The 54,482-nt window shown below is 59.9% G+C and overlaps 1 protein-coding gene across 1 annotated transcript; it reads right to left on the bottom strand.

The window, feature by feature from the left end:
• Positions 1–1,739: 1,739 nt before the first annotated feature.
• On the bottom strand, positions 1,740–53,493 carry PHF21B (PHD finger protein 21B). Its single transcript, XM_070411281.1, has 13 exons — positions 53,274–53,493; positions 52,338–52,403; positions 20,951–21,043; positions 20,193–20,543; positions 17,781–17,918; positions 10,402–10,453; positions 9,731–9,807; positions 9,326–9,380; positions 7,981–8,003; positions 6,224–6,382; positions 5,652–5,727; positions 5,297–5,400; positions 1,740–3,323 (listed from the first exon to the last, which is right to left on the bottom strand). The coding sequence occupies exons 1-13, from the start codon at positions 53,325–53,327 to the stop codon at positions 3,105–3,107; spliced, it is 1,467 nt and encodes a 488-aa protein (XP_070267382.1). The 5' UTR covers positions 53,328–53,493; the 3' UTR covers positions 1,740–3,104.
• Positions 53,494–54,482: the final 989 nt, after the last annotated feature.

Consider the following 54,482-nt stretch of genomic DNA (forward strand, 5'->3'; position numbering starts at 1 on the left):
CCTCCAGGAGAATATATTTCTGTTGGGGTCTGTGGTGCCTAGTCACGCCGCCCTCCCCCCACACACACACTACGACAGTGTCCCAGCGTAGAGCCCTCTGGGAAGGGGAGTCCTGTCACCACGGTCATGTGAGCAGAGGCCACAGAGAGGGTGACCGTCCGACAGCCTGCACCCTCCACCCCCGAGGGCTTCCATCCCCAAAGGCCAGGGAGCTAGGATGACCCTGCTCTCTGGGGCCCGGGGCAGATGGGGCTGGGAGAGAGGTACTGGAGGGCGACCCCCCACACCCTAGGGCTGTCCGCACACGGGCACAGGACCCCCGGTGCTGGCTGGGCGGGCGGAGCTGCAGGAGGCAGATGTCTGCACACTCTGGGTCCCTTTAATGGTAGAGCTGTCCCAGGGAGGAGGAGGGGGCAGTGAGGGTGCGTCTTTGGAGGGGGTTCCCGTCCTGGTCAGAAGCTGGGGATGGCACCAGCACCCAGACCCCTGCCCTCGCGGTGGGAGTGGGCGGGCTGTGCTGGAACCGGGGCTGGGGATGAGGATGAGGCGCAGTCCGGGCTCACGTGCCACACTGCAGTCTTCACTCTCCAACCCCAGCGCTGTCCACTCACCAGGCCAGGTGGGCTAGCAGGGGGCTCCCAGGGGACCCCTGAGCCAGGGCAGAGGCAGCCCCAAGGCCAGCAGCTCTGTCCCAAGATGAAAGCAGTGGAGTCCACAGCGGAGGACCAGGCTGGAGGCTGGAGGCAGGAGCCGGGAGCCAGCAGCTCAGGCAGAACGCCAGAGGCGGGGGGAGGCCAGCCAAGGCGTTCAGAGGGCAGGCCGAGGCGCAGACCTGGGGCCTGCACGGCCCAATATTTAGGCAGAAGTCAGAGCCGTCACACTGTGACCCTGGGCCCACTGGAAGCAGGATGGCTTGTAGCTGACCCCTGCTGGGTGGGCTGTGCAGCCCTGTGCCCCCCTCCTCCCCTGTGTATAACTCAGACCTCCAGCGGGCAGTCACTTTGCATTGGATCCCCTGCTCTGGCCACAGCTGGACGCACAGGGGTGGCAGGCCTGGCCGAGCTGGGAGCCCGGTGCAGGGGTCTGGCTCCAGTTGGGCTGCTCTCGAGAGGCCACTGGTTAAGCCCCAGGTGGTTGTGGGGCCTTGTGTGCCCCGCTGCCCAGGAAGCAGCAAAAGCGGGTGATGACGATCCAGTGTGGCCAGCACCTCCCCGTGGCGCCTGGCCTGCTGGTTGTTACTGGCAACCATCAATTCTGGCCCTAACAGGCGCACCTGCCACCTCCTGGGGAGGGGTCAGCCTGTAGAGGGCGCCCTGAGCTCCCCTCCTCCCACCGCCGCGTGCTCCCAGGGCCTCTGGGCTGAGGCTGCAAACACAAACCACAGGGCTCTGCGATCATCAATCGAGTTTAATGCGTCGTACAGACGAACTACACGGGCAAATTGACGACGAACACTTGTCTCTATCCTTACTACCCACCGGACGGGCCTCCTGGGTCCGAAAAACTAAGTCTCAAGACACGTCAGCAGCTACCCCTCCCGGGTCCAACCTTTCACATCCTCCCATTACATTTCTTAAAGTTTAATTCAATCCACCCAAGAAGGAAACAAACCGAGAAAGAACCTGAAGACCTCGCATGGCGAGCCACGCGGGAATGCATAATCGGCGTCGACAGTAACCAATATAGAAGACGTGTGCCTCACAGTTCGCTTTGCTCATCGATAAAAGAATATAAAAATCTTGTTCAACCAGCGTTGAGTGTATTAAAATAGATCTGTATCGTACAACACAGTTTCTCCCGGAGTCGTGGCCAGGGCGGCAGGGGCCGGGGCAGCCTGCAGCTCGGACCAGCCTCCCTGCTCCGCGGGGCTGGGGCCGTGTGCGCACACGCACGCACGTGTTCAATGTAATTTGGCACCGTGTGATATGCTGGGGGTGGGAGCCCTGCGGCTCCCGGTGCTTTTGTTTGCTGTGCTAGGTCCCTGGGAACTGGAGGAGGGGGTGGGGGTGACACAGGAGCCCTTTAAGAGGCCAGCACACCCTCCAGGAGAGGGTGAGAGGTGCTCTGTCTCCAAAGGACACACCTCCCGAGGCCACGCCCCCTCCCCGCCCACCCTCGGGTGTCTCGGGGCCAGCGGCAGGCAGCGGAGGCCACTGTGAGCAGAGACAGACACTAAGCGTGCCCCCTTCACATTAAATATCTCACAATAAAACGCCACACAAAAACGTAGTCATTTTTTGGCATCGTGTCCGCACTGGCAAGAAACCAGGAGTAGAATACTTCATCGGCTCTTCGGAAGGAGAGAATAAAAGGCTTCCGCGGAAGTGGAATGGTTCCGCCCCAAACTGAAAACATGCGCCATGCCTCCCGCGCGGCTGCGGCGCCCTCTGGCCCAGAAACTCCAGGAGGAAAAGGCTCCCACAGCAAAATGAGCCCAAAGCATCCGCGAGAGGGAGGAGGCGCAGGAGAGGGCGCGTAGGGACTTGGGGGGCGCCGGGACTTGGGGGGCAGTGGCACTGGCGGGGAATGCAGCAGCACCCCCTTGAACGCAGAGTTTCAAGTCTAACAGCTGCTAATACTGACAGGTGGGCCTGGGCGTTCTGGAAGGCACGAGCACCCAGCCCTGGGCATGGCCCCCGTGCGGGAGGGCCCTGGCGTCCTACCTAGATTCGCTACCCACTCTGTCCAACTACCTGCTCTACTCGGCTACGTCTGCGCCCGGCTCCTCCCCACCGGACACGGGTCCTCAGGGGCTGGGGCACGCTGGCCCTCAGCGGGGCGCCCTGGCCCCTCACACTTCTGCACGAGGAGGTGTGGGGACAGCCGTGCTGCAAGCCGGAGGCCTGGGAGTCCCACCACAGCAGGCCGATGGCGCGCCCCACCTGAACGTGATGGGGTCCCGTCTGAACGTGGGGGGGGCTCCACCCCCACCCCCGGCTGGAGAGCTAGGACTCTCGCTCGCTCCACTGCCCTTCCTCCTGTCTTGTTCTGTCTGGTTCTGTTCTTGTCTGAAATTCACATTGTTCATGAGTTAAGGCTGACAGAACCCCGGTCTGTGGGCGGGTCCCAGTGACTCTCCGTGGGTGTGAAGACGGGCCTCGGAGTCAGTTGTGTCCCTGGGGGTGCTGGAGGGCCGCGTGCATGGCTGCTGCTGAGGGCTTGGTCCAGGGCCCGGCCAGCAGCGAGGCGGGGCTGGTGGTCGTCATGGTGACCTGGAGCATCTGCTCGCCCTGTATCAGTCTCAGGAGGGCCCGCAGGCGGTCCAAGGATGACTGGGTGCCCCTCTGCCGGGCCAGCAGGCTCATCTTCAGCTCCAGGCATTTCTGTTGGGGGTATGGGGCAGAGAGAAGGGTCTCAGAATTCAACTGTGCAGGCATCCTGGGCAGCACCCCTTCACACCCCCTCTCCCAAAGCGCTCCCTCCCCCTGCAGAGGCCTGAAAGCAACCAGGCAGAGAGCCTCACAAAAAGCAAGCGGCAGCGAAAAATGGAATTAAACAGCAGCCAGACACACAGTTTGTTTTAAACTTAGGGTTACAAATAGTGTGTGTGGGGGCGTGGGAACCTTCTGCTCACGCTGCAACGCCGCCTGCCACCACGCGTGCTCTCCGCTCCTGGAAGAAGCTCAGAGCCAGCTCCGGCCCAGCTGCGCAGCCGCACAAACCTTCAGACAACAGCCAGGTCCCTGCTCTGTCTCTTGCAGGCGGTATGCTTGCCTTTTTCTAGCCTGGATTTGTATCCTAGCAACACGGTGACAAGCGAAGGACTGATACCTCCACTTGGAGCTATTTGCTGCTTAGGCCAATAGCTTAAAATCCCTGAGACTGTGTCCAAAACTCTAAGATAGGAATAATCAGAGGGTGTGGCACTGCTTTTACCATCATTATCACCTCTAGCACCATCACCATCATCACCACCATCAACATCACCATCATCACCACCATCAACATCACCATCATCACCACTATCAACATCACCATCATCACCATCACCATCACCATCACCACCACCACCACCATCACCACCACCACCATCACCACGATCATCATCTCCAGGACCATCATCACCATCACGCCACCATCATCATCACCACCATCTCCATCACCACCACCATCATCACCATCATCATCACCATCTCCATCATCACCACCATCATCATCACCATCATCTCCATCACCACCACCATCACCATCACCATTATCACCATCACCACCATCATCATCACCACCATCTCCTTCACCACCACCACCATCATCATCACCATCATCTCCTTCACCACCACCATCATCTCCATCACCACCACCATCATCATCACCATCATCTCCATCACCACCATCACAACCATCATTATCATCATCACCATCACCACCACCACCATCACTACCATTACCATCATCTCCATCACCACCATCACAACCATCATTATCATCATCACCATCACCACCACCACCATCACTACCATTACCATCATCTCCATCACCACCATCACCACCACCATCACAACCATCATCATCATCACCATCACCACCACCACCATCATCACCATCATCACCACCATCATCATCACCACCATCTCCATCACCACCACCATCACCATCATCTCCATCACCAACACCATCATCACCATCATCTCCATCATCACCACCATCATCACCATCATCTCCATACCAACACCATCATTACCATCATCTCCATCATCACCACCATCATCACCATCATCTCCATCACCAACACCATCACCACCACCATCATCATCACCACCATCTCCATCACCACCACCATCATCATCACCATCATCATCACCATCATCTCCATCATCACCACCATCATCTCCATCACCAACACCATCATCACCATCATCTCCATCACCACCACCATCACAACCATCATCATCACCATCACCACCACCATCACAAACATCATCACCATCACCATCATCACCATCACCGCCACTATCACCACCACCATCACAACCATCGTCACCATCACCATCACCACCATCACCACATCTATCACCATTGTCCTATCACCACCCTGCAGCGGGGGGATCATTATGTCCACTTTGCACAACAGGACACTGGCTCTGAGACAGCCAGGGCCTTGCTCAGGTCACAGAGCTGAGGAGGAGCAGACTCAGATGCTCAGTTGCTTGATAACTGTCTATCGAGTGAGTCACCTCTGAATCGCTGCGTGATGCCGGCGAGTCTCCCTCCTCTGGGGCCTCAGTAACCAGACAGCAATGCTTTGGATCTACGTGGTTCTAGGGCAGCCCCACCCCACACCCCGAGCCCCGCGCACCTTCACGGCCGAGGCCAGGCGCCGGTCCCGCTCCTCCAGCTGCCGGTGCTCGCTCTGCAGCTGGCTGCCTCTCTGCAGCAGCTTTTGCTTCTCCTCTTCTTTGACTGGAGAGAGGGCCGGGCCGCGCCCAGGGGGGCAGGTCAGCAGTGGGACTCCGAGGTGTATGCCTACAGGCCACACCCTCCCACAGGAGCCCGTGGCCCTGGCTGGACGCATGGGGACCGGAAGGCCACCCTCCCAGCTACTGCCCTGCACGGCCCCATCCAGGGCCCTCTTTTCAGAGTTCCGGCCAGAACCGCCTCCGATGGGCCTGGAGGAGGAGAGATGGGAGCAGGTGCCCTTGCCCGAGTCCTACCTGTCTTGTGGGTGACGTAGGAGCGCACGATGGCCAGCATCCCGGTCCAGGGCACAGCTTCGTCTTTCTTTAAGGCCTGCAGGGCAGAGGGGACCTGAGCCGGCAGCCAGGTGGGGACCCGCCACACCCCGAGTATGGGACCCTGGGGAGGCACGCGCACTCTGAGCTGCAGGTTCCTCAGCCGGGACCAGGGATGGGGCCGTCCCGGTGTGGGGTCTGGGTCCCAGGGGCTGCTGGGTGAGGGTAGGATCTGCTTGTCACCAGGGCCTCAAACAGGGCCTGGCACAATCAGGGCTGAATTCTTCTTCGGTGAAAGAATAAATAAATGAGCACTTGTCTTGTTCCCATGTCCTGGGACCCGAGAGCAGCGGGGACAAAGCCGGGACCCAGGGAGGCCCTACCATCATGCTGGAGTGGGAAACTGCCCCCGCAGAACGCTGTGACCCTGGGCAGGCACAATGCAGGGGCCTGTTCGACAACCAGCCCCCCCCACGCCCCCTGCCTCCCCATCGGCACCCTCTGCAGGGACCACCCGGAAGCACAGGTTTGCTCAGGCGAACCGACCCCCATACCTTCTGCTGGCACTTGGGGCACACCCACACGCCCTTGGGTGCTGTCTTGAGGGGCGGGTCCAGGCAGCCGAGGTGGTAGGCCCCCGGGCAGGTGCCGCAGGGCTGCAGGTCGGCCCCTCTCTGGCAGGCCGTGCAGTGTTCATCGTGGGCGATCTCACTCTGGAAGAGGAGGAGGCCAGAGGTGAGCGCCGTCTCAGCAGCTGCCACCCTACCTGCTTGAGACCCAGCCACGTTCAGTGGCTCTGGGAGGAGGGAGGGGCTGGACGGGACCGGGAGGGGCAGCAGGGTCATGGCACCCGCGGCATTTAGCAGGGTCACCGAATGCTCGCTGGGCATGGAGTGGCCCCAGTGTCCCGATCCTTCCACCCGAGACAGGACTCCAGGTGAGGGGGCGGGCAGGGGGTCCTGCTGCGAGGCTGGGAAACAGCCCCCTCGGGTCTGCATTGTACCAGGGGCGCCTGTCGGGGGGCGGGGAGGGGGCTGTGCGCATGTCACTCCTCGCAGTCCTCTTACAGCTCCAGGTCTACCTGGCGGCTCCTCCATCTCCACAGCCGTCCCGTGGTTGGTGGGAGGACTCGGCAGGGAAGGCACACACAGCACCGCCGGGTAGGAACCAGGGGAGGTTAGCTACCCCTCCTCACAAAGGTCATCTGCAGTCACCTTCAGTCTCTACTCACACACCTCCAGGGCCGGGAGCTCACTGCCTCTCAAGCCTAGGCTCGCTCTGAGAGTGAGGAGTCGTTCATAACCAAACCCCGTGACCTGCACAATCTGCGTGATCTCCCCCCACCCAAGTGAAACCCTCCCCCGCACCTTATGTCTGTTCTCTACCCACATTAGCACCTGCAGACTCGGAAGGGACAGAGGGCTCTCACCAGGGATGAGCCGTGCCACCAGGACACCGACGCCCACGGCTGCCCTCACCTCTACTTTCAGTTCAAGGACCCAGAGAGGGTGAGCTGCTTGCCCGAGGTCACACAGCGAGCAGGGGTGGAACCAGGACGAGCATCTGGGTCTCCTACCTCGAAACCAAGGCCCCTCCCGCACTGGGGGCTCTGCGGGGGCGGGGCTCGGGCTCGAGGCACCTGCCGTCCCCACGCCTGCACGGCTGGGCACGGGGCGGCTGCGGACAAACGCGCCAGGCCCACCGGCCCGATCACGACAGTGCAGGCTCATTGTGGCAAACGGCACAGCGTGAGCGGAGTTCACACCGTCACCTATTGTTTCTCGGCGGCTTGATCCTTACAGGCACGTAGGGACTGGAGGCCTCTTAGAATAAGATCGGAAACATACAGAGAAACACCAGATAAATTCTGAGCCAGGCCTTTGGATGAGGTCCCAGCCAGCCAATGCTCTGGGGGACTGGGGACTCACAGGACCACAGAAAGGTGGGTGTCTGGGCAAGACCCTGCGGTGTAACCCCTCAGGGTGGGCGGTGAGCACACAGTGAGGCCAGGCAGAGACAGGAAGAGCCCAATGGTACCCAGGCCTTCATGGCTCCCGGGTCCCCACGTCCTCAGCACGGAGCAGAGAGGGCTCCAGCCTGAACCGGCGGGCTGCCCCCTGCAGTGCTGCCCCCTGCTGGGCAGGCTGGGAAGCGGACGGGGCAAAGCTCTGGGCACCAAGGGCAGAGCCCAAAGGCCCTTTGCTCCGCCCCAGGGCAGCAGGACACTGGGCCCTCACCTTTGCCAGGAGAGATCCCACCTGGACGGGAAAGCATGCCCCACCCCCTGGGTATGAAGAAAGGGGACACATACCTTCCAGCAGGGGTCCTCATTGGCTGGCACAGGGAGGAAGGGCGAGAACATGTTAGTGGGCATCTGGGGAACACCAATCAGGACTGGAGTCCATGAGGCCCAGTGTGGCCAGGTTCTCACCCAGGGCATGATGGGAGCGTTATAGGCCCCAGTGACAGCTGGTTCTCACCCAGGGCATGATGGGAGCATTACAGGCCCCAGTGACAGCTGGTTCTCACCCAGGGCATGATGGGAGCGTTATAGGCCCCAGTGACAGCTGGTTCTCACCCAGGGCATGATGGGAGCGTTATAGGCCCCAGTGACAGCTGGTTCTCACCCAGGGCATGATGGGAGAATCACAGAATCACAGGCCCCAGTGTGGCCAGGTTCTCACCCAGGGCATGATGGGAGTAAGGGTTTCTGCCCTGGTCACGGCAAGGACCCGCCACGGACCAGGCTCGTCGTGGCCCGAGTTCTGGAGGAGCAGGGCAGCCGGGAGCGTAGGGGGAGGGAAGCATCGCTCCAGTGGGAATACGGGACTCACTCTGGACTCCTCTGTTGCCCGTAACACACTCATTGCAGTGAGTGACGCCAAGCACACGTCTTAATGACCAAGCCGGGCTGCAGACGCCACCAGCGGGGGAGGCCCTGCTTCATGTGCACACTCCACAGCGAACAAAGCGCTGTCATGCTCACCCCTGTGCCACTGTCCTCACGGCCCATTTGACACTCCAGTAAACCAAGGCCCAGGAGGTGGCGACGTGTCAAAGGTCAGAGTCCCAAGTGGAGGCAGGTCGTTTCCTGCCCAAGGACTTGTTCTCTAAGTGGGAATGAAGGGCACCCTCCTGGTGGGTGTTGTGACTGTGGATGTGTTTGTGGAGGCTGGTTCCTTGGCCCCGAGGTCCTGGAGTGGGCAGGGCTGGCAGAGGGGGGCAGGGCCCATGCATCCTGGGGTGAAGGCCTGGGCCAGGTCCCAGCCTGCCAGTGCCCTGAGGTGCAGAAGGATCCCAAGGCCCCGGGGGAGGTCTGGTCCAGGCCACAGCGAGTCATCGAGGCAGGGCCGGGCCGAGGACTCCAGGTTCCCACGTGCTGCCCAGGCAGCTCATGAGGGCGTGTGAGGCACCTGGCCAGCTGCCTGGTGGGGAGGAGAGGCTCTCTCCAGAGCTGTGTGGTGGCAAGTGGCACCTGGGCAGGGCCACAGAGCAGAGGCCAGGAAGCACTGGCTGCAGGTGCAGGTGCTGGGGAGGGGCGGGGGGGAGTGAGGGCCCCTCCTGGCACTGGGTCCTCACCCCGACCCACGTCAGCTCTGTGGTGCGCGGGTCCTGCCGCAGTGGCCGTGGGCACCACGGGGCCTGGCCCTGCTCACCTCGTGCCGTGAGGAACAGGGGGCTGTTCAGGTAGCTGGACGCCAGCCGCTTCCTCTGCAGGGACAGAAAACAAGACAAAACCACCGTCAGGGAGCCCTCCTCAGGCTGCAATCCCTGCCCGGGCTCACCAACAGCCCCCACCCAGGCTCTGGGCCCCACTGGATACCCGGGAGGCAGACACGGGAACAGGCCCAGGGACGCAGGGCCGGGCAGAGGGGGTGGGCGGGGGCCTGTCCCTCACCAGGGCGGAGTGGTCCCCGCTCCCTGTGGGGACGTCCGTCCCACTAGGAAGGACATGTGAGGACCCACACGGGGCAAATCAGTAACAGAGCAGGATGGCTGACCGGGAGGGCGGGTGAGGGGGGCCAGCCGGAGCCTCCCTCCCTGCGGGAAGGCGGCCTCACCTCGGTCTCCAGGAGGCCGCTGTAGGCGGGGTTGGCGGTGCTTCTCCGCTTCCGCTCCTGGCGTTTGCTCTGGATTTCTGCAAGGCAGACGCCGCGTTACCATCCTTCCCGCCCAGGAGCCATCACGGCCCCGCCCGTCACACAGCCTGTCTGCACAGCACCGATGCCCGGTGCCGGGAGCAGGCTGGGGTCTCCAGGCATCGTTCCCACTCCCCCCCACCCCGCCCCGAGAGGCAGGACACGCCCACTGGGCTTAGGCTGAGAGGACGGTTGGCAGGGAGGTGGCAGGTGTCCGGGATCCAGGCACTCACTCGGCTCAGGGCCCCATGGGCCATCACCCAGCCTGAGGCTGTCTCTCTTAGGACCCTGCACACCGGGTGCCTCTGGGCAGATGCTGGCCTGGCTGAGCCGCACCGGGAGGCAAAGGGCTCCCGGGGTCAGTCCTATAGCTCAGGTGGCCTCGCCCCCCGAAGCCCCAGGCACGGAGCCTTCCAAGAGGCCTGGGCTGGCCGCCGTGGCTGGCACTGGGGCGGGCCTCCCAGAAGCTGGTTCACCCTCGGGCGCTACCCTCTGACCAGGGGGACTGAGACCCACTGCTCCGGGCTGATTCCAGCAGACCACCCGCCCCCTGTCATTAGGGCCAGTCCCAGCTGTCCTGCTGCGGACCTCACCTTCCAGGTGCTCCGTGGTAACCAGGCCCAGCGCCACCATGAAGGCGATTTTCTGAGGGGAGGAAACAGAAGTGTTACCTCGACTTCATCATTGATCCATCCATCCATTCATTCATTCATTCATCCATCCATTCATTCATCCATCCATCCATTCATTCATCATTCACTCATTCTACAGGCATTGCTCAGACCCGTATGCCCTGGCTCCTCACTGTGTGTCTCCTTAGCTTTAACCTAATGGACTTTCTCTGTCCTGGGACCCCACCCAAGACCCACGTGACATTTAGTCCTCACGCCTCCTCAGCTGCTCTGGGATGTGAGCTTCTCAGCAGCCCTCGTTTCTATGGCCTTGATGGTTGTGAGGGCAGGGACTCTGCAGGCAGCCCCTCCACTGGGATTTGCCTGATGAGGTTCTCAGGGCTATAGCGGGGTTGTGGGTTGGGGAAGAAGACACAGAGGAAATGCCTTCTCATTAAGTCCTGTCGGGGACGTGCTGTCCACTGGCCAGTGATGCTGACTGGGCACCTGGCTCAAGTGCTCCTGGCAGGGTTCCCACCGGGACCTTCCCGTCACCCCATCACCCCGTCCCCCCGCCCTTATTTATTTATTTTTTTGGCTAACCCTCACCTGAGGATATTTTTCCATTGATTTTTAGAGAGAGTGGAAAGGAGGAGGAAAGACACAAAGAGAGAAATATCGATGTGAGAGAGACATCGATTAGTTGCCTCTGGCATGCACCCCAACCACCCCAACTAGGCTGGGATAGAGCCTGCAACCGAGGTATGTGCCCTTAACGGGAATGGAACCTCGAGACCCTTCAATCTGTAGGCCAGCCATGGGCAAACTATGGCCCGCGGGCCGGATCCGGCCCGTTTGAAATGAATAAAGCTAAAAAAAAAAAAAAAAAAAAAAAGACCGTACCCTTTTATGTAATGATGTTTACTTTGAATTTATATTAGTTCACACAGACACTCCATCCATGCTTTTGTTCCGGCCCTCCGGTCCAGTTTAAGAACCCATTGTGGCCCTCGAGTCAAAAATTTTGCCCACCCCTGCTGTAGGCCAACACTATCCACTGAGCTAACCTGCGAAGGCCGCCCCGCCCTCTGTGGGAGGAGGTCTCCGTGCACAGCCCACGCCCCCGGAGTTGGGCATTCCTGGGGCTTTGGGCGCCATGTAGACTTTTTAAAAATTGTATGTGGTGGAATTTATGAATATTTTCCTTTGTGGTGTTTGGATTTTTGAATCTTGGCTAGAGATTGAGGTTATAAAGCAAGTCGACTGTGTTTTATTTCAGTACCTACAGTTCACATTTTACATTTAGGTTTCGGATCCACCTGGAATTTATCTGAGAATAAGGGAATCAATGGGCATATTTACTGGGATGATGTCAAAATTATAAATGAACTTAGGGCACAACGATAACTTTATATAATACTAATATTTCCCATCCAAACCACGGTGCGCCTCTATTCTTTTTGTCTTCGGGGGCTTTAAACTTTCAAGTGGGTGTTGGATATTTTATTATGATTATTCCTAGGCATTTAATCTTCTTGTTGCTATTGTAAAAGGGATTGTCCATAAAGTTTTGTACATTAATATTACACCCGCCACCACGCCGAATTCTCTTAGTGCAGTGGTTCTCAACCTTCCTAATGCCGCAACCCTTTAATACAGTTCCTCATGGTGTGGGGACCCCCAACCATAAAATTATTTTCGTTGCTACTTCATAACTGTAATTTTGCTACTGTTATGAATCGTCATGTAAATATCTGATATGCAGGATGTCTTTTCATTGTGACAAATTGAACACAATTAAAGCATAGTGACTAGTCACAAAAACAGTATGTAATTATATATGTGTTTTCCGATGGTCTTAGGCGACCCCTGTGAAAGGGTCGTTCGACCCCCCAAAGGAGTCTCGACCCATAGGTTGAGAACCGCTGTCTTAGTGTCTGTGGGAGTTTTTCATCCATTCTCTTGGGTTTTCTACATCATTTCAAACAGTGACTGCTCATCTTCTCTAAGTTTTACTTCTCTGCTGTTAAAAAGACTTCTCCTCAACTTGCCAGCTGTCAGTGATATTCTCTGATTCACTTTAAGTCCCAACTACGACAGACAAGACCATCTCACCGTTGATTCCACCTCCCACCTTCTCTCCCTCCTCCTCTCAACTGTGCTCAGCTGAGCCTTGGCCGATCACTGGAGCAGGCAACATTTAAACCGCCGACATCCTTATCCCGTTTCGGCTTTCCTCTGCAGTTAATTAAAGGTGCCGCCTCAGTGTTGGTGCCAAAGTGGCCCCGGCTGCTTGGGGTCAACTGAGGTTGAGTCTGTAGTAGTTTCTCCTGAAGGGCTCATGGGAGCCCATCTCCCGAGTTCTTGGCAGATTTAAAACGTTTTTGCAGCCCTGGCAGGGTAGCTCAGCTGATAAGAGCATCATCCTGATACACCAAGGTTGCAGGTTCGATTCCCGGTCAGAGCACACACAAGAATCAACTAATGAATGCATAAATAAGTGGAATGACAAAAATCAATGTTTCTCCCTCTCTCTCTCCCCCTTCCTCCCTTTCTAAAATCAATAAATAAAATTTTTTTTAAAACCCACAAACGTTTTTGTAGCCCGGCCTGTGTGGCTCAGTGGTTGAACGTTGACCTATGAACCAGGAGGTCATGGTTCGGTTCCTGGTCAGGGCCTATGCCCAAGTTGTGGGCTCACTCCCTCTCTCATCATTGATGCTTCTACCTTTCTCTCCCTCCTCTCCCTTCCTCTCTGAAATCAATAAAAATATATTTTTTTTTAATTTTTGTAGCCTCTCCACTTGAAGGCCAGCCCAGCTGGGCGGACAGTCCTGGGCTCTGTCGCTCGGCTGTGTGCTGAAGTTCAGTGCTGCGTGGACAGGTCCGGAGCCAGCCTGGCCGTCTCCCTCTGAAGTCACTGGATCAGGACCCTCTCCCTTCCATTGAAGGTCTGTGCCTTTCCTGGGCCATGTCTCCACGCGGACTGACCATTTCCCCTTGTGCCCAGCGTGGTCATTCCATGTGCAAACCAAATGCTTTCATAAACGTTTGTGGATTGTACTTCAAAATCACCGAAGCATCCCACACCAAGAACAGTGGGTCCCCACACCCCAATCCCGTAAGAGGTGCGCCCGGGTTAATGCAAGTCTAATGACATGACGAAGGGGCCACAGAGCTGCTGCAGTGGGAACGGGGTCCAGGCTGCAGGGCAGTGCCCCCTGGTTTCCATATCACTTCTGGGCCCTGTGGCTGACTGGACAGTGGCAGGGCCTCTGGGAACCCCCAGGACCGGCACCGCTTCACTGGCTGGATCTGGGAAGTCTGGGCTGGGCGAACACCAGGCCCTCGGGGCCCATGCTCCTGCTTCCACACTCAGCCTCCCCTGCCTCCCACAGGAGATAACTTCCATGCTCATCTGAGGACAGGTAACAGGCAGCTCGCAGGAGCCACCTGCCTACGTGTAATATTCTAATTCGCATCACCGCGGGGACTGTTGGGGTTTGACTGTATTTATCTTGCTCCACCGTCCTGGTGTCCGCCTTCCCATTCTCCAATTATCTGTGTACCTTCTTTGCATGTCTTCTGTAGGTACCACTTTCTAATGTTCAAAAACTCATTCTTCCTGTTCCATTTGTATAATTTCCTCCCTTCTGCCCGCGTTGTCCCTCGCTGTGTCTCCTGCCACGTCTATGGTACCCTCTGCTCATCCAGTTATGCATTTATTTCTGTGATAGTTTTTATTATTTTTCCTAAATAATTCCAGCTCAGGTTTCATGGTCTCCAGTCCTTTGGCCATTTAGCCTCCTCTCCCCTCAGTCCTCGGGTTCCAGCTTTGCAGTTTCCTTCTTGGCGGTGATGAGTTTGTTCATCCTTTCTTTTCACTTCCTTTCCTGTCTTCAATTACTGCTTCTTCCCCTCCCCCAGCCCTTCTCCCGTGCAACGGAAGCTCTGGTTTCCCGCCCTCCTGGCTCTTTCCTGCTTCTACACGCACCCACAGTGAGTGTGTTTTTAACTTTGCGTCTGTTCTGCACCTGCAGGGACAATTCCCAAGCAGCACTATCTCCATCCTGCCTGCTTCTTTTAGTTTGTTTTTCTTTCCTTTCTGTTGTTGTTGTGTTTTTTTCTTTTTCTCTTTGTGTCTGGTTCTTTTTATTTCCACTAATCACCATGTTTTCATTACCAGATTTTGCAATAATGTTCGTATTCATCTGATCTTGTTCCAAGTGTTGATTTATTGTCATTCCCAGCATTAGGGCTCTTCCTGTGTTTTAGAATTCCGTCTACAGACTCGTTTGGGGCACAAGTCCTTTTTTTTCCTGTTAATTTTATTTTTCACTTTTTCTCCCTCCTGCTTAACCTTCCCTTCCCAGTTTGTAATTGACTGGGCCTCCTCCCCTCCCCGCCCCCTCCCACCACCCCCCCCCCCCAAGTGCAGCTGTGACCCCAGGCTCAGACTGGCTCCCGTACAAGCAGAGTAGCCTGGTTCTATCCCTCTCTCGCCCGAAGAACTTTGGGGACTCACTGTCGCACGTGAGCTGCCCCCCTCCTGGTCCCCTCTGAGCCTGGAGCCCAGGTGTCCTGCTCCAGCTGGAGTCTGGACACAGCCACGCCTTTGTCCCCACCTAGGTTTTATCTGTTGTTGCTGTGGGTCTGCGGATGGGGACACCCAAGAGTAATCCTGATGGCATGTACGTGGATGAATTCCAAGAAGGGAGTGACTTCCTTATTTCTGAGAGGTCCTCTAGCTGCAGAGTGAACGGACAGGGAGGAGCCCATCTAGGGCCAGGGAGACCCAGCCGGGGAGAGACGGGCAGATGGGGCCTTGGCAGCAGGGCTGGTGTGGAGGGGCAGCATCTGAGCGCACGGGCGTGGCCCAGAGGCGGCCGGGCTGGGGATTCGGTCAGGGCCTCCCGGGGCTGGCCCTGCTCTGGCTGGCTCTGTGCAGGGCACACGGTGGTTCGAGGGTGGCCAGCTCGGTCAGATGATGCCGGAGGCCAGGACAACGGGTGGCCTCATGCACTTAACCGGGACTGCGCGTGCACAGGTTCGAAGGCGCCACGGCTGCTCCGAGCCCTCTTTAAAAAGAAACCTTGACAGGATTTTTATACCGAGACCCGCTGTAATTGCAAGTTCTATTGAAGCCATTACATGTATTTATGATAATTATGTAGTTAGATGTAATTATACTAATTGTATAAATGCGCAATAATCGACTAAGATAACTTTGAGAGAACAAAGAATCCACCCTGAAAGCCCTCCCGAAGGTTAAGAGTGTGCAAGACCCACGGGGGACAGAGGGGTGCTCGTGGGAGCCTGGCTCCGAGCCAGACCCAGAGCTCAGGGTGCAGCAAGTGCTGGGAGTGCTCACCCGTTGCCATGGAAACGAAATGACTGTCTCTCAAGATAAAATTGGGCCTGGGGCCACCGAGGAGTCTTGGTTCCAGGTCGGCCCGGATGAATCCCCGCAGGCTTTGTGGACATGCAGGCCACGATCACGTCCCTCTCCTGCTCAAAGCTATGCCATGGCTCCCTCGTACCCAGGAATGAAGTTCCACCGCGGCAGCCGGCGTCAGGGCTCCAGGCTAGGGCTCTGGTCCACTGAGCCCGGCTGCGGAACCGTCCGTGCAGGGGGCACACACCGGCTGACTCCCGCCGGCATGCGGTTGCCCAGGCAGCACCTTCTCCCTGACTCGCCCTCCCTCTTGCCTCCCGCCCCTCTGCTGAGACCCTGCCTGTTCCTCCGGACCCTGCTGGTCACGCCCCTCGTGCGCCCAGCCCTCGGGTCCTCCCAGGTGGAAGCCGGCCCTCTCCCTGCACCTCAGAGTCTGAACGGGTCCCTCTCCTGTGACGCCTGCATCTGTTAACCCACGTCCCGAGGCCGTGCCTGTCTGCCGGCAGGTGAGTGTCCCTGGGGCCAGGACACGTCCGCCCTTGACCGGGCCCCACCGTCAGCACCGAGCCTGGCGTGAGTCACGCTCCCGAATAACTGATCGCACTGAGATGACTTCTCATAATAAAGACATGGGTAACAATAATCCTAAGGAGCTGTGGGAGCCCAAGGGCCTCTCCTCCCCGCTGGGCTGGGTGGTCAGGGGACGCTGCCTGGGGAGACAGTGTCTGAAGGCAACGTGCGATAAATGGGAGTTCGGCGGGGACAGAAAGGGGGCCAGGCGGGCAGGCACGTGGGAAAGGCCCAGGACGCGAGCAGCAGCACAAGGGCCCTCACCTGCTGTGACCCAGAGCCGCTGCCTCTCCCACCTCCATCGGTGCAGGTGGCATTAGGAGGGGCAGTGAGAGCCCGTCCTCCTTCCTCCTTCCGCAGGGTTTGGGGGGGGGGGGGAGGGGCGGGTGCTATGTACAATTTCTGGAAAGTTCTATGGGCACCTTTAGGAGACATCAGCACCTCCCGCACCAGCCTTGGGCAGTGGTTGACTTCCCAGGCACTCGAGAGTCCTGTTCTGCCCGCCTTCAGGCACTCGTGATTGGAAACGGGCAGAGAGAAGAGCCGTGATTGGTCACAGCAGAGAGAGCCGTGATTGGTCACCGGCATAGAGAAGTACCATGATTGGTCACAGCAGAGAGAGCCGTGATTGGTCACGGGCAGAGAGACGAGCCATGATTGGTCACAGCAGAGAGAAGAGCCGTAATTGGTCACAGCATAGAGAAGGGCCGTGACTGGTCACAGCAGAGAGAGCCGTGATTGGTCACAGGCACAGAGAGGAACCATGATTGGTCACGGGCAGAGAAAAGAGCCATGATTGGCCACGGGCAGAGAGAAGAGCCATGATTGGTCACGGGCAGAGAGAAGAGCCATGATTGGTCACGGGCAGAGAGAAGAGCCATGATTGGTCACAGCAGAGAGAAGAGCCATGATTGGTCACGGGCAGAGAGAAGAGCCGTGATTGGTCACAGCAGAGAGAAGAGCCGTGATTGGCCACGGGCAGACTGAAGAGCCGTGATTGGTCAGAGCAGAGAGAAGAGCCGTGATTGGTCAGAGCAGAGAGAAGAGCCACGGCTGCTTTAGAGCCAGGGCTTCGGCCAGAGGGCAGCAGAGTCCTAAGGGCGGGAACACAGAGGGGCCAGGGCTGTAGGGCTCGGTGGTGGGTGACCGTGGACTCATGGCCAGGAGAGAAGCCGCACCTCCCACCTCACAGACGGGACGGAGGGGTTCGCCCGTCACACCCGGGAGCCAGCAGCAGCGGTGCAGACTCAGGCAGCAGGTTCCAGCCCCGGGCCGGCCACTCAGCCTGCGCTCAGCGCCCCACTCGGAGCCCCCACTGCACAGGGCGGCGGGGGTTTGTCAGCTGCCTCCGTGAGGCCCTCCCACCCCACAGCCGTCCCCGGGCCACAGCGCCTACCTCGGGGTTCTCCTGGCTCGGGGGCCGGGCTTCCTTCCTCTTGGAGGCCTGAGCTCCCTGAGACGGCTCCTCCGTGGGCGGCCGCGACTCGGCCTTGCTCTCGGGTTGGGTCTGCACTTGAGGCTGAATGATGATGACCTGGAAGGTAAGGCGCAGGGAGGGGGGTGAAGGGGTGCTGGGGGGGTAGAAGGGGTGAGGGTGGGAGGGAGGGAAGCGGGAGGGGGAGCTGGGAGGTCCGGGGGAAGCCTGGGGGAGCAGGCCCTGGAGTGGCAGGATCACGGGGGGAGGCTTGCACGGAGCTTGCAGGCTGTGGCAGGGCGTGTGCCTCCACAGCCCCTCCGCCGTGAGGATGGTCTGCAGGGGAACGGGCCTGGCTTAGGACCCGGGGCCTCGGTTCCGTCCTGTGCTCCCGTGTCCCAGCTGTGGATTCGGGAGGTCACGCTGCCTCTACCCTCAGCTTCCTCGGAATGCCGACCTCCGGCAGCGAGGGCAGAAGTCAGCTCCTTTATCCCCAACGCAGATGCAGGTAAACTGAGGCCGAGGGGGAGCAGGGGGGCTGGGACACTTCCCTGCTCTGTCCCGGCTGCAGGGCCTGGCCACCCACGCCCCTCCTGCCCCTTGGGCCCCAGGCCACCGTGTCTGAGGTGCTCCCACTTGGCCGAGGAGGGCGAGGGAGGGTGGGAATAATGCTGTTTTTCTCACTGAGGAGCCCTGCCAAGCCCAGGGGTGGGTGGGCTGTGGAGAAGGAGGGGGTGGGCTCCAGGCCTCACACAGAATCACCAGAGCAGCCCCCACCAGGGCTCAGGGTGACCCCTGGGTCTGATGGAGGGTCAGAGGCTGGAAAGTCTGAAGTTGACTTGTGCAGCCCAGCCCAGCCTCCCTGGGTGGCTCACTCCCATCTGGGGCTCAGCTATTTCATTTCTGTTTTTGGACAGGAAATTGGGGGAAAATGTTATATTTCTTGGGTCCCGGGGAAGGAATTCAGGGCCGAGCCAGGAGTAACTTGAACTGGCATTTTCCCTGAGAACGGGAGGACTATCCTGTGAATCGTGAGGAGAAGATGGCTTCTCTTCCACTGCCTTAAGGCAGTGGTTGGCAAACTGCGGCTCGCGAGCCACATGCGGCTCTTTGGCCCCTTCAGTGTGGCTCTTCCACAAAATACCGGCTCTTCCACAAAATACCGATTTCTGCGCATGGGCCACGAAGTTTCAATCGCACTGTACGTGCGCGCCCGCACGTGGTATTTTGTGGAAGAGCCACACTCAAGGGGCCAAAGAGCCGCATGTGGCTCACAAGCCGCGGTTTGCCGACCACGGGCTTAAGGGAAGGCTCTTTGTTCCTCATATCAGTTTAAAGTCCCAGAATTCTCTGGATGGAAAATAATGCCCCTTTTTCTATTCACGGGGAGAAAAACACGAAGATCCCCCGTAGACAAAAAGGGCAAAGAATATCCTCAAATGACACGCAGGAGTCAGCATTCTGGAAAGGTCTAGGAAGAACATCCAAGCTTAATAACGACCAAATAACTCAACTTTCAACAGCGAGTGCCTGTTTGCACCGATTAAATGGAAAGTGTCGAAGTGACAGCACTGGGTGCTGGCGAGGCTGCAGTGAAGCTGGGACAGCAGCTGCTCAGCTCGCCCTGGACTGGGCCACCCCGGGGTCCACAGCTCCCCACTGGGACCGCGTCAGACCAGAGCCCGTTAGCAACTCCTTAGGCTTTTAGAGTCCCTGGGGACACGGTCCCGGGGTGCGAGGGCCCCGGAAATAGGCTGCATGCAGTGACATGGAAGGGGAGTGTCAACCTTCAGGCCGGGAAGTGGAAGCGACACTGGCCGCAAACAAGGGGGGCAGCCTGGCGGACCCCAAACCGGAACAGGAAGAGGCCAAAGAAAGGAAATGACGCTCTGCGCAGCCCGAAGGCCTCAAAAGCACAGTCGGAAGGAGCTTGGGGGGAACAGGGAGACGATCTTAGTTTGTTTTTTCTGAGATTTTTCCATTCAGACACCTGGGTCCAAAAGAGTCCTTGGCTACCTAACTCCACCAGCAGAGCCGTCCTCAGTAGGGGGCTCCCTTGCTGTCATCCCTTCTGCCCACATCTTACGAGTCACTTACCCCAATGAATGAGTAATTAACGCACTGACCAATCATTCTTGTTTTGCTGGCATTAATTCGCTCAGCCATATAGTCTTCCAATCACATACCCATTTACTTGTACCCTCATTCATTAATGCGTGGATCCACCCACCCGATCACTCATTTCCACCCCATTGATCCATTCGACCACTTGGCCATCCCGCCCTCCAGTCTCTCATTCTGCCCGGCCTCGTGGCCTCGTTCACTTGGCGCCTCTTGGGCAGGTGCCTGCTGTGTGTGCGGCACCCCTGAGCCTGCCCGTGGGCACAGCCTCACCTTGTTGTCGGTACTGATGAGGAGGGGCTGGACTTTGATGCTGTCGCTGACCACGGACACGGCGGCGCTGGGGGCGATGGCGGCAGCATTGCTGGGGGCCGTGGAGATGATGGCGTAGGCCACCCCGGCACTGCTCAGAGAAGACGTGATGGCGGCCGGCTCCGCGAGGGCCTGGGGCTGGCTGCCGGCCGCTGGCACATGGCTCACGGTGTTGTTGGCAGTGGGGAGGGCTGGGCTGGGGTTCTTGATACTGACCACGGTGGCCTTCTGGAATGTTGGGGGCTGTTTGGGTGGCCGGTCCCGGCCGGGGGTGACGGGGAGGCTGTCTGGAATCAGAGTCTTTGGCCTAACCTGGGGGGAGGGGAGACGGACAGACAGGTGGATGATCAACTCTTTTAACCATTCCCGCCCCCCCCCCATTTAAAAATCCCCCTCCCTGCATGGCGCAGTCCAGAAATGAGTCATTCAAGAAGCGATGCTGTGAGGCGGCTCGATGCCTTCTGCCCTGCTCGAGGCCAGCATAGTCTAGTCCATTTTTTAAAATCCTGGTCATCGCCCACCAAGTTGATTTCCCAGTTCCTCACTGGGAACACGGGTGCTGCTGGCCCGAACGCCTCCGCAGGACGGGAGGAGACGGGCGAGGGAAGGGGCTCCGCCGGCTCCGTGCCCACCAAAGCCTCAGTGCCGAGGGGCTGGGCAGAGACCATGGGACAGACGGACAGACGGACAGACCCCGGGGCCCGCCCTGGGCGGCTTACCTGAGGTAGCACTGCCACTCCTTGCCCGGCCAGCCTCTGCAAGGAGCTGACCTGAGGCCCCGTGACCGGCACGGCAGTGATGGGTCCCAGAGCCTGGAAGACAGGGCGCCGCTGAGGCGGGCCAGGCCGAGACGCACACCAGCGAAGACCCGCACCCGCCCTGCTGGCACCTGACCGCAGCCTTCCGGCCGCCAGGACTGAGCTGCAGGTGGTTTCTGTGGTTTATGGGCCCCCACCCCCCGTCTGTGGGACTCTGTTACAGCAGCGCGCGCGGACAAAGTCAGCCTCCCTCTGTCACCAGGAAGAGGGTCCTCAGCAGGGACCCCATCAGCCTTCCGCCCCGCAGCCCCGTGAGGAGGAAATGCCACGTAAGCCCCCGTCTCTGGGTCTGCCTTTCCCTCTGTGTCCATGTGTCCCGCAGCCTCTAGAGCAGCGGTTCTCAACCTGTGAGTCGAAACCCCTTTGGGGGTCGAACGACCCTTTCACAGGGGTCGCCTAAGACCATCGGAAAACACATATATAATTACATTTTTTTTCGATTAGTCACTATGCTTTAATTATGTTCAATTTGTGACAATGAAATTGGGGGTCACCACAACATGAGGAACTGTATTAAAGGGTCGCGGCGTTAGGAAGGTTGAGAACCGCTGCTCTAGAGGCTGTGGTTCAATCTAAGCCTTCATCCTGGTCGGTGCTGGGACACCCCCGCTTCTGTCTGCGCCTGAGAAGTGCGGCCGGGGAGGGAGGAGGGTCGCAGGGCGGCTGGACAGAGGCCGCGAGGGCGGGGCCCGCGGTCGCGGGGAAATAGGAGCCTTGCTTTGACCTCGTTCTCAGCGCTCGGTCACCAACAAGGAACCCGCCCTCCGCGCACAGGCCTGCGGGCTGTTCACAGAACCGGCACCGTCCCCTGCCAACGCCATGAACTACACACAATACTGCCCGGCCCCAATCCGGCCCACGCTGGCGTGTCCACGGCTGCTGGGGCGCGGGGTGCCGACGCTTTAAGGCGCACCCTATGGGGTGTGGGTGCCCCTGGTGCCCGGGCAGCGGGAGGCGCATGGGAGATGGGGTGTTTCCAGAGGAATTTGCTAAAAACGAGGCTGCTGAGCAGCTCCCACCCCGCCTCCCTCTGGGAATGATGGGCTTCCCCGAGGGCCCGTCACCCCCACCCTCTGTGCGTCCTCCTGCGGGGCCGCGGCCTCCACAGACCTTTAATTCACACGCGGAGAGGACGTGAGCCGGCCGGCCGGACACCACCCAGGCCATTCCTCCTCGAGCTCCGGGGAGTTTATGGCCGCCCTTTCATCAAGATGAATGAGCTCCTTACGACTACATTTACAGCCCTCAGCATTTTAATAGGGAAAAATGGGCCATAAATGTCAAAGATAACTTCAGATTTTCCTGCATCGGCGGAGTCCCCGGGGGCGGCCGGGGAGACCTCAGACACCCAGGCCGGTGGGAGGCCGAGGGGACAGGTGCGCGCTGACTGCTCGCGGCGGGGACACACTGGGCTGCGTGTGGCCCTCGCTCTGCACCAGTCACCTCGTGGGCAACAGGCGCCCGGCAGTGGGAGGGGAGCGCCCGGCAGTGGGCGGGGCGCTGGCAGTGGGAGGGCAGCGCCCCGGCAGTGGGAGGGGAGCGCCCGGCAGTGGGAGGGGCCCGGCGGTGGGAGGGCAGCGCCCGGCAGTGGGAGGGGGCCCGGCGGTGGGAGGGGCCCGGCGGTGGGAGGGGAGCGCCCGGCAGTGGGAGGGCAGCGCCCGGCAGTGGGAGGGGCCCGGCGGTGGGAGGGGAGCGCCCGGCAGTGGGAGGGCAGCGCCCGGCAGTGGGAGGGGCCCGGCGGTGGGAGGGCAGCGCCCGGCGGTGGGAGGGCAGCGCCCGGCAGTGGGAGGGGCCCGGCGGTGGGAGGGGCGCCGGCAGTGGGGGGGGGCGCGCCCGGCAGTGGGGGGGGCGCGCCCGTCAGTGGGAGGGGAGCGCCCGGCAGTGGGCGGGGCCCGGCAGTGGGAGGGGAGCGCCCGGCAGTGGGCGGGGCCCGGCAGTGGGAGGGGCGCCGGCAGTGGGAGGGCAGCGCCCGGCAGTGGGCGGGGCGCCGGCAGTGGGAGGGCAGCGCCCGGCAGTGGGAGGGGCCCGGCGGTGGGAGGGGCGCCGGCAGTGGGCGGGGGTGCCAGCAGTGGGGGGGGCGCGCCTGGCAGTGGGCGGGGCCCGGCGGTGGGAGGGGCGCCGGCAGTGGGCGGGGTGCCAGCAGTGGGGGGGGGGGCGCCTGGCAGTGGGCGGGGCCCGGCAGTGGGAAGGGCGCCGGCAGTGGGAGGGGCGCCCGGCAGTGGGAGGGGCGCCCGGCAGTGGGAGGGGCGCCGGCAGTGGAAGGGGCGCCGGCAGTGGAAGGGGCGCCCGGCAGTGGGAGGGGAGCAGTGGCTGAGGAAGGTGGGGCAGCAGCCAGGCCTCCGAGCACCCAGCAGGACAGCGAGGAGGAGCCGCCGTGGCCTCTGCACCTCCACCAGCCGGTGTGTCGCGGGGCGAAGGTAACAACCAAGCTCCCACCTCGTCGGTGCCAATAAATATTAATACAACGTAAGCACCACTTCACCGTCGTGTGAAGCCAGCTTATTCACAGACAGAACCCGACCGCGCCTTCCTCTAGGCCGGGAATGACTGGGGGCTGCGGGGAGCTCCTGCTGAGCCGGCCTTCCGCCAGCTCCCACTCCCACTCCCCTGACCCCATGCTCGTCCACGGAGGAGCGACGGGCGTTTCAGGTGCATGTGACAAGCCAGGGACAGGCACCCCTGTCATTGCTGCCCGCCCACATGCGTGTCACTGCTGTGCCGGGCACATCCCAGAGCCACTCATTCCCAGCTGGCCCGGGTCACCTGAGCATCGCTGTCCTCGCCTCCCCAGCAGGCGGAGCCCCGCCTTCCCTGCTCCCAGGGCCAGAGGGGAGGGCACACTGCCGCTGTGAGTCACCCCAACATCTCCTCCTCTCACAAATGTGAGCCAGGGACCCAGGCTGTCAGTCGGTCAGTCCAGGAGTGCACCGCAGGGAAGCGCTACGAGGCCAAGGACACAGGCGGCTCCAGTCCTCAGGGGCTGGGTCCCGGTGACCCTGACCCGAGGGCCAGTGGAGGCGGACTGCCCGGGGCGCTTAGGTCTTAATCGGAAAACCCGGAAGACAGGAGTGGCTCCTCTGAGCTGACATTTACAAGGTCCTCTCAGCAGCCCAGTGTGGCCAAGCGGCTTCGTTAACTTGAAAGGGTAATTTTCCGCTATTTAGTAGGAAACACACTCTAAATGGCATCGTGGACCAAGAATTAGGCTGTGATCTGGAGGCGTGCAGAAGCCCGCAAGTGTGGCACCCGGGATGGGGTGGGGTGGGATGGGGTAGGGCGGGGTGGGGTGGGTGGGGTGGGGTGGGAACCTCCCACGGACGGCGGCCTTTGGAGCCACGCTGGCTGTGTGGTGGCAGCGTCCACACGACCAGCTACCGTGCCACATCACAGCTCAACAAAGAAATGCCAGTCTGAAAGAGAACTGGCCTTTGGGGGGGGCAATCAGGACCCTATTGAATCCCCCATCCAGGCCGTCGGGGCACCCCTGAACCCCAGGGAGAGACACCCGCCTATTGCCCGGCTCTGTCTGCCTGCGGAGCTTATCCTGTGCTGGGCTGCATATCTGGCGCTTCGGCCAGACGGGTCACGCTGTGCTGTCTGTTCCTAAAACACATAGATAGGAAGGTGCTGACATCAGGCCAGGCCTTGAGATATGGTCTCATGGCCCCTTCCCTGCACACAGGCCTTCTTTCTCAGAAGGCCCAGAAGTCTCATTCCAAATTTGGGAGACAAAGGACTGGAAAAAGTATAAATACAGAGAGTTTCCTCCATATTGGGGCCCCAGAATTTGAAAGACACATTTTTCTCTGGGCCTCCACAGAATTTAATAATAAAATGTAACTCTGTAGTCGTCACTGCAGTTTAGCCTCTGCTTCGGCGGGGTGCTGTAACTGTAGTCAGCTGGCCAGCTTAATAAAGGCTCTTAAATTTAAATTCTGAGTCGGTGGTCTATCTCGCTGAGTGAACCCATAACAATCCAAAGTCATGAGGAGGGGGCCCAGGGAGGTAGCCCCGCTAGAAGGCCAGAGAGCAGGCTTCCCGCATGGGGCGGGGGGCCCACAGGAGGACGCACAGGTGAGGGTGCAGCTCAGAGCCTTGGAGAGGGAGGCAGTGCGCACAGAGGACCCAGGGCTGAGGCTGGAGCCTCACAGGCCACGGGAAGACCCTAGCGGGGCCTCCCTCTGGTCGGTCCTGAGAAGGGCAAGCTGGTATTGGGGATGTCTCCAGGGCGGCCTCCTGGGGGCTGGAGTGACAGGAGCACATGGAATAGTTGGCTCCCCTGGTCCCCACAGACCACCTGCCCCCCTCACTTCGTGCTCCCCAACATGCGAGATTGGGGAGGCCCCGGAGCCACTGCCTGGGCCCTGGGATGCGGAGGCCCTGCCAGGCAGGCATCTTTAAAAGCAACCAGGACCAGACTCGGCCCCCACCGCCCTCTGGACCTCGGGAAATGGTCATTTAGGAAATCTAGTTTCCACGTGTGACGGCTGATGCGCACTCCCACGGGCCTGGCCTCAGCGTCCTGCCACCTCGGCACCCTGGGATCTACCTGAGGAGGCGCTCATCTGCACGGTGCCCGCCCGGGTGCCCGCCACGGCCCACACGCTCCTCGCTCGGGAGAGGCCTCCTGGGCACGGGCAGCGACCTGAGGGGCAGCCCCAGGGCTGAGTGTGCACCCCAAGGATTGAGATAAATGTCTACACCCAAGAAGCACCACCCAAAGGTAGAACATTCCAGCAGACCTGGGGCCCCTGAGCCAGCAGCCGTTAGGAGAACAGGACTAAATCCAAGGTTTTCTTAACCTGTTGGCACCAATTAGTTGACTGAGCAGCCACTCTGGGCCGTGGGGACAGAGGCAGGAAGGCAGGGACCCGCCCACTCTGTGCTGGGCCATGAACCCGACCTGACACCGCTCGGCCAGCCGAGACGGAGGTGGACAGGAAGGGCAGGGGGTTACGCCTGTGCCGGCCGATTCCCTCAGATCTGGGGGTGATTTCAGGACCCCCGTGAGGATGAGGAAATGAGGGGTGGGGGAGGGGCAGGGGGATGACCTGCCCTGGGCGGGTGGCTGGTGAAGTGTGGGAGGGACCTGAGGGTGGCCTGGCTCCCCCCCACCCCCCTCCTCCCGACCCTGCCCTGCGGGGAACGGAGGACACAGGGAGGAGCTCAGTGTCCCCTGCAGGGTCAGCACAGCCCTCGGACTTGCGGGGGGGGGGGGGGGGGCAGGGGGGGCTGGATGGAGCAGTAGCATGTGTCCCGGCCACCGCAGGGCTCGGCACACAGGAGGCGCTTAATAAACGCAGCTCCCTCTCAGAAGTGCGTCCCTGCACCGGCCTGTCCCGCAGGACGGAGGGGCCGTGACACTTGGTGGCCGCACTTTGGGGATGGAGATGACGGCTGTGGGGGAACCACCAGGAGCTTGGGGGGCAGGGACCAGGGCCGGGTGCCCCCCACCGTGCAGAATGGAAACCATCCTCCTGCTGCCCCCAATTCAGAGTCCCTGACTCAGTTTCCCCACTTCTGCGGTGGGGCCACCAGGGTCAGGTGGTCAGACTGTCACCAGAAAAGGTCTTCTGAACTTGACACTGAGATGACCCAGGCCTGGGGCAGGGAGAGGGTGGGGCCCACGGGAGTGGGGACAGCTGGCCAGAGCTCCCCAGGCAGCACCCGCAGCCGAAGCTCGAGACCCGAGCTGTGAGCTCGCTCACTTTGCAGGAGAGAAACCCCCGTCTCTCCAGTGGGTTTCTGGATGCCAGACCCCCTTACACCCAGCGGGCTCCCCCCCCAGAACCCACACCCGGCCTCCCCACACCCCCACGTGGCCTCAGGAAGGTCCCTGAACCGCCTGGGCGTCAGTGTCCCCCTGTGCAAGCCTTGACCTGTGCTCACAGCGTGGCTACGGCCATTAAGTGGGAACGTACAGGAAGGGTTTTTAACACTGCAGATGGTTTAATCAATGCAGCGCGGGGCCGTCTGTGCCAGGGGGGCACTGTGCTGGCTTGGGCACAGCGCCCGTCTCCCCAAGTCACCAGCCTGCGAGGAAGGGCGTGGGGTGGCACAGAGCAGGTGAGCGGTGCCCACAGGTGCCCGGGCCAAGGGCCTGAGACCCAGCTCCCCGGGACACAAGGCAGGTTCCCGCGAGGTACCTGGGGGAGGGGCTGAGAAGGAGTGACCAAGGGCTGTCACCAGGTTTACGGGGTGGCCTCACCCTGTGCATCTCTTCCTCATCACTCAGCTCCTCGCAGATGACAGCGGAGGAGAGAGGAAGCCATCGCCAGCCCATTACGGCCCGGCGAGATGGCTCCAAATTAAATCTCACGGCCAATGAACCCATCAGTACTCCATTTACTCCTTGTCTAATGGCGGAGATGCTGGGATTTGCCTGGGGGGGGGGGGGGCGGGGGACCTGATGCTCGGGGGGAGACGGGGGTGTGGGCCCCAGGGCTGCTGCTGGGCCACCCCGGGCAGTGGTGCCCACTGTGGGAATCCGCTTGGCCCTCTTCGGAAACCGGAAACAGTTAGAGACGGGTGGTCCTGCCACGAGGGGCATAATGAGCAGCCGCCCCTCCCACCCACCGGCTTTCCGTCCGCCTGGCGTTTCCGTTGGTGTGGCTTCCGAAGGCCCTCGCTCAGCTCCCTGAATCCCGACTGAACACAGTCCCTCTCTGCACGGCCCGGTGCCAGCCCTTCCCCCCGGAAGCCTCACTCCTGCACGTCAATCCCATTTTTCTGGGTTTAGTTCCTTTATTTGGGGGAGCGCCTCACCAAACTTTCCTGCTCCCCAAGTTTAAGCACTGCGTCTGGAGTTGCGTGGAGATGTCGGGCTGTGGGACCCCGGGTTGTGCTAAGAACTCAGAGGCCTTTTCAATCTGCAACCTGAGCCCCGGCGCAGCCAAGCGGCGGCAGGTGCTGCCGAGTGGACGGGGACGCAGGCTCAGAGGCTGACACTGGAGTCCCGGGTGGGGGAGGGATTGGGGGAGGGCGTCACGTGGGCTCACCGGGGCTGCCCCTCTGCAGGCACTGTCCACTCTCCAGCCGGCAAAGACGCCACGTTTGTCCACATTCACGTTTGTCCACATTCACGTGCCCCTAATGGATGACACGGCTGGGCCTTGGGGGAGCGACACAGCAGAAAACAGTCCTGAGAGATAGAGGCCTGGCTTTGAAATTCAAATTTCTCCGACTCTTCCAACTTCTGAGGTGGCCCTGCTTCTGATTGGCTTTTCCAGACCCCATCGCTGATGTTAATGAAAACATGAAAGGTGGGTAAGGGGACCCTTTTCCTCCTTCATTTTTTTGCTCCAGGAAATGGGTAAGGAGTTACAGATCTGGGCCTTTTAGGCCCATCGTGTGTTTTCATCATTTTGGGATGAAACAGAAAACGAAAGAAGCTGGAACCTAGTCCTGGCTGTGGCGGCCCAAGTGGACAGAGGCGCGGTCGTGGTTCTTGTGGCCCACGCTGCTCTGCGGTGGCGGGCATGGGGTGCGGGGGCAGGCCGGGCGCAGGCTGCTCTGCGGTGGTGGCACGGGGTGCGGGGGCAGGCCGGGCGCAGGCTGCTCTGCGGTGGCGGGCACGGGGGGCTGGGGCAGGCCGGGCGCAGGCTGCTCTGCGGTGGTGGCACGGGGTACTGGGGCAGGCCGGGCACAGGCTGCTCTGCGGTGGTGAGCACGGGGTGTGGGGGCAGGCCGGGCACAGGGCCCGTACTCACAAGCCCTCGCTCGCTTGCGCAGTTAACACACTGGAGTCCGTGAAGCTGCCTGGGCCCGTGGGGCTGACTTTTCCTGGGACCCCCCAAAGCAGGAAGCTCCTCACGCAGACAACTCGGCACAGGCCCGGGAAGCGGGGGGGGGGGGGGGGGGGTTTGCCCAGAGAGACGGACAAGTGGCCACAGGAGTCACAGAGAAGCTGCTGGAACCAGCACAGGTAGGAAGGCATAGCGGTAACCAGCGCACTGCGGAGGCCGAGTGTGGACTCGCTTGAGTGAGAGACTCCTAGGGGCCTCACCGTTTCGTGGGTTTTACCTCCAGGAACCCCATCAGGTTCTCACAGTGAGGACTGGGGAGGAATCCCCTCTGAGTGACGAGGGGAGGGCAAGCCCCAATCTGAACCACAACAAACAAACGCCAAGCACTGGCTGAGTTCCCAGCGTTGGCAAGGCACCAGGAGAGCTGGGGGGGCACCACAGGAGGGGGTGTGTGGCTCCCGCTCCTGCTTCCGGGGCTGTGCAACCAGTTGAGAAAATCCAGCCTCACTCTGCGCAGTCAGGGAAGACTTCTCGGAGGAGGAAGTGCCAAGTCAGTTCTTAAAGGATTAGCAGTAATAAGCCAGGAGGAGGCAGAAGACACCACAGGTAGAATTAAATGTAGAAACAAAACTCGATGCATATGTCTTGGACACTGACGTTCCATCCAAGACTAGAGCGTGGGGGTTGGGGCTTGTGTCCCTGGACCCCGGGAGGAGGTTGGCCCCTCCTCCTTGCTCTGGGCTGGGGTCCCAGCAGGTCTGCGAACAGACAGGAGTAAAATGTCGGTTCCGTTCTTGGCCCTGGAGTGCTGGGGTGCAATGGTGCAAGCACACACGTGTGCAAGGACACAGGGTCTGCACGAACAAGCCCTGATGTGACCCACACTTGCATGAGCACATACACAACCTGCACACGCGAATGTTCCACACGGCACCAGGTCCTGCATCCACACCACGTACACTGAGCTTTAACCCTAGAGCAGTGGTTCCCAACCTTTTTTGGCCACGCCCCACCTGAGTATTTCTAACATCCTGATGCCCCCTGTGACCTAGAATTCTTATTATTCAAAAAGTGAGCTCCTATGCACGTGGAGGAAGCCTGAAAGGCCATTAACTTGGTCTAAACAGGCTTCCAAAGAACATGGCATCATGAAAGAGAAAAATGAAAGAATGAAAGGACAGCTAAGTGCTGAGAAAGAAATCACTAAGAAATTGTTAAAAAATAATATGAATATGAAAAAATAGCAAATAAAGTTTCAAAACATAATAGAGAACCAAAATGCATAAATATGTCACAATATATATTTATACGCTGTATTCGAGGCCCCTAAAACCATAAGAAGTGCACAAAATTCACTGCTAATAACTCATTCTCGAATTGTCCGCCTTAAAAGTCAAATCGCCACCGTGGGCCCCACATTGGGAACCACTGCTCCAGACAGAAGCACTGTGCTGGCGGCGGGTCACGTCCAGGCCCTGTCGCCAACGCTCCCAGACGCGGCCCGGCCTTGAACAGTGCGTGTCACATCGAGCCAGACGGGCGGGGGGGGGGGGGGGGGGGGGGGGGGTAGCTCTTCCAACAGCAGGCAGCCTTCCCCACGCTGGGTTTACCGTTCGAATCGGAGCTGCCAAGCGTGAACACGACTTAGGTTTAATAAGACCAGGGTGGTGTACGGAGATATAGATGCCAGCCGATTTGTTTTAATTAACGGTATAATGTTCTCTGTGTTGTGGAGAGTTTAGATCATGTAATACTGCTCAGTGCCCAATCGTTCAGCAAGTAAATAAAAAAGAAATGCGGTTTAACGGATGGGAGTCGCTGTGCCTAGAAGCAGACGCCCTGGGACTTAGAGCTGAGCCAACCCAGGGATCTTCCCATCAGCCCTTTCTGCTCCTCCGGCGCCGAACCACAGCCTGGCGGCGGTCCCGGCCCAGGACGCCCACCTCCTGCCTCCTCCACCTGCTCCCCCAGCCACACGCTCCGTTGAGGGCCTTGCTTCTCATTTCACCGAGGAAAGAGAAGAGAGAACTTTCCAGAAGTCACCACCACCATCTCTCCACCCCCCAAAGTGCATCAAGACACCTTTCTCTCCAGGGAGTGAGGCCCAGGGTCCCAGCTCCTGGCCGGCTCCTGCCTGCTCACTCCTCTGGGCACCTGAGGCTGGTCCTGAGCAGGAAGGGCAGGTGGTGGAGAGGCAGGTGCCTCGCAGGCTCACAGTGGGCGTCCTGTCCCCGGGCAACCCCCATGTCGGCCAGGGTGCCTCCTGCCCTGCCCTGCTCAGCCTGCCCCTTGGCCACCCTCCCAGCGAACGGGACACTGCACAGCGACAGTGCCAGATGCAAAGGCGCCCCTTCCCCTCAGCAGCACAAAGAGCTTTCTGACCAGGACGGCCATTCTCGGAGCCCCCAGCACAGGCTCATCTCCCCCAGCGAGGAAGACAGGAGGGGACCGAGGCTCCAGGACCCGAGAGACCTGCCCAAAGCCGCAGAGAGGCAGGGTCCAGCCCAGGTCCCAGCCCAGGTCCCTGGGCTCCAGCCGCCCTCCCGCAAAGCTGCCCCAGTCGGCGAGGCTCCCCCCCTCGGCGAGGCTCCCCGCCTCCCCAAGGCTGGTCGCAGGCAAGGAGGCTGGGTCCGCAGGGCGCTGTCCGCGGTGCTGACGACGCGGCCAGCCATCCTCCCGCCGTGGACGCCGGCGCTCCGCCCGGCCTTGCCCAGGAGAGGGCGCTGAGCAGTTTGTCTTCATTTCCAGAATTTCTCTTCGTTAACACAGAACTTTTAAAACGTGGCCTTAACGCTAACTTAGAAAAAAGCATATTTATGACCCGAGCTTCACAATGTACACAGCTCATTCTGGAGGGCCATGTGCCTGGAGGTGTACGGCCAAGGACAGCCCTGAGCCCCGTCCACCTGCCCTAGCCTAGCATCTCGCTGTGGGGTATTTATTTATTTATTTATTTTAATTAATTTCAGAGAGGAAGGGAGAGGGAGCGAGAGATAGAAACATCAATGATGAGAGAGAATCATTGATTGGCTGCTTCCTGCACACCCCCTATTGGGGCTCGAGCCTGCAACCTGGGCATGTGCCCTTGGCCAGAATCAAACCCGGGACCCTTCAGTCCACAGGCGGACACTCTATCCACTGAGCCACACCAGCCAGGGCTCGCTATGGGTTTGAGGCGGGACAGCCATCCCCACAAGTTCAGTGTAAAATGTATGCATGTCTGTACTGAAGCAATACTTAGAATGATCAAATGTGCGTAGCGTTTAAAGAGTCACAATACCATCTGTGTACACAGTACCCGGCTTAACAAAAGAAAATTAGCTTTGAAATACCTCGGCCTGCCCATCCCCACACACAGCTAACTACAATTTTGTGTATCATTCCGTGACTTTTCTTTGTAGTTTACCAAATACGTTTATCAAAACACCTTGTTTTGTTTTGCGTGTTTTTGAACTTATTGTAAATGAAAGCATATTATTCTGCAACTTCCTTTCTTGACTCAACTACCGGTCCCTAAGGTTCACTGTTGTCCCTGCACCTGGCCTGGCTCATCCCTTTCCCAGCCACACAGCGCAAGGCGGACCTACTCACCACTCACCGTGGGTGGTGGCACTGTGGCTCTGGCCACGCGTTTTGTTTTGGCGGCTGGGAATGTGTCTCCGTCTGTGTAAGGGCTTCTCCAGGGCATGTATGCACCCAGAAGCGGGACTTCTCACCACAGGATATGAGTACCCATCTTCAGCTTTACCAGATGACTCCACATGGTTTCTACATTCTCCAGCTCCGGGTCCATGCGGGCTTCGTAAGGATTCCGGCTGGTCCCGTGCCCACAGGCCACACCGTCAGCGTATCCATGGGTGTCAGTCTGACAGGTCGGCTGGGCATCTTCTCACACGTTGATCAACTCTTCTTCTCTTCTGGGAAGGCTGTCTGACCCCCGCCCCCACCCAAGCCCCACCAGCTCCCTTAGGAAGGCTCTGGACCAGGGTTTCATTCCAAGGACCAAACACGGCCCATTGGAGACCAGAGAGTCATCGCTCTGTGGGCTCTGCCGAGAGGCCGGTGCCCACTCCAGGGTCCTGCCTGACGGAGAGCACTTTTCACAGCCCGCACAGCGCAACTTTTTCTTTGCCATCCCTGCCAGCCCCCAAAATAATAATCCCTTAAACTGGCCACACTCTGAGTTCAGAGTGTTCTCAAGCTGTCCCCCAGGCACCCCGCCACGGCCTCGGGCAGCTCTGACCGACAGCCCGTGGTGGGGAAGACCATGTTGGTCTCGCTCCATGGCACCTGCATGTCCGGGCCAGGCCTGGCCCAGATCCGGAGCCCGAGGAGCCGCCTGATGGCTCGGGGTGGTGAGGGACCGGGAGGAGCTACCTCTGGGGCTGCCCTTGGAGCTGCAGTGGCAGGGGCTGCCGCTGAGGCCACACTCGGACCATCTCCGGCCGACTGGCTCTGTGTTTGCAGAAACTTCATCGCCAGCGCCTCTGTGATGCGCCCAGTTTCGTGTCTGGGCTTCCAAAGTCTCTCTTAGCACTTTTCTTTTTTAAACTGAGATGAAATTCACATAATTTAAATATACCTTTGAAGTGAGTGACTCAGAGGCATTTACGACATTCGCCAATGGGAGCTAGACCAGTCTGTCTAGTTCCGAACAAGTGCGTCCCCCACAGGAGCACGTGGCTTTCCCTGCTGGACGCTGCACCGGCGCCCCCACTGGAAGCCTGGGAGCTCCTGGAGGACCAGGGATCCCCGTCCTGGGCGTTTCCAACCCATCCCCCTCCTAGTTCAAAGTAAGTCACTGACAACGCACGCTGAGATGAACTAACTTATAAAGACGCAAACACGCCCTAGCCGGTGTTGCTCAGTGGATAGAGCATTGGCCTGCAAACTGAAGGGTCTCGGGCTCGATTTGGGTCCAGGGCACATGCCCGTGTTGTGGGCTTGATCCCCAGTGGGTGGCGTGCAGGAGGCAGCCGATCAATGATCCTCTATCATCATTGATGTTTCTATCTCTTTCTCCCTCTCTCTTCCTCCCTGAAATCAATAAAAATATACTTTAATAAATAAATAAATATAAAGACACGGTCACATAGTTCCCAGCGTCTCCTAAGTCTATGCCAGCACCTTACAGTGTCACCAGGCACCCACCACAGACCAAGTAACTGAGGGCATCCCCATGGCAGCCCCCAGGCTCTGCCCGGGACGCAGCCTGGGGAGGGGGGAGGGGGGACTGAGCTGTGACCAAGACCTGCAGAGAGGTGAGCAGGGGACAAAGGAACCCACTGCTGCTGTCACAGTGGTGCCCACCTGGACGGCCCAGAAGGCTCACGCCCCCCAGAGGCCACGCCCGCTGCCCCCGGGCACCACAATGTCCCTGTACACAACAGGTAGGTCAGGACAGGGGAAGCGAGTCATTACTTGTTACTCAGACTCGGGGAGCCGAGTCCCCTCACAGGGTGAAGTGCCCCCGTCTAACCCGGGACCAGGAAGCACATCTGTCGCCCGCACTGCCACCCCGAGTCATCAGCACAGCTAATTACGGCTAATTGTGATATCGTTCCTGTCTTGCTGCTAATACACTTAGACTTGCTAATCAAATCAAACCCTCCGCCTCGCCTCGCGTGCAGCTCTCGAGTAAACGTTTCTGCAAAGAGAGAAGTAAATAAATACTCCAGCTTCGTTCTGTCGTCTCTGTAGCTGCAGACATATTGGGGGGGGGGGGGGCATCTATTTGTCCCCGAGACCAAAGGCATCAAAGGAATCTGATGAGGAATTGGCCTTCACTGCCCAAAGCTCCCAAAGAGAGGCGGGCAGAGGGGAAGAGATAGGGGACTGGGGAAGAGGGACAGGGAGAGGAGGGAGGGGAGGAGGGGGGAGGGTGGAAGAGGAGGAGGGAGGAGAGAAGGAGGGAAGGAAGGAGGGAGGGAGGAGGAAAGGAAGGAAGGAGGGAGGGAGGGAGGGAGGGAGGGAGGGAGGGAGGGAGGGAGGGAGGGAGGAGGGAGGAACTGTCACAGTTGAGCCATCTGTTAACCACTTTTCCTGTGTTGTGTCCACCCTCTCAGGGACAGTCTTCTGCAGCTGCTGGCTGGAATGAGGGCTCCTTCTCAGCACCCTCAGAGGTCTGAGCTCCCCACTTCCACTCCCCAAATTGGGGTGCTTGAATATGTTCCCAGGCCTGGCCTAGAGCAGCATTGCCCTCACCTAGCCTCAGAGTTCCTGCCCAGGTGAGAGGAGCTTTCTCTGGGGTCCGCCATGGCCATTTCCTGTCAAGCTTCCTTTTCTCTCATGGCAGGAGGGAGTGAGCGAGTGAGCGAGCGAGTCCATAGGACTGCAGCCACCGTGGTTGGGCTGAGACGGTTTGGAGCAGGAGCGCGAGGAGGAAAGAGGGGTGAGAAGCAGCCCTGGGCATCGGCTCTGAGCAGGAACGTCCCCACCGTCACCTGGAGATGCTCTCGGGCTGGACCCATTTCACAGATGAGGAGCCTGAGGCTCTGAAGGTCGTTTAGCCACTGAGAGAGGACGCAGGGCAACTCAGAACCTGTGTCCTGCCCACTCCTCACGGCACCAGGCAGCTCAGCCGGTCCTCCGGCATCTCACAGCCACGGCTGCTGCCTGGCGGGGCCCACACGGCGCATGCACACACACACACACACACACACACACACACACACACACACACATATCACCAGAAACGGAGAGCACATCCCGCTTCAAATGAGGCCATCGGTTTTCATTAATTTCAGACTTTGTGTGTTTCGGGCAATTATTTGTAACAAGGTTTACATGGGGCATTTAAAATTAATTGTGATTTCTATCTAGAAACCACTGCTTATTTTTTCAGTAGCTCATTCGGGATGAGTGCATATTACAGGAGCAGCAGGTTCCGTGCCAAGAAGCAGGCACCTGGGTCTCCGGGAAGACGCCCACCCCGTGACCGCAGACCAAGCCAGCAGAAGCATGAAACGAGGCTCCAGAGGACAAAACCGAATCTGACCTGACTGAGCCGAGGCAAGACAGGAGACCATTCCAAACCTAGAGCTGGGCGCCTACGCGGCTCAGCGTTGCCGGTGGCTCCCAGGAGGGTGCGGGAGCTCGCCGGCTGGGGGGGAGGCTACAGAGGCCGCACCTGGAGTGGCAGAGGCCCCACGTGGGAAACGGAGGGGCACCCACGGGCATCGGCAGCCCAGGGATGAGCCGGGACACGGGACACTGGACCCAGGCCTGTCCCCAAACGCCACGAGGGCAGGGCAGGAGGCCTGCTCAGTTATCTCTGGCCTAGAGCAGCATTGCCCTCACGAGTTTGTTTGTTAATTTTTTAAGAAATAAGGTTTAAAACTGAACCTAAGAAAATCAATGCAGATGAACAGGAATGTCTACCAATCACAATAAGTGAAAACAGTCAAATATCACAGACTATTTCATGCCGTCACCATCTTTCCCCCGTTCCACCTTTCCATAAAGATGGCACATGACTGTATAATACTAGTGTCCCAGTGCACGGATTTGTGCACATTGAAAGGAAATTAATTAGAAGAAATATTTTAATATCACTATTCACCCTTTCTCTATAATAGAAGTGGTCAACCAAATTCAATGACAGATTGAAACACACGCGTGTGATTGGCGCCAGCGAGACCTTTATATATATAGATAAGGATAATATGCAAATTGACCCTAATGGCAGAACGACCAGAACGACCGCTCAACCAGTCACTATGAGACGCACTGACCATCTCTCGGTCCCTTTCCCCGGCCCAGCCGGCAGGCTCCCATTGCCCGATGGCAAAGGGGAACTGGGAGTGTGTGGTGGGAAATGCAGGGGGCACCAGGCCAAGGCCCCCACCCCGCCGGTTGCCCCATACACAGAGGGCGACCTGAGGCGGGGGCAGGGCCAGTGAGCGGGCGGGAACGGTCAACCTCTCAGTCCCTCCCCGCAGCCGTCAGGCTCCGATCGTCCAATGGCAAACAGGGAACCTGTGGTGGGAGGCGGCGGGGGTGGGGCCCGCTGCGGGCAGCTGGGGAAGATGGCCCTGATCGCAGGCCAGGCCCAGGGACAGTACCCACACGAATTTTGTGCGCCGAGCCTCTAGTAGTAATAGAAGCACATATGCATTCACCAGCCTTTATAGCTTATGGAGATCACTGCTCCCTTTTACAGGCGGGAAAACCGAGGTTCAGGAGTTCCCACGCCCTCCCCAGGTGTGCACGGTGAATCACCTGAGGGCCCGAAGCTGAGCCCCTGCCATGCCCCTACCTCCCCAATCTTTCCCTGAGGTGAACAAGGAACTACCATCATCTTCACAAAAATCACATTAATAACTGTAATTACCACACCACCACCATCACTGACATCATCATCACAGAATTCACCATCACATCACCATCACATCACCATCACAAAAATAACCACCAGCATTATTGTTTAATATATTTTTATCAATTTCAGAGAGAGGAAGGGAGAGGAAGAGATAGAAACATCAATGATGAGGGAGAATCATGAATCAGCTGCCTCCTGCATGCCCCACACTGGGATCAAGCCCGCAACCCAGGCCTGTGCCCTTGACCGGGAATCGAACCCTGACCTCCTGGTTCATAGGTTGATGCTCAACCACTGAGCCACGCCGGCTGGATGAACCACCATTATTATTAATAACCATCATTACCACACCACGGCCACCACCATCACCACCATCACAAGAGAGAAAAGGCTCCGCTGAGCGCGGAAGAAGATGCAGCCCACACCGTGCCACTTGGCAGGTGCCAGAGAAAGGCGGCGTCGCCCAGAACCTGGTTCTCATACTCCGGGCTCCGGAAGCTTGCGGGGAGCGTGCCATTCTCCCAGGCCCAGGAATGGAGCTTCAGGCACCACAGGGCAGGGTGGCACGGTGCCTGCTGGCAGAGGGAGCTCCAGGGAGAGCCAAGGGCAGGCTCTGGGATCCCTGAGCAAAGGTCCAATCAGGGTCTGGGTCTCCATGAAGCCGGAAAACACTCCACTTGAGTGTAAACAGTCCCCTGAAGTTAAAAACCACATGTGAAGAGCGGTAAGTAGCAATTACGTCACTGGAAGTCCAGTTATATATAAACCTCGCTCCATAATCACCAGGGAATGTGTAGGGTGGCGGCATAACCGGACCACCCAGGGGTCCGGGCTCCCGTCACTCACTACCTGAGCCAGTTAAGCAGAGACGGGGTTGGATCACGCAGGAGCCTTTATTCCATCCTGCCGGCAGGAGGGGGAGCAGCAGGTCATCCCAAAAACCCGCTCTGCCCCTCCCTGTAGCCAGCTGCTTATATTGGGTCGAAGGGCAAAGGTTACGTGGGGAAGTAAGAGTTACAGGCAGGGAAAGTAGGCAGGTGTAATGGTTACGGGCAACAGGGCTGGGGGTCGCGAGGTCGTAAATCTTCCCATGACGATGGGCAGCTCTCAGATGTCAGCTCCCGTGGCCGAGGGCGTGGGACTCGCAGCCGGGTGAGAAGGCGCTTTCTCTCGTCAAACAGAACCATCCCGGGGACCAGAGCAGGATGGCTATTTCCTGTCATCGTAGCTCACCCCCAACATTCCATTTCTGCCCCCAACAGTGGGACTGTTTATCTTCTTCTTTTTCATGTAAAGTTTTCATTTTTAAGAAAAATCGAGCACCGTGGCCTCCTCCTGTGATTCCTTCCAGAGCCTCGGTGTCCCCGCTGAGCCACCGGACCGCGGGCTCCGCCAGAAGAGGGGCAGACAGCGTCCCAGGAACGGGCCCGGGAGGTCTGATGCCTGCTGAGTGACAGCAAATGTCAGAAAAGTCACGGCAAAACCAGTGCACTCGCCCGGGGAAATGCCTGCGCCTCGGTGTGTAAGAGGCACCGGCAGTCTGCGCTGCAGTCGCCCGTCGGCCCCGCGGGGCTCCAGGAGGCCTCCTGGCCGCACAGGACTCACTGCTCGGGTATTGCCGTCGGCGACTTCACAGCTTTTAAATCTTTACACTCACAAACCCCGTCTTTAAGGACGTAACGTCACAGCAACACACTCTGTCACATGTGGTTTCCCAGCACATCCTCCTCGCCCACTGCACACTCACTGGAGTGTAACTGGTGCTTCTCCGTGTCAGACGCCGCCAGCGCCGCCAGCACCTCCACGGCGCTGAGTCTGCTCCCCACAAGCAGCAGTGCCCGGGGCGGCCAGCCTGGCCCTGAGTGCTGTCGCCTCCGCCCACGTGTGGGGTCACCCCTCCTCACCCGGATGTGCCAAGACGCTAAGTGAGTAACCTGGAAATCACACCAAAGTAAGAAGAGGTCCACGGGGGTAGCTGGGTCACCATCACTGATGTTATCATCATCCTCACCTCCGCCACGGCCCCAACAACCGCCACCACCTTTCTCTCCACTCTCACCACCACCATCACCACCATCACCACCACCACCATCATCACCTTTAACACCACCACCACCATCACCACCACCACCACCATCACCACCATCATCACCTTTAACACCACCACCACCTTTATCACCACCATCACCACCACCACCATCATCACCTTTAACACCACCACCACCATCACCACCTTTAACACCACCACCACCATCACCACCACCACCATCACCTTTAACACCACCACCACCATCACCACCATCATCACCTTTAACACCACCACCACCTTTATCACCACCATCACCACCACCACCACCATCACCTTTAACACCACCATCACCACCATCGCCACCACCATCACCACCACCATCGCCACCACCACCACCATCACCACCACCACCACCACCACCATCACCACCACCACCACCACCATCACCACCACCACCACCATCACCACCACCACCACCACCATCACTACCACCACCACCACCACCACCACCACCACCATCATCACCATCATCATCACCATCACCACCATCACCACCACCATCACCACCATCACCACCTTTAACACCACCACCACCACCACCACCACCACCACCACCACCACAGTCACCATCATCGCCACCCTTGCCACCACCATCATTACTGCCACGACAATACAATCCAGATGAACCCAGAGGTGCCTTTCGGAGGGAAAGGAGCTGACCCGGCCTTGAATGAGCAGGACCTCGTTCAAGAGAAAAGAACACGCGGGTGGAGAGCGCCGAGGGCAGGCTGGCGGCCGGGCGTTTAGCAGTCGGGGACGGGCAGCAGCTCCGGTCAGGAGATGAGGCTGAAGCACTGACCCGAGGCCGGGGAATGAAAGGCCTGTCTGGCAACCGCAGAGAACTTTTAAATCTTCCTCAAGCCGCTGGCTTCCAGACTGCGCTCCCTGGAGCCCCTGGCGCCTCCCACTGGCCAGTGCTCCTGCAGCTGGGGGCAGAGCGGGGCTGCGTGCGGGGGACCAGCCCCCCACCCAGCTTCAAGCACGGGGCGGCTCTGTGTGACTCAGACGTGGGCTCAGACCTGGGCGAGGGGCTAGGAGAGTGAGTGTCTGCCGCATGCGGTGGGCGGGCGGGAATGGGGAGGGGGAGATCGTTTTTAAGCCCTGAGAAGTAACTTAGGGGCGAAACTTCAGAAAAATAACCTGGTAACAGAGTGGAAGACAGGCCCTGGAGGCGGAGAGAGCAGCCAGGCAGCCGCTGGGACTTTCCAAGGGAAAGCTGCTGAAGGCGGCTGGAATCCCGGTGGAAAACAGCGAGAAACAGGAGGGGAAATGGAGGGGGAGGGATGGGAGCCTCCCTCCACTCCTCTGAGCCCCCACAGAGCCCCTGCGCTGCGCTGAGCCCCTGGCGCCCCTCTCTAGCTCATGCTCCCGGCTCTACCGGGCAGGGCAAACGCTCACATGGTCTCCACCTCACGGGGGAGTCACCGAGGCGTGAGGATGGTGGACAACTCGCTCGGTGCCACAGACTGGCAAGGACCAGAGGTGGGAGCTGAGAGCTGAAAGCATAGACTTGTGCAGAGTCAGGGCTTAGAGCAGGGGTGGGCAAACTTTTTGACTCGAGGGCCACAATGGGTTCTTAAACTGGACCGGAGGCCGGAACCAAAGCATGGATGGAGTGTTTGTGTGAACTAATATAAATTCAAAGTAAACATCATTACATAAAAGGGTACGGTCTGTTTTTTTAGTTTAATTCATTTCAAACGGGCCGTAGTTTGCCCACGGCTGGGTTAGAGCAAAAATCTCCCGGTCGCCTGGGCTCCGAGCACGGGGAGCTGCCATCCCCAGGCGGCCACACAACTGCTCCCCGTGGTGACGGGAGAGCAGACATCGAGGGCACGGGTCTTCCTTCTGTGGGGCGCCCCTCCAACTCTCTCCCTCCCTCTCTCTCTCTCTCAATCCCTCCCCAGCCCAGGGCTCTTCCCCTGGCCGCAGGGCACGGGGCTGTACGCACCCCCAGAGGCGCACACTTCCATTGGCCTGCGTATCCATAGCATCGTCCTCACTCCTGAACCAGAGCAAAGCAGGTGAGACCACGGCTGGCTGGTTTTCAAACGGCATTCGCAAACCCGCGTCAGACTCTGCACTTCCGGTGAGCCAGGCACAGCAACAAGTGGTGCCCCCAGATTTCCTGGGGTGTCCTGGTTCCCGGTATTCAAGTCAGACGACAGGCCATCCTACTGCTCCCAGCGGAGCCGGAACAGCAGTTTCTCTGTCTCAGCTCCGGGCGGTAGGAGCGGGTGGGCGGTGACCGCCTGCCCTGTTACCATCGAGCGCCACCACCTATCTGACCCCAAACCACAGTCCGAGGTGGGCGTGACTGGCTTCCATTGGCAGGTGTAGTGGGCTGAATCCTGTGTCCCCCCCGAAATTCAAGTTCACCCCAAACCTCAGAATGTGGCCCTATTTGGAAATTGGGTCTCTGCAGCTGTAATTAAGTTGAGGTCACACTGGATTAGGGTGGCCCTTCATCCAGTGACAAGGGTCCCGATAAAAGAGACACACGCGGGAGACCCCGTGAAGATGGAGGCAGAGCCTGGGCGATGCGGCCACAACCCAGGAGCCCCCCCGCCCCCCCCCCCCCCCCGGTACCCCCAGGGGCTGGAAGGGGCAGGAAGGACCCGCCCCTGGAGGGAGTCCAGCCTGCGGAGCCCCGACTTTGGACTCCTCTGGACTCCTCGCCTGTATAGTGTGAGAGGATGAAGTTCCAGTGTTTGCGTGAAGCACGGAGTGTGTGGTCACGGTCCCGCAGGCAGGGAGCGCACACAGCAGACACGGGGTGAGGCTGAGCAGGGAAGTATCCGGAGCGGCAGGGGCTGGGCTGAAGGCCCCTGGCCCCGGGGCCTCTCTCCTCTCCCGCGGCCCCTGCCCCGTGCTTCGTCTGGAACACTCCCCACGCCCCACAGGCTGCTGACTGCGATGAAAGACGTGCACACATCCCTACTTCCAAATGAGTGCCATTGCGGGAAACGAGTCCAGATGGAAATACCCAAACCCCGGGAGCGCTGGGGACAGAATCCGCACAGGACGGCACGGCACGGGCGGCCTGTGGCACCGGGCTTGGAACTCCCGGAGGGCCGCCCGCCCTCAGGCCGGGCCTGGGTCCCTTCCAGCTGGTCCCCCGCGCCAGCCACCAGCCAGCAAGGTCCCTGCTCCCCGCGCTGTGTGTCGTTTTCATCAGCTAAACAAAGCCGGGGAGATGCAAACAGCCTTGGGAAGGCGGGGCACGCCTCCCTCCAGTCCGAGCCGGAGCTGGGGGCGGGCGGGGGATGAATCACTGTGCGCGCGCCCAGCTGCACCAGGATGTAATGAAATGTGTTGCTAAGATACAAGTGCCCAAGAAGTTCATTAAAGGACACTTTAAACCGCGCTGCCAGCGCTTCTCCCTGTAAAGGCTGCTGATTGGGTGCCGTCCCTGTTTATAATTAGATCCGCGATATGAAGGCGCGGCCCCTAATAAAGTAACTTCGACTCCGCCCCGGGCAGGCGGGCGTGGGGGGCGGGGGACTGTGCTCTTTATGGAACTAGATTCCAGCTCCACTTACTTCTCTAAGGAGAGGGCCGCTCTGGGAGAACCTCCGGCCCCTGCACGGGAGCGGCTGTTCCCGCGGGAGGTGGGTCTGGGGCGCAGGCACGCTGGTTCCCGGCGCACAGCAGACACGCTCGTCTATGGGCCCTGCGCCTTCATTCACGTTTATCTACCACCTGGCTCTCCCCGAGTCTCCTATGGGTCTAGTGCTGGGCACGCAGGCATCACGGAGCCGGCGGGTGAATGGGGGACTAGACTACAACCCGTACGACAGAGCCCGGAGGGGAAGGAGCAGGTGACAGGAGAGGGTCATCGGGGGTGGGCACGGGAGCCCACACGTGGGACCTGGCCCGCAGTTCCTTCCGCCAAAGGTCTTTGAGCCCTGCCCCAGGCTAGGCCTCCGGAGCAGCCACAGGTGCTGGTTTCTGGCTTCTCTGCAAAACTCTACAGAGCGGACAGGGGTGGGGGGAGGGTGGGGCTCCGCCATGATGCAGGACCACTCGCCGCAGCGTGGGAGCTTGCCATCTGGTTCTATTCATCTCAGACTGTAGGCAGGCGGGACAGAAGCCTCGGTCTCGGTCTCAGCGTTTCTGAACCACGGACTCTCAGCTCCCTGAGAACCTGCTGGTCTCCCCTCCGACCAGCCAGGGCGCTGCCTCTCCTCCACCGATCGGGCGGGTTTGACGGACATCAGGGAACCCGGACGGAGCTGAAGTCAGCCTTCTGGTAAGTTCCAGCTTCTAGTCAAAATCCTGCTCCTCTTATCCAATACGGCCAGGGGGCCCTTGAAAGGCAGGGCTCAGTCATGCGGGAGAGGGCAGCCCCCCAATCCCTGCCATCAGTGGGCCTCCCCTCACTCTCTTCTGGCCACTGTAGGCACCAGGCCCCGCCACAGGGCCTTTGCACAGGCTGCGCCCACCTAGAACACTCTTCCCGCAGAGGGCACAGGGCTCACTCCTCCGCCCCTGCAGTGCTGCCTTCTCAATGAGGCCCTGGACCATTCATTTAAAATAGCCACTGCCGCCCCCCCCCCCCCCCACACACACACACACGACCTTGCTCTACTTCTCATCAGAGCACTCACTCCGGAATTCATTTATGTTTATCTATCACCTCTCTCTGAGACTGGCCATGTCTCAGGAGCCTGTGCCGTCCACTGCGGTGCCCCAGCGCCCAGTACCCGCTCGCCCCGAGCAGGCACCCAGGAGGCACGTGCTGGACGTCACGACTCCATAATGAGCGGTGATCACCGGTGCCATGGCCATCTGAGCGCCGTCTTCTGGACACACGCCCGCTGTCAGGCCGGTGGGCACACAGGGGAGATACGCACAAGGGCTTGAGCCGCAGGGAGCTCTGCCCCTGCTCCCATCCTGTCCGCTACGCTGAGCACGCGGGCCCCCCATCCCAGCTCCCAGCTCTGGCTCCTCGCGGCCTCCCCGCCATGGGCCCACTTCCAGCGCCTGCAGCCAGAACGGCGTCCGGGCCCCGTGGCTCTGTCCACACTGACACCGGTGTCTCTGTGTTGCCACCTCTCCTGTCGCACCAGAACCAGCCCTCAGAGGGACCTCTTGAGCACATGTCCCCGGGCAGGGGCGGCCGGGGGCGGGCCGCTGGTGAGGTGGGCGAGGAGAACTGCTGGCGGGGCTTCGGGCAGGGACCTGGGGAGGCGGGGCCAGGCACCCCGCGTATCTGGGAGCCCTGATCACCACCGAGACCTTCATCACAGAGTCGGCGCAGCGCCGGCTGCAGGAAATGCTGCTTGTCATGTAACCTGCACCTCACGTTAACTTCTGGATCACGGTCTCGCACATGTATTTATTTTTAATTGCATTTTCAAGTTCATTTACATGCGCAGATTGGCTTTCTGCCTGAATGGCATCAAAGGGAAACACAGCTCCCTGCCTCCCTCTCTTGCCCCCGCCCCATCCCTGCCCTTTTCTCTTTCCTGGCACAGAACGCCTCTCCCAAACTGATGACAGCATCACTCACAGACAGCCCGCTGGCGCCCCCCGCCCTGCCCCAGAAGCCCTCCGCAGACCCCCCTCTGCTGCTTCAAGTAACTTTCTGCTGCCTCCACTCGGGCGACTAAAAGCATCATTACTTCTAAAGATGACCCCCCATACCATCTCTCAGCACCTTTCCTGTTTGGGAGGGTGACTCGTCTGGCACGAGGAGACTCCGAGAGCAGAGCCTCGTGCTTGGGGGCGGGGCGGGGGGGGGGGGGCACAGCCCATCCTTCCCCAGCATCCTCGTGAGGTTCCCGCACCCGGACACACACCGTCATCTGACAGCACGTCTCACGTGACAGACAGTTCTGCATCCTCCAATGCTGCCTGTCCCCTCCCGTCACATCAGAAGTCCTGGCCTCCCAGCCGCTCAGAAACCACTGGGGGCCCCAGGGTCCTTCCTTGGGGGCCCTGCTGTCACAGGAGGGCAGCTGGGACCGCAGCACCTCCCACGCAGGGCACACCCTCTCAGGCAAGTAGCTTCTGAAAACAATCTCCCGTGGACAGAATTTAGCAAATAAACAGGCTTGAGGGGCCGTGGGTGGGGTCGGCCCAAATCCGGGCTCCTGGCTCCCCTGGGCGCCGTGGCATCCACACCCAGGGCCTAGTGCCCACGTGTACGAAGGGAGCTTGACGGACGTGCCCGGCCAAGACCCCTCGCCTCTCACATCCTGTCCTTTAGGTCATCGGGTCGCGTCTGGGGGACACAGGCCCTCGTGTCCACCGAAGCCCAAGTGTCGGGCCTGATCCTGGCTGTGGACACACCCGTCCACAGAGACCAAAGCAACCGGAGGCTGCAGTCCGGACAAAAGCCGCAGGTGCCCGCCACTCCTCCAGGTGACCACGGCTCTGGGCACCCCGGCTTTCTCATCTCGGATTCCTGTCAACAAAGCAACGTTGGCAACAGCTCCCTCCCGCCCGGATGCCCGGCTGCCCGGCTGCGCGTCGGCAATCAGCTGGCACGTGCGCCCGCGTCCTCACTAACCCTCAGGACCACGCAGCCTGGGAAGCGGCGTCCTCCACTCAGACAAGGTCCAGCCACCTGCCCTCCTACCTCACGGGGCTGAGGGTGCCCCTCGAACCCGGACAAAATATTACACCCCCTCCCCCCCAGAGATATACTTCCTTTTGCTGCCTTTTAACCAGACCACCAGGCGCCAAGCAAAACACCCAGTGCGGCCCGCTGAGACCCCTGGGATGCCCGCCTCTGGGACCCAGGGGCAGAGGCTGCGACCAGCAGCTGCACCAGCCATGTCTCCCGCACCCGGAAACGGCTGGGCCGAGCAGCAAGTAACTGCCCGTACAGAACGTTGTAAGGAAGCACGTTTGCTCCTCTGGAGAACAGAGGCCATTTCACCGTGAGAAGATGCCTCCACCTTAAAGTGTGAAATAGCAGCGGTAAGAAGAAAAGCGGCAGCCCCACCAGCGGGGGCTCCACCGAGTGCTGGGGTCCAATCCCAGCGGGTCCAGGGGTCCCCAAAGGTGCGAACGGAGTCGGCGAAGAAGGAATGACACGGAGACAGCCTTCAGTTGATCAGCAGCCTAGTCAGGACCTCTAGCCAGGATCTCCAGCCAAAGTTCTGGTCGGGATCTCCAGCCAAGTTCTGGTTAGGATCTGATGAGGATCTGATGATCTGATGTTTATTGTCTTGTTACATCCGTATTTATACCAGCCGATTTTAATCCTGTCAATTTCTATTACAAAGGTTAGGGCGTTTCTTATCTCCTTTCCAGGGAGTAAAGATTATGTAGCTTAACTACCCGCCTGGCACTTAATTAAGGGGTTGTATCCCCTCCCTAACCTCAGGGAAAGATCCCCACCTGGGGAAACAACCTTTCTCAGAGAGGTGACCTTGGTTAAAACACATGGCGCTAAGGAGAGCAAACATATTAAGAACAATATGCTATATATGCCAGGTCCCTTGAAACATATGCTGTGCAGATGTTTCTTTCCTGCAGCGACTGTGTCAAGCAGCAAGGATGGACCGGCTTCCAGCAACCGAGGTGGGCAAGAGGAGCGGAGGGTGGGGGAGGTGGGTCTGGGGGCTCCTCACAGATGGCGGGGGTGAACTTGCTTGGGGTCCATCCAAACCCCCACCTGCTGCTGGTTCAGCCGCTACCCCAGACCCCTCCCTGCGTCCAGCCGGCCACGCACTCCCCACGGGGTGCGGCCAGGGGCAGCCCCCGGGCAGATGCGGGGACTGGGTGCAGACCAGGGCCCCCTCCCGGGTTCTGCGACCTTTGGCCTTCGACCACAGAGCGAAATGACCCCCCATTATCACAGCGTCTCTGACAGAGTCCAGCCACTCTTGCCTGAACGTGGGCCCTGGAGAAGCTACAAGATGCCAGGCCTTTCGGGTCCCAGGCGGAAAGTGCCGTCGTCTCCCCCACACACTCGGCCTTGGCGTTGGGGTTCGGATCAGGTGGGGGTCAGATCAGGACACCACGGCCCATGGCCCACAGCTCCTCCGCCCGCAGCTCCTCCGCCCGCCAGCTGGGATGTCCACAGGCCCGCAACCTCTCCGGGCTCCGGCCTCCTCCGAATAAAATGGAAACTAAGAACCGGCCTTCCTAGCAGGGCTGTGTGTGGTGAATGAGACCGTTGGAGGGGCCCGGCTCGGGGTTCGAGTCAGACAGGAAAGCTGAGAGGGAGCAGGTAATGTCCAAGGCCCACTTGTTGAGGACGGGCTGTGGGCAGAGCCCCTTTCATGTCCTTTCCGAGCGCGTGCCCCGCTGTTCCCATTCCTAACAGCCCCTTCCTGGCGCTCTTCCTGGAGGGAAATCAAATCCGGGTCTGGTCCCCGAAAGCCCTATAAGTGCCCAACAGCAGCGGGAAGACCCGCCTCTCCCCCAAAGTTGGAGATTGAACCAACAGACACCCCCAAAAGGCCTCCTCCAGCCCCGAGTGACCAGGCCGTGGCAGGCAAGACGCTGCCCACCACGGAGGAATGAGGCCAGGCTGCGGCGGAGGAGCTGCGGGCGGAGGAGCTGTGGGCCATGGAGGAATGAGCCACGGTCACCGGGGCTCACAGTGAGACAGAAACGGCAGAGCCCAGACTGGGTTCCTGACAAAGGCGTCGGAGGAAACACTTGGCAAAACTCAAGGCAAGTCGCACGGCCAGCAGCTCTGAGGGGCAACGTGGGGTCACGAAGTGACCATCGGCTCATCCCAGAGAGGTGATGTGGGAGGGACCAGGGGGTGGAGGACGGAGGGAGAGAAGGGCCCCGGGGAACGTGGCTCAGGAAGGTGTGGGTCCAGGACACCGGCTGTGCGAGGGGCAGTGGGTGGTTCAAGGGCACGCAGGTGGCAGTGGGCGAAGCCAGGACCAGCCCCGCTGTCGCAATCCACGCTCCTTCCCGCCGAGTCTGAAGCGAGGGGCGCTGGGAGGGGCCATTCTCTTTAACATGCAATGATGCCGTTTGAAGAAGGCGACCTCAAAGTCTTGGTCAGAAGGATGAAAACGTAGCCTCCTGCCCGGCCGGCTTGGCTCAGTGGCTGAGCGTCGACCTGTGAACCAGAAGGTCCCAGGCTGGATTCCTGGTCAGGGCACGTGGCTGGGTTGCAGGCTCTATTCCCAGTAGCAGGAGGCAGCCGATCAATGATTCTCTCCCATCACTGATGTTTCTATCTCTCCCTCCATCTCCCTTCCTCTCTGAAATAATAAAAATACATTTTTTAAAAGTAGCCTCCTGCACAGGAGCAAACGCAGGAAGAGACCCTGGAAAACTCTCTGTCGTGCAGGACGCCGAACGCCGGGAGCGTCCCGAGGGAGCCTGCCCCGCAGCCCCCGTGGCGGACACTTCCAGGGAGGGACCCCTCTGGTGTCCAGCGCGGCCGGTGACTCACAGTGAAGACAGGATTCGGCGCCCGGGCGCACACCACGTACATGATGCCTTTCCAAAGACCTACCTTTACTGCTGCACTTGAGGCAGCCCTCGAGTCCAGAGCCCTGCCAATGGACAGCGGGGGCAGAGCGCAAGGCCCCACGCTCACCTCCAGCTCTGTCTGCCACCCCAGCGTGGCCTGCAGCTCACACAGCCGGCTCCTCTGGGTGACGCTGAACTCGCATGAAGTTCAGGCCTGGAGATGCCCACTACACGTGCACCCAGTGCGGTGCGGAGAACGCCACAGAGGGAGCAGGAAAGCCCTCCGGTGTTCGAGACGGGTCTGTTATTCACACAGAAGTGCTGGCCACTTGACGATCGAGGTAAAAATGTTACTGCCTCTCTGCATGTGCTGCAAAGTCATGGCGTAAAACCACTGGAGCATCGAATGGAGTCTCACACATCAGATCTCGTTAAAGAGGGGTCCTGGCTCCACCAGAATCCAACCCAGCCCCAACCCAGCCTCGGGGCAGCCACACCTGGCAACGCGGCCCAACTCAGCTCTCACCAACTCCCCACGCCGCCTTCTCTTTTACAGAGAAAACATGAGCTGTTTTCAAATAGCGGGGTCCTGTGGAAGCTGGTTGCCTTTTAATCCCTTCGTCCACCAATGACAGGAGTTAGTTACACAGAATCTCTACTTCTAATCAACGACCAACCCATGTACTTCTCGGAATCCCTGATAACATCTTTAAACACTTGTGCATGTTTCTAGAAGTAACGGGAAAAAAACAAAAACAAAACAGTGCCAAGGGTATGAATGGGAGACTGATAGCTTCCCACCAAGAGATGTTGCTCTGCTGCTACTGAATTCCTAACACGTGGATAATGGGGCCATCCGTTCATTTACTATCTGGTTCATCATCCACGTGTGCACTTTTAATGGAAACTCAACCTTTATGTCCCACATTCTCAGTGGGAGTAGCACAAAAACACGTCTATGAGTTTCTCCCCAAGCCAACCTACACGTGAACACTACCTTTAAATTGATGCTGAGTTAAGCTCTGAAATACTGGCTTTTTCACCCCCGTTCCCACATCTCAGCTCCTCCTGGGCAGAGCCGGGGTGACCAAGCAGAGCCGGGGTGCAGCCCAGAATCACCCCCAAGAGCTAGTTCATCGACCTTTTCCCCAGCCAAGCTGCCAATCACCACTAAACTCTCCCAAGCAGAGAGAGAGACACACACGGGTAAATGTTAAGTCTACCCAATTCATTTCATAGGTGACCTCTGCAAGATGTCAGCTGGGAGCCTGGGAGAGAGGCAGCTTTATTAGCATGCGGCACCAGGCCCCAGCCCCCTCCCCCGCTTTTATGAGCCCTTGTTATTCAAAATGCCACAAAGGGGAAAGGAAAAACAACACCCGTACAGTTACAAACACAAGTCCGCTGGGCCAGGCCAAACCCTGGCGGCTCACCAGAGGTCATTTTTAGTCATTTAAAAGAAAAACACTTTTAAAAAGCCTGAGAACAAAAGTTTTCGTGGTTGTCTTTCTTAAACCCATACACACACAAAAAGATGGAGGTACGTTCCTTCGCGGGCATCCTTCCCCATTCAGATCCCTTCCCCATTCAGATAGATCCCTTCCCCGTTCAGATCCCTTCCCCGTTCCAATTTAAAGGCAAAGGCAAAGGCAGCCGGGAGTCGGACAGCTGCTTCCTTCGAGGCTGCACATCTTCCCGTGTTTCCCTCACCCTCTAAATCCCGGCGTGACAGATAATAAACAGCTACTCATTTACGAGCATCATAAAAATTTAAACAGCCTGGAAAGAGTTGCTACAATACAGAAGAAACGAGCCAACCTAAGCTCCGGAAAGCCACTCGGAACAGTGAAACTATTGCGCCGCCGATGCGCACATAAAGATACATTGTTGCCATAAAAGCTGCGGGATTAGCGGATTTTCTCTCTTTTAAATCTTCTTCTAAAAGTCAACAACTTGCCGTATTTTTACCCAAGTGGGAAAAAAAAGGCTTAGTAACCCTCAGCTATCACACGGTGCCAGATCCGGTGGCGGCTTCTCTTTTTAAAGAAAGTATCTGATGCGATTCCACGCAGTGATTAACCATCTTTGTGCTCCGCCGAGAAGGGGCCTCCATCCCCTCCCCCTCCAAAAATGGCATCGAAGCAATCAAAATGGTAATGCCGGGCCCGGGTCCCCTCCCCCCGCGAACTCCCCGACTTCGCCGGGGCCGCGCGCCGGGCCCCCCTCCAGCGGGAATGGAAGCTTCCACTCCCAGACGGGCGCGCGAGGCTGGGGAGGGGGCCGCGGCCCCGGCAGAAAGGGGTTAATGCTTCCGTCCCAACCCTCCCGTCCAGCCCGGAGCCCCCGAGAGCGCAGACCCGCGCGGGGAACAGCCATCTTTCTTTCCGCAGCCCCCGGCCCCCTCCTCTGGCGCACGCTCCCTCCCATCACTTTTCAACTTTAAAGACTCGAAATGAACGCCCGGCCTCCGAGTTCTCCCTCTAGAGTCGCCGCCACCGCCGCCAATCTCCTGCACGTCTCCCGCTCCCCCCTCCCCCGGCGAAAATTCCTCCGGGGAGAGCGCATCTGATCGGGCCGCCCCAGCCTGGATAGCGGAGAAATGAGGGGCCTGATCTGCGGCAGAACCAGGGGCGGGGCGGACGCGGGCGCGGGGGCGGGCGCTGTCCAAGTTTGGTGCTGACTGCGCGGCCGGCATTCCGAAAGAACAGCGATCGAATGCCAGGGGGCACGGCGGGCGGGGGCGGGCCGCGGGGTGCGGGGAGGGGGTGGAGGAAGAAGGGGGCAGCGGGGAGGGGCGCCGGCGTCCCCGCCCCCAACCCCCCTCCGCCCCCCGGGCGCCAGCTCGGAGTCCCGGGAGCGCCATTGGCTGCGCCGCTCAAAGTTCTCGGCTCCGGGCGGCGCGGGGAAGGGGCGGGAGCGCGAGTGCGGGGAGGGGAGGATCCGGGGTGGGGGGAGGGGCGCGCGAGGCCGGGAGGGAGGGGGCGAGGGGGCGGGGGCGCGCGGCCGGCAGCGCTCTGGCGGCGGCATCTGTTCGTGGTGCTGAAACCCCGAGCGCTGAGCTCAGCGCAACTAAGTCACAATGGACAACTTTTCCTTCCGGAAGAGCCGAGAGGGGGTCGGCGGCCGGGCCCCCCACCCCGGGGGGGGGCTTCTCCTGGGTCCCCATCTACACCTGACGCCCGCAGCCCAAAGTTGGGGCAGAATTGGGGGATTCCGGGGGCACGTTTCTTTTGTTCCCCGGGAGCTGGCGTCAGGTTCCAAGAATAAAAAGTGATGCTGGAGAAGTGAGGGGAGGGGGCGCCTAGAGGACCGCGTCTGCACATAAAATGTACAGCGAAACCCAGAAATCGCCTCCAAGTAGTTTGGTGTCCAGGCCCAAATGACCGTCCCCTTGACCCCTACCCTCAAGCCGGCGTGAAGTGGGGGCCCCGAGCCGGGAGAAATGCCCACATTCCCAAAACATGTCCACCAACTCAAAATGGACGCCGGGCTGCGCGCCGCCTTTTAAGTGCAGCTCCCGTCGTTCGGCCACTGCACTTTCCCCCCTCGGCCTCTGAGCACCCGGCTCTTTCTTTCCAGATAACGGGGGGCCGGGTAACTTTGAGGGTGGCACACGGACTCCGTTGGGAGTCTGAGCGCGCTGCGCTGAGGCCGGCACTTTTTCGGGTGCTGCCAAGTACCCGGCGACCCCCCTCCCCCCCGAGGCGGGGGTGCGCGCAGGCCCAGCTCGCTTACTTGTTTGTCGCTGAGCGCGGCGATCCGCGGCGGCCTCGCGTGGAGCTGCTTCTTGAGGTCGCCGTTCTGCGGACACACGGAGGGGGCTCAGGCTGGCAACCCAGGGGGTCGGGTGCGCCCCGAGCCCCAAGGACCTCAGCCCCCGCCCTGCAGCCCGCGGGGCCAGGCCGCCCGCAGCGCGCCCCAAGTTCCCCCGCCACGTCCCGCACGCGCGGCGGCCGGGCAGTGCCGTGCGGGGCCGCTTACCTGTGGCTGCCGCCTCATCGGGGCAGCTCTCGGGGCGGGGCGGGGGCCGAGGCCACCCGGCGGCGCGCCCCGAGCCGTGCAAGTTTGCAGGCCGGGGTGCGTGTGCGAGTGAGTGTGAGTGTGAGTGTGTGCCGGGGGAGGGGGGAGGAACAAAGAGCCAAGTAAACACGGCGAGTCCGTGTCGAGCGATGCTCATAAATATTCAAGTCGCGTCCTAATCTTCCCCACACACACACGCGCACGCCGCGATCCGCTCGGGCTCCGGCCCCGGCCGCCGCGCCGCTGCTCGCCCAGCAACAATCGCCAAAACTACTTTTGCAAACTGTGCAGGGTTGCACCGGGGTGGGGGCCCGCGGGGGGCGGCGCACACACTCGCACACACCCCGGGACAGGCTCCCGAAGGGTTCCCACCCGGCACCCTCAGTCCTGCAGAGCCCGCGTCGAGAACGAGAAGACACCGGGCGCGGGTCCCGCGGGCCCCCTACCCCCCCCCCCCCAAACTGTAAAGGATTGCAGGGTGGAGGGTAGCCCAGCTGGGTCCTGCAGGTATGACTTCCCCCACCCCGGGGCAGGCTCAAGACGGAGTCCCCGCCGGGAACCTTCAGTCGAACAGACCCTGCGAGGAGGAACGGGACGCCCGGCTCGGATCTCTGGAGCCCCCACCCCGGCCCAGGGCCCCCCGCCGCCTACCTGGTGGCGCGCGAGTTCCACGGCGAGCGCCTCCGGCCGGCTCTGCAGCTCCATCCCGGCAACTTGGGCAGCACTTTGCGCTCACTTTGGCCCCAGCTCCCGATAAGTTGCAGGGCTCCGCGGGGGCGGGAGTGGGCGGGGGCCGGACCTCCCGGGCCGAACCTCCCGGGATGGGGGACACGAGCCCCCTCCTCCACGGCCGAAAGGGAGGGGGGTTGGCGAGGGGGAAGAAAGGCGGCCGGGCGCTCCGGCTCCAAGCCCGCGGCCACCCCAACTCTTCAGGATGCCCGGCGGCAAGTTTCGCCGGGTCCGCGGGCTGCCCGAGCCGCCCGGCGCATGGCCCCCCGGCGCCGGGAGCCCCGCGCAGCCCCGCGCAGGCCGGCGCGCGCCCGCCCCGCCGCCGCCGCCGCCGCCCGCCGGCAGGGACTATATTTCGTCCGGCGCGCGCGCCTGGATCTCGCTGGGTGTCGGTAAAGTTGTGCCTCGGCTGGATGCTAATTCGGCAGTGCCCGGATGGAGCGGCCCGGAGGAGGGGGCGGGGCCAGGGGCGGGGCCGGAGCCCGCCGCTCGCCCCGCCCCCGCCCCGCCCGCGCTTGCGCACTGCCGCCCGGCCGCGGCCGGGCGCCCCGAGCAGAGAACAAAAGTGGCACCGAGGGGCGCAAACTCGCGGGCCCCCGGCTTGGGGCGCCCCTCCTCTTGCCCTCCCCAGCCAAACCCGAGGATAACAGGGGCGCCCATCGCCCTGCTCTGGGGAGCCCCGCCTAAGGCCGGGTTAAGGAACCTTAGGTCCGTTTTTCATTTCTTTTCTCCGGTTCTCGCCGGCCCCTCCGTCCCCGCGCCCTCTTCCCCTTCCTATTTGTTTAACTTGTCTTGCGTCCCGCCTGCCTCCCCGAACACGAGCGCGCGACTTGGGAGATGAAACTCCTGCGCCGGACGCCCCGCCGCCTGAGGGCCACCGTGTGGTGCCAACAGCGTGAACATGGATCTCTTCACTCCTGTTAGTGACTTTTTACACTCACACTAAACTCTCAACAGAGGCTCCGGGCTCTTTAAGACTGTTGTGAAAAATCGTAAACGTGCCGGTCGATGTGACATAAAACAGTAACTACAGCCGCGGAAATCGCATTTCCGAACCCCCAGGCCCGCAGCCGGGAGGTTAACGTCTCCAAGTCTAGTCCAGCGGGTTAGCCCGCGGATTTACCATGCTAG

The sequence above is a fragment of the Myotis yumanensis genome, unplaced genomic scaffold, assembly GCF_028538775.1.
Source record: "Myotis yumanensis isolate MYYU_CA2020_CCGP unplaced genomic scaffold, mMyoYum1.0.hap1 SCAF_3, whole genome shotgun sequence".
Taxonomy (NCBI): Eukaryota; Metazoa; Chordata; class Mammalia; order Chiroptera; family Vespertilionidae; genus Myotis; species Myotis yumanensis.

Bases quoted from the DNA above. Each gene is read 5' to 3' on its own strand.
- PHF21B (XM_070411281.1), bottom strand. From the start codon at position 53,327: ATGGAGCTGCAGAGCCGGCCGGAGGCGCTCGCCGTGGAACTCGCGCGC. The intron at 21,044-52,337 runs GTAAGCGAGCTG...CCTGTCTTCCAG, and splicing joins CCGCGCTCAGCGACAAACAA to GCTCTGGGACCCATCACTGC. The intron at 17,919-20,192 runs GTGAGGCTGTGC...CTTACCTTCCAG, and splicing joins TCATCAGTACCGACAACAAG to GTCATCATCATTCAGCCTCA.